This window comes from Rattus rattus, chromosome 1 (assembly GCF_011064425.1).
Source record: "Rattus rattus isolate New Zealand chromosome 1, Rrattus_CSIRO_v1, whole genome shotgun sequence".
In the NCBI taxonomy this organism is placed as follows: domain Eukaryota; kingdom Metazoa; phylum Chordata; class Mammalia; order Rodentia; family Muridae; genus Rattus; species Rattus rattus.
This window is the reverse complement of record NC_046154.1, coordinates 98,885,955-98,958,043: the sequence shown is the minus strand read 5'-3', so window position 1 is coordinate 98,958,043 and position 72,089 is coordinate 98,885,955. Positions and strand designations below refer to the sequence as shown.

Below are 72,089 nucleotides of genomic sequence, written 5' to 3'. Positions count from 1 at the left end.
CACAGATTAACACAGCTTCCAAGGAAGGTATGCTCTATCATTAGAAAGACCATTGGCTAAACTTAAAATTAAGACTAGGGTTAAGGAAAGGTGCAAAGTTCAAGTATTTAAGGCTCAAAAATATGCAGTAATCTAAGAAGTGTCAGTAATACAGAGTGCACACTTCTAGGTAACTTCATAACACCAGTCTGATTTTGTAGTAAGAAACATGCTTCTCTACAAAAACAATGGTTAATGAATAGAAATGGAGCCTAGTACATTCATACCTGTCATGAAGAACCAAACCAGGAAGTAGACTATGCTCTTCTTTGAAGATTAAAGAGCAAGCAGACACCTGTGGGAAAGCCTTTCAAGGTCAAGTTTCTAGATCCTATGGGGCGGGGCTTCTTCTTGTACAATTACATCGAGTACTGCTAATGGAACAAATGAAATAGCTTTAATCTAAACAAAAACATTTCTAAAAAAACATGATAGCAAAAACTATTGATTCTAGGAAATATGTGTGAAGGTCACTCGTTTTTGTATTATGCCAGGACCCTTACAGCTTCAGTGTTTCTCACAGTGACATCTGCAGAGCTGCTCAGTAGTAGTCGTCATGGAGAAAAGATCATGGGAAATATCAGCTATGAAGATGGTACGAGTTTTGAAGTCCATTGGTTAAGGTAACGCATACTTTTAAAATGTTTTTTTTTGTTTATTCTTTGAGGATTTCATATAATACATTTTTGTTATATTTTCCCATTCTCCCAACCACTCCCAGATCCTTCCCTACTTATTGACATTTGTGGGTTTTTCTCTCTTAAAATATATAAAACAAACAAACAAACAAACAAAAAACCTTAAAACCAAACCCAAAACTATAATAAATAAACAAAAAAAAAACCACGTAAAAACACACATTTACATGCTCAACATGGAGTCTGGTTTCTGTTGACTGGCTCCTTCTGAACATGGAACCTGCCCTAGAGTATAGTTGATATACCCAGTGTCACTCCACTGGGGGTGTAGGGGAGGGGACAGGGAGCACCTGATACTCACATAGCTGCTTCAACTGCAAATAGCTTCTTGGATACAGATGGCACTGTGTGCTCTCTGCCTTTCCTCTGTGCTCAGGTTTTGTCTGGCTTAAGCTTGTGAAGACCTTGTGCATGCTGCCACAGTCTCTGTTACTTTCTATGTGCATCTTCTCTGTTACTTCTTGGTTCAAAGCCGGTGCTTCTAGTATGTGGAGTCTAATGTGGGTAGCATGTATGTCTAGTATGACTCTAGGTCACACACTACTTTGTATATACACAATTCTCTGACCTTCTCTCAAGGCTTGTGTTTAAACACATATTAAAGTGGAATCTGGGCAAGCTTATGCAATTTCATAGAAATTGTTTGGCATCAGAATGAAAGCTGTTTCGATACGAGACCTTTGCGAATCCCACAAAGAAGGCAAAATCAGATTATTATACATTTCAAGGATCCACTGCCCTTCTAGAAAACAAGAAGAGAAGCTGCCTCAAGGAGCAACTGAAGGCATCGTCCATCTGTGAGCCAATAAAGTGATTGCCATCTCATTGCGAGCTAAGCGGAGAAACAGCAATTGCTTTGGGTACCATTCACATTACATGTTTTCTGGCCAAGCTCTGGGCTCAGATTTGTTGGGGCTTCAGCTTATGTAGATATGAGCATGCTGTCAAAGTCTCTTCATGTGTGTTTGTTAAACAAGAGAAAATCCTAGTGTAGGGGCAGGGATGAGGAGGAAGAGGTCAAGAAATCCTCCACAGGCTGAGGAGGTGCTGATAATTGCTGGATGTTTGGGGGAGGGGGAGTTGGTTTCCTTTAAGGGTGTGACTTCACTTCAGGGAATGGCTCCACACCCAAGAGTATTTGGGCTGTATAAATTGGCCTCCTAGCACTTTATATAAAGACGATAAGAACTTGGGCAGGTTGGGAGGCCGAAGTGGATCTGGGAAGAATAGAGGGAGGGGACATAGGTACTATAAAAATGCAATATATGAAAATTTCTGGGAATTAATGAAATGGTATTTAAAGAACATGATTCTAATAAATCCCAACTTTGCTTCATACAAAACAAAACCAAGAAAAAAAAATCCAGAAACTTCCAGTGTATCCAGTAGTTAGCCCTAAGTCGGTGTCTATAGCAAGCAATAGTGAGGAAGTCTAATGACCTTTATGATTGTCCTGAATGCCTGCCCAGGCAGAGTTGAAGTGATTATTTTCTATTCAAAGATTAAAAGGAAAGGAGAGGAAAGGAAAGGAAAGTAACTGAACACAAAGAACAGTCCCCACCCAGTACTCCCTATAAAGATAATTGTAAGGAGTTTAGCAGACTGAAATCTACACAAGATGATTTTATTTCCTGTTGTTGTCTTTTATTTGTCTATCTTGTGGCAAGCTTAACCAGAGTCTGTTTGGTGACATAACATTTTTTAAACTAGGAGCTTTCTTTCCTTCTAAGTCCTAGAATGTAAGGGAAGCACCGGGAATCCCCCACACTTAGGTCAAGGAAACAAACAAAAATAAATGGCAAAGGGACTCTGGGGAACAAGAGGGACTTAACCAATGGCTTCTATCCACCCCACTCTGTTTTATCTGAGCCTTTGATCTAAACACCAACTTTTAAAGACATTGTTTGGCATAGCAATGAATGCTCTTTGAGTACTAGACATTGGAGAGTCCCACAAAGATGGCAAAATCAAATTATACACATCAAGGATCGACTGACCTTCCAGAAAACATGAAGAAAAGCAGCCGCAAGTGGCAATTGAAGGCATCGTCCATCTGTGAGTCAATAAAGTGATTGCCATCTCATTCGGAGCTAAATGGAAGCTCGGCAGAAGCAGCTGTTGCTTTGGGTAACAATTCGCATTTTGATGTTTTCTAGCCAAGCTCAGGACAGATGACCTTCAACACAATTAGCTCTTTAATCAGCAGGATGCCTCATGATTATTTGATGTCATCCTGCCCTGTACATTCATACAAAAGTCTATTATTAGACTTACTTCTCTCAAAGACTGACAGGCACCAAGCCAAGCCAAACTGAACATTTGCATTTCTTGAGAGAGGCTGATTTATTTATTCAGGGGGAACCCAGTGAGAACTGGCTAAATGGCATCAAGGTACCAGTGGACATGTTAGAGGAAGAGACTTAGCTTTCACAGCTTCCTGCAATGCCTTCCCCCTGGCTGACCAACACCCCCTCATGCATAGTCTTTCGTCACTGTGTTCCAGACGCTATATAGTCGACCACTTTCTAGAAGTCACTGTCTCTTCAGGCTCACTGTCCAGCTTGAGATTAAAAATTTAGTCCTTGTCTTATTGTGACTAAGCTTTTCATGTAGTTTGTGATGATGGAAAGATGTTTTTTTCTTTGTCCTTTCTTGGTATAAATGAATGATTCTGACCTTTTGGATCTTCTTTCTTCATCAAACCACATTAAATGGCTCTTTTTAGGTTTACTCTGTTTTTCTATTGGAGGGAAGGTACCTGGAAGGGAAAGTGGATAACAACAGAAAGGCATTGGTTTAGGGAAGGACGGTAGAAGAGAGATGGAAACAAGGGCATGATGGACTGGGCTGAGGTTGTAAGTGGCTATAGAATGCATGGTGTGATGCATGGATGGAGGTTGTTGCAGGAGGAGGTAAAAGAAAGTACAGGTGGCCCCTGATTGTCTCTACTCATCTTGGTTTATCAGGTTGATCAACAGCCCTCTGCTTCTTCCCCTTTGGGAAGAAGCTGCTGCAAGAGCTCGATAGTTGTTTACTATCCACGCTATGGACCCGGGATGGTTAGTTTTCATCCAGTTGATACAAACCATAGTCACCTAGAAAAGGAGAACGTCAATGGAGAGAAAGTTTCAATCATGTTGGCCTGTGGGGCATTTTCTTAATTGTTAATTAGTACAAGAAGTACATTCCCCTGTGGGCAGCACCATACCTAGGCAGGAGGCCTGTGCTATACAAGAAAAATAAATGAGCAAGCCAAAGGGAACACGCGAGTGGGTAGTGTTCCTCCATGTTTCTGCTTCAGTTTTCTTTAGGTTTTTTTTTCTTAAGTTCCTGTCTCAATTTCTCTTGATGGTGGACTGTATAAGATGAAAAAAAAAATTCCTTCTCATGTTGTGTTTGGCCCAAGTATTCATCACAGCAACAGAAAGCAAAGTAAGACGAAAGTGGTAGTTTTGTGGTCAAATTGCCTATATGCTTCCCAGTAGGTTATTTTACCTCAGATCTTCTGACCTCTCAAAATGGACCCATCTTCAGAACAAAGAGTGGCTGTATTCTTACTCTATCTTTGGTCAGGAAACCACTCCCCTGCCTTTGTAGCCTAGAACAGGGAAAGACTAAGATACAAATCCTCCATTTTCAGTCCACTGTAGGGAAAAGGAAGGCAAATATATTCTTATTGCAAAGGGAGATCTGCACTCTGAGAAAGTGCTTTGAAAGGTGACACCTGGTAAAAGACCCAAGTACAGGCTTGAGATCTAGGTATTTAAATATAAGCAATAAAGTGCCCTATGAAGAAAGAGAGAGACGTTAGTTGAGGAGGACCAACTTACAGAGAAGTTGCTTATAGATCTAGCAAGAATCTGCATTTTATAAATTTCCTTTATTATTTATTTTAGCTTCCAAAAATATCCACTGGTCTTCAGTAAAAGCAATTCTCAACATGAAGGTTATAGAGCAGTATTGACCCAAGGTGAGAAACAGACTAAAGGAATGAGGAGCTAAACATAGCTTAGTTTTTTGTGGTAAGCTATATCAGAGACAGATGATGTCAATGAATTACAATGGAGATATAATAGAATACTCTAAACAATTATTTACCCTCACATTTCATAAGTTCAAGGAAGTGGATGAATTTCAAGAATTGTGCAACTTCCCATAACTGAACCATAAGAAATAAGAATTCTGAATAGAGTGATAATAAGAAAGGGGAATGGTTCAACAATAATAAAGATCTTTCAAAAATATTCATAATTAATTAGCATGCAGTAATCTTTAATGATATATCAGCAAATTGAATTAAGAAAACTAAGGGAATGATACATCATGACCAAATGAAGCTTACTCTAGAGGAAGCAAGGATAATTCAATATCTAAAACAGTCAATCTATATAATACGTGCATTAACACAGTCAACAGCAGAGAACACATGATCAACTTAGATAATAGAAAGCATTTGGTGAGATTCAACACGCATTTGTGATTAGGCCACTCCAGCTGGGATGAGATAGACACTATTCAACACAATAACGATCATAAATGAAAATCTATACTAGGGCCATGTTTGATGACACGATGTAAGTTTTCCTCCAGGATAAGGAGCAAAAAAAGATAATTATCATTACTATTCAACACAATAGTACAAGACTAGTCAGAAGAGTTTTGAAAAGGATGAAAAGTCATGACAACCATTGTGCACTGTTACTGAGGTTGTAAATAATGCAAGCACTATCAAAAGCATTATGGATGTTCTAACATTCAGAAGGTAGAGGCAAAAGGATGGGAGAGTCAAGGCTGGCATGAAATACATATTGAGACTGTTTCAAAATCTACTATATGATCCAATAATTCTGGGAACATATGCAAAAGAAGTAAGAAAAAGTTAAATGATTCAGTCACCAAAAAAGCAAATCCATCATAAATTCTACTTTTATAATCTAACACGTTCAACCCCTTAGAAAGAGAAAGCAGAGTCAGAGTGGGTGTTGTCTGAAGCCATGAAGAGGAGAAAAAGAGCAGTTATCATTCACTGTGCATTGAGTTTCAGATTTGTGCTGTGATGTGAATTAGCCTTACAGTACTGAGCATTATTGTGTTAGCTGGTTTGGTTTGGTTTTTGCCGCTTTATTTTGTTAGCTTGACACAAGCTAGACTCATCTGAGGCAGGAAACCTCATTTGAGAAAATAACCTCATAAAAATCAGGCTATCATCAAAATATTTGACTAGTGTTTGTTACCTATGAGCACTAGTGACACATTTGAAAGACAATCTTGGAGTAATGACTTTCCCTACAGTGAGGGAAACAACTATATCTGAAACTGTCCTGACAAATTCATTCTTATCCTGTCCTTTCAAGGACTTCATGTGGGTCAGAGAAGTGGCCTAATGAAATTGTCTAGACAACATGTTACTGATATTCTTTGTGATCTTCTAATGATTAAAACAAATGATCATTTAGATCACAAAATTTACCAGATTAAAAAATAGGAGATCTTTTTGTCCATATTTTGTCAGTTCTCTCCCCCGCCCCCTCTCTCCTGTCTTTACAAAGAGCACTTCTCTGGGTCAGAAGGGACAAGCTTATATTCTGAGACACTAAGAGATACTTTATACACATGCAACATAACTACTAGTTCTTATTATATGATATCTTAGATTTTAAATTAATTTTGCATTAGTTTCTGCAACTGTGAAATTGAGTAGAAAATGTGTAAAAATCCTCTATGGATTGTTATAAAAATCAAATAAGATAATTTATGATAACAGTGTCCTGCTAGTACTAAGCGTTTAATAAATGTAGGTGTTAAAGTTAGCCAAGGTAATGCCTTAGTCACAGTTTGAGCAAAGAGAACTTTAATGTGATATAGGGGTCCATTATGAATACCCATGTCATTTTGGTAAGGAAGACATCCCTTCTCCATTGTTCTGTTTCCATTACTTTTTGAATTTTTCTTTAGTGCTAGGAAAAGTTGTGGTCATGAACTTATCATATATTGTTATCCTACATATGACTAGGGAGGGTACAGGGACCACTTTTATTTGTTTACTGATTTTTCATGATCAATTTTTCAGACTTTATGTTCAGATCATGGTTTTCCCTTCCCCAGCTGCCCTAGCCCTTTCTACCTCTCCACCCACAGAATTTTATACCTTCTTTCTCCGTACCCAAGATGTTCCCTCTGTCCCTAAATTGCTATGGGTCTCTGTTCTTTGATTTGGAAGTGTTGGTTTTTAAAGGACAAGCAAAGAGCTGTGCTTAACTCAAACAAGCCAACGAAGCTGCCCAGCGATTCAGCCTAAAGGTTACCAGGATGACATTTAGAACTCCACGTGGCTTTAGGCAGATGACATTCTCTCCTCCCTTTCTCTTTCACTACCTGTCACATATTATTATGGAAATGGGATCCATAAGGGACATGATTGCGCCACCTAAACTGGATGGTGAATGCCACTGTCTTCCTTTTAGAATGTTTTCTCCATGCCTAAAGAAACGTTACCTCTTCCACCATCATCCCTGTGACAGAACACATTTGTAGTTATCCAAGGGACTACAAAAATTTGCACACATTGGAACAGAATGTATTTGACAAAAATCTCTACTCAAATTCTTTTGGTTGTTTATTTACTCTACATGCCAGGCCCTTATCATAGCCATGTATTTGCAAGCATTTTCCTCATTTTGTTGTAAGTTATCTTCTTCCCCTTCTGATAGTACTCTTTGATATTGAAAACAATGTAAATTTGCTGAATGACAACTTGTTTTTTATATTTTGTTGCTTATGCTTTCGAAATCATATTTAAAGCATATTAACTACTCCAAGGTCACAAATATTTATGTCCATATTCTATGCTTTCTATGGTTTGGGGTGGATGGGTGTTTGATCCCTTTTTAATTCCTATGGTTTGGGTAGAGGTTGAACTCCATTTTCAGAATATTTAGAAACTGATTTAAGCATGCTGACCATTTTTATACCATGAGGCTTCATTATTTGTAATTCATTTTCATCCACAATTTTTTATCACTGATATTTACACAGTGAGCTCCTTCTGATACTTTTAGGTCTCCTGTCAAATTTTACCTCACAGTGTTTCTTAAATATTCCACAGAATATGAATTTTTCCAACCCAGACCCCAGCATCCTATTCTAAGATAAATTAAAGACTGTACTCCTTTGTTTTACTCATGTCCCTGTGCTTTTATTGCATGAATTCACTATTTGAATGTGTGTGAACTTGACTGTGATTCCTTTTCCAGTGCCTGCTGCATTTGCATGCTAAACAAATCACGGAAGAACAAGTTTGGTTGTCCCATAAAGTAATAATAGTAAGAAGTGTTGTTTAAATAATTTTTCAACTTAATTAATGACCCATTCCTGATGATTTTCAATGTAGTAAAGATTTTCATAAATAGGAAATTAACCTCTAGGTGAAAATGAGTACTTATGGTTCAAAAAAAAAAAAAGCAGTCTTTTTTTTTCTCTCTCTCTCTCTCTCTCTCTCTCTCTCTCTCTCTCTATCTCTCTCTCTCTCACTCTCCCTCTCTCCCTCTCTCTTTCTCTCTCTTTCTGTTGTTGGTTTGTTTCTTTGGTTTCTCTGTGTAGCTCTGGCTGGCCTGTTACTTACTCTATAGACGTGGCTGGCCTTGAACTCAGAGAGACTCTGCCTCTGCCTCCTGAGAATGCTGGGCTTAAAGTATTCGGGAGTCTTAGAGTTATAGAGTGATTCCTCAAATAATAATTTAGCTTATAGTATTCCACAAAAGTCAAGGAGGAAAATGTTGAACTTGATACTAGTTTTCATTTCATTCCTTGAAATTTGTATAAATTCCAGGGTGGGGGTGGAGGTGGGAATGACACCAAGTGGTCAGAGTCAGAGTCAAAGTCGAAGGATGTATATGTCAAGAAATGCAAGTTTTAGCTATACTGAGTCATGCGTTAAATTTAGTAAAAATGGAAAACACTTTTGTATAAGCTGGAAGGGTAGATGCATTTCTGAGTGAGATTGGTTTCTCAGCTCATCCTTGGTTATCTTCGGATAAAAGCGGGTCGATAAAGCACTCAAACTGGAAGGATGTTTAACCACTCTGCCTCCTTTGTCACACTGCCCTCACATCACCACATCCTTCCTAAGTCTGTCCTTCCTGACCAGCTCTCATCTTTAAGAGGCCGTGGTATGCACAAAATAGGATGGTAAGAGCACTGAACAATACTTGTCTCCTCCACGAGTCCTTGTCTTTTCACCCATTCCTTACTTAGAATTGATTCTGTCTTTGGTCCTCATGGTTTATTGTGTGTTTATTATGGAAAGATAGAGTGTCACAGGCTAGCCTCACTGACCATGTAGCTGAAGATTCCCATGATCTTCATGTCCACTGGCCTCTACCTTCCAAGTGCTGGAATACATGGATGTCTCACCACAACCGATCTATATGCTCCTGGGCACCTAACTGAGCATTTCATTCATAGTAGCCAAGCACTATGTTAACAGAGCTACGTAAGCCTATCTTTTTATTTATAAATGGTCATATCCACTTTTAGGATTAGCATCTTGCCTATGAAATGTTGTCCCAGAACTTTTGTTTCATCTCTAGACCCAAAATGGCTGTATTCTATAGGGACAAGCAGCCCACCCTCCCTCTGCTAAAGAGGTCAGGGTGAGGGGTAAGGTATGTCATTCTTGCAGACTCTGTAACAGGTAGGGACTGAGGGACGCCAGGAGAACCAGGAGGTCAATGTCCACTTTGATATATTAATGGACACCTCAGCTGTTTGTCCCAAGTTTGAAACCTAAAACAAGCCACAAACTTTCCTAAACCTCAGCTTTGTGTTCTAAAGAGATGATTTCTTTTGAGGATTAAGTTTATTACTCAGTTTGAGATGATTCCTCAGGTAAGCCCTGTGGACAAAGGTTAGATACTATTTACTGAAATTTTCCAGCAAATATTCTTGAGGACAAGTTCTTTGGAAGGTCTTCTAGACATAACTTTTTTTAGAACAGTGTGTAGATATATGATGTCCCCAGAAAGTATAAATACAACCCAGGAAGAGGTGAAATGATTTTTTTCATTGCTAAGAAAAAAAAATCTACATTATAAGCCACTAGACAAATTGCCCAAATATTACCTGGAGTAGTATGTTAACCTTGCCCAAAAATGTTTTACCAGAAGTACAAAGCTGAAGTTTGTTGGCAAGAGCATTTTTATTATGTGCTCTGTTTCAAGCAACTGTTGCTTTAAGGTGTTTTGTGGACAAATTATGTGCCTGGTTGTGCTATCTCTATTGGAAGGCCAGTTGTCCTCTCAGATTACCGCTGTAGAGAAGACCGTTCTATGTTTCTTGAGTTATAGCTCTCTGATATGGTAGACACAGTCATCTGTTTTCCTTCCCTTTTTCCCATTTCCCCTTTTCCTTATTCCTTCCTTCCTTCCTTCCTTCCTTCCTTCCTTCCTTCCTCCCTTCCTTTCTCCATCCCTCCTTACCTCCCTTCCTTCCTTTTCCAGCCCTTCGTCCCCACCCCTGCATTATTCTGTGTTAGTATGGCTCAAGTTTGTGAGTTAACCCAAAAAGCTGCACTGCTCAATAAAATCGAAAAAGTATAAGAAAGCTGTGAGAACTGATTGGTTATCTTCAAATCAGCCTGTGTGTTTCAGGTCACCCAATCCTCAAAGCTCTGTGACTTGTCTCAGGAGACAGAGGTAAAAATAATCTATTTTTTCCCTGAATGCTCTCTCTCTCTAGTTTCATAGATATTTTTTCCTCCTGAAACCAAATTATATTATTCAGTAGGAAATTAATTGGAGTGGGTTGGCAAATGAAAATACTTTCCTACAGTATTTAATTATCAAGGGTAATAGCATTAGAAAGGCCTCATAAGAAAGTACAATGAAAGATAATGATGTATGTATGGCACATGCAGATGCCACAGTGAAACCAATCACTTTCTATGCAAACTTGGAAAATGATGCGGTAAGCAACAATACAAACAATATGAAGCTTTTATAGTGAGTGTCCTGGGGAGGGAAGAATGGCAGGGAAAACATCATTGAGAATGTTGACAGGCCATTTCCTTTGAGTTCAGAACTATGATTCAGGTTACTGCTTTAGAAATTCGATTCTACAGAATCATTCACTGACTGGAACATAAGAGAGGGTAGATTGTTTCTAGGCAAACCAATTTGATAAACAGTTCAATATAGGGTACTGTAAGTGTAGAAATTAAAAGCTGAAGTTTAGGGTTTCTGAATGCAAGATGGTCAGAGAGAGAGAGAGAGAGAGAGAGAGAGAGAGAGAGAGAGAGAGAGAGAGAGAGAGAGAGAGAGAGAGGAAGTTTTGAGGAATAAAAACTGTACCCTTGGATTCTCTATATTACAGCTTTCTGTGATTCCTAAAAATATGTAGAGAGTATTTTAAATCACTCCATGGCTTCCCTTTAGTTTGAGAGATGCCAGACCAGAAAGCCAGGTGAAATGTCAAATACTGTCAAGGATAATGACTTCTGTTATTAACTAAATATGTTAATAGTAATTTAGAGAAATCCCAGAGGTACAATTACAAAATTGGTAGGTATTTTCCTGTAGCTACTCCAGTTTCTACAGAGATATGTCAGAGGTCATGTGGCCAGTCTTTGAGGGGAAGGGCACAGAATCAAGGGACATAGGCACTTATGCTTTATCATGGTTTGACACAGTATTTATTATTGAAAACAATAATTGCTACTTTACGATTGTTTATAGGTATCCAGTATAAAATAAATGCTTACAAGTTTCTCCTTTTTTCCACCAACTATCTTTCTGGTTTCATCTGACACCAGTCTCCATTTTATCGTGACTGAGCCCCACTGACCTTCCAACTTTGAATCTTTATAGTTTCTTTTAGATCTTTATTGCTTCTAATCTGTTTAGATACTTTTTCATTGCTGGGATAAAAGGTCAACTTAAGGAACAAAAGATGAATTTTCACTTACAGTTTCAGAGGGATAAAGTCTATTATGGGGAGAGAGAGGCATTAAACCTGGTTGGGACGACATGGTAGTAGGGCCAGGCTGTCTGGTTACACTGTATCCTTCCTCAGGAAGCAGCGAGGAAACTGATGTGGTAAATGTATATAAAGCTTCAATGGTCCCTCCATTCACCCATCTACTCAAGCAGCCTCCATCTCTTAACGGTTCCATGGCCTTCTCAAACATTAGCATTACTAGCTTGGGACCAAATATTCAAATATTTGAGTCTAATCATGACATTTCACACCTTCAAACTATGACATTTCACTTGGAATCCCCATACTTTTGCTATCTTGTGGTATTGCTTTTTGAGATAGGGCTTCTCTGTGTAGCTCTGTCTATCTCGGAACTAGTTCTGTAGATCAGGCTGTCCTCAATCTCACAGAGGTCCGCCTGCCTCTGCCTCTCAAGTGCTGGGATTAAATGCGTAGTACACCACTACACCAGGCTTCATTGTTATCTTTTGATACAAAATGCATTCAGTCTAACTTCCAAAGTCTCCACAGTCTTTAACGGTCCCATCGTTATTCAAAACTTCAAACTCTCTTCAGAGATACTAGGGAATCTGCTAACCATGAACCCCTGTAGAGTTGTATATAGTGATGTAAAGCATACATCCCCAAACCAACAAGGTGATGAGCAAGGGAAAATTCCAACCTAAACAAGGCTGAAACCCAGCAGGACAAACATCAAATCAGAAGTTCCATGTCTGACATCTACAACTTATAATGGAATCTTCTCGTTTCCAAAGGGCATAGGTAGATCTGATACTCCAGTTCAGCTGCCTGTAGCATACATTGCTTCATTTTGGAGTTAGCTCCAGCAGGCATGCAGCTTTCCTTGCTTGACGTCCCACGGCTTTGTTCTCTCCAACATCTCAAGATGTCAACCACTTCTTAGGTATCATTTTCACAACTTTTCCAAGTGATCTCTCAGGGACTCCTTGAAGGAACTCTTACTCTGCCCCATGCTATTTGGCCTTACCCATCCTCAAAAACTAAGGTACCAAGACTCCATTACTTCTTGTGATGGTTTGTATATGCTTGGGCCAGGAGGTGGCACTATTAGAAGATGAGGCCTTATTGCAGTAGATGTGTCTTTGTTGGAATAGGTGTGTCACTGTGGGTAAGGGCCTTAAGACTCTCCTAGCTGAAGAGATAGCTCAGTGGTTAAAAGCACTGACATGTATTCCAGAGGTCCTGGGTTCAATTCCCAGAAACCACAGCTTGCAACCACCTGTAATGGGATCTGATGCCCTGTTCTGGAGTTTCTGAAGACAGCAATACTGTACTCATACATAAAGTAAATAAATCTTCTTTTTAAAAAAAAGACTCTGTTAGCTGCCTGGAAGCTAGTCCTCTGCTAGCAGTCTTGAGATGAAAATTCAGAATATTCAGCTCCTCCGGCACACCATTCCTGCCTGGATGCTGCCATGCTCCCACCTTGATGATACTGGACCGAACCTCTGAACCTGTAAGCCAACCCCAAATAAATCTTGTCCTTATAAGAGTTGCATTGGTGTCTATTCACAGCAGTAAAACCCTAGCTAAGACACTTCTTCAATCTTGTATTTTACGTTGTGGAAAAACCAGTACCATGTGCTCTATGCTGCTACCTTAGGACATAGTTTGACTATCATGGACCATAGTGACTTGTTGGCAAGAGTCTTTGCTCATTGAAAAACATCACGAGTTCCAAGTTTTGATTTTTTATGTGAAATGGGTAAGTTTCACTTATAACTTTTCAGTATAGAACTAAAACTTTTAAAGAAAATTTATATGATGTCTTTGGCCAGACAATTCCAGGCATACATGTGTTTCCACATCCTTGATGATGAGATTCTAAACATACATCACCATAGAAAGCTTTACTATATGGCTGCTAGGGTTCAAACTCGGGTCGTCATGCTTGCTCCGAAAGCATTCTAACAACTGAGTGTATTTTCCTATTTTAAGTGTCCATGTTTGATGGGTCATGGAATTTATATGATTTTTTTTATTTGAAAGCCTTTATATGCAACCTTCTCAAAATTCAAGGGCAATGGAACTATAATTTCAAGTCTATGGGAGTTATTTCACAGTCAAGCCATATTATCCTTTGGGTTCCCATCTCCATGCTACATCAGAGAAGCCTTCCCTAATGGCTTCATTTAAGATACACCATCTTACCCCACACAGTTTATTACTATTCTCATGTTGATTATTTACCTGTTTAACCTTCTCTGTCTTCATGATTGGAATGTAAATACTATAAGGTCATGGTCTCTGTCTATCTTCTTCACTCTGTGCTTCCTGAGATTTCTATAGTATTGGACATTACCAAACTGTTTAATTTGATTGTATTTATACAACAAAATTCTTCTCCTAGTTGTTTGTGACGAACAGAATATATTTTCTTACTGTTCTGGAGGATTGGATAACCACAAAGCAACAGATGATTGAGTTTCTGATGAAGGTGACTCTGCTTTGAAAATTGGCAGTTATTTCTGTATCTTATTGAACAGAAGAATGCAGTCTTCACACAACAAAGATGGGAAGGCTATAGGGCTATAGTGTCCTGACACTGCCAATGGTAGTAAGGCTAGAGTCTGAATACTTATTGAAGCCACTCTTCTATTCAATCCCTAAACCTACCACCACTACACTGGTAACACATGACATTTGGAACAGACACATTTAAATGAAGGCAGTAAGTGTTCACTGGTTGCCTTTGGCAACCATCAGCATGAGTGATGAATATTTGCAGTGTATATAAGAATTTTTAAAGGATTTAACAGCCCAATGTAAATGTTCTCTAAATTTGCTTTTAAATTATATTTTAGTATAAGCATGCATTAATGGAAGTTAATGAAATGCAATTTAGTTTAACTTAACTAAATATCTGGTACATTGGTTTTGTTTTTAAAGAAAGAGTTCTGGTTTATTTTTATCTGTTATAAATTTAATAAACATCTTCCCTCAAAGGCTGTTAATGCAAGCAGCAAGACCAGGAGTAATTTTATTTTTGATTTACTTTCAAATAAAACACAAATTGCATGCTAAAAATCGGGACCCAACAAAACATCTTTATAATGTTTCAGTGCTGATACAGTACATGGAGGGGGAGAAACCAGTGTATATGTAATTGTTTTAATAGTGTATGAAGCCTATAAATTGATACAAGCTAAGACTGTGTTTTTTGCATTTGTTTTTCTTTTTAACTGTAAGTTCCAGTGGTGGTTTGGAGCTAATTTACACTAGCTTGTGGATGTTGACTGTGTATGTCTTCCAAATTTCACCCTCAATATCATCAAGCTAGTAAACACGAACTTTGATGTGATTGGCCTATAAACATCATCAATATCACAAGTTAGGGCTTTATAGCACCTCATCTTCAGACTCTGAAGGAGGTTATTAAGCATTTACTGTTAGGCCCTAGCATTGGTGTGCTGATTTATATTTCTTATTAACTTGGCTAGATGTAGAATCACCTATCACCAAGACATACCTAGGCATGTCTGTATAGGTATTTCAGAGAGGTTTAAGCAGAGGACAGACATCCCTTAAGGATAGTTCGTACCCAGCCATCAGAGATTAAAGCACTTGCTGTGTATGCATTAAGACCAGAGTTTAGATCCTCAGAACCAATGTTAATGACAGATGGGCACTTAGAATGTGGATATCAGATTGGTGGGATCAGTTGACTAGCAAGACTAGCAGTATATCAGCAAGCTCTGGGCTCAACTGAACTCCCTGCCTCAATCCATAAGGTAGAGAGTAATCAGAAAAGACTCTCTGCATCAGCTTCATGTCTCCATGTGCATATACTCATACATATAAGCACATACCACACAAACACACACTCTACTTCCTGATACATGTAGATACAAGTTCTTGTTGTCACATGATGTTCATGACCACAATCAATTGTACCCATCAAACTCTGAGCCCAAATAAATCTTTCACCTTGAAGTCACCTTTACCGTGTCTTAGTCGTAAGAATTGATCATGGAATTCAGTAAAGAAGTCATTTTTGATTTTCTTCATTTTTTACATTTATTCTTTACTTTGTATGTGTACACACATATACAAACACATGCAAATGGAGGAGGAATTAGTTCTCCCCTTTCACCACGTGGTTCCAGGGATTGCCTTCATGCATTGAGCAATCTCCACAGTACCCAGGTTTAATGTTTGTATTAAAACACATAAGTTTCTTTTCTAGGTTTTCAGTATAGAGCTAAAAATTTGGAGGAAAATTTATAGTGTGTGTGTGGCTAGCAATCTCCAAGAATTTGTGTGTTTTCATATCCTTAGTATACGTCACCATAGCAGGCTTTTTATTTGGTGGATAGCATTCAGACATAGGTATTTATGTTTGTGTGGAAGCACTTTACCAACCAACTCGCTTTCTGAGCCCCTAGAAATAAAGCTTTTCACTGACCTGGGAATCTTTCTATATTTAACTCTCATGGGTAACAGGCCATAGAGTCTATGTGTTTTTAAAGTTTGAAAGCACTTACAAGCAAACTTCTCACAATTCAAGAACAATGGAGCAGTACAATCAATCTTAGGATAGATGGGCTGTCCTTGGAATCCATATTTCTAAGCTATTTCATAAAAAAGAAAACAAGGAAGTAACCATGAAAGAAGTAGCTATACAAAAAAGCAAAAAATTAGAATATGAAAAATATGAGTACAGCTTCAAAGGACAGCTTAATAGAGAATGGATAACAGTAGTACTAACTTTCTAGTTTGTAGTGAACACTAGTTGTGGTGGTTTGAATATGCCTGGCCCAGGAAGTGGCACCATTAGGAAGTATAGCTTTGTTGGAGTAGGTGTGGCCTTATTGGAGGAAGCATGTCACTGTGGGGCGTGGACTTTGAGACCTTCCTCCTAGCTGCCTGAGGATAGCCTGTCTGCTCCTGACTTCCTTTGGACGAAGATGTAGATGTAACTTTCCAGTGCCACGCCCATCTGAATGCCGCCATGCTGTCTGCCTTGATGATAATGGACTGAATCTCTCAACCCGTAAGTCAGCCCCAATTAAATGTTGTCTTTTATAAGAGTTGCCTTGGTCATGGTGTCTCTTCACAGCAATGACAACTCTAAATAAAACACTAGGGTACTGTTCATTTTCAGTGAGTAGAATGTAAAGAAACAGTCTGGATTGGCTGGCAGTATACCAATGCTGAACACAAGTGGCATTTTTCCTTTATGCCCTTTCCTCTCTTCCATTTTAACCTCCCTCTCCTTACAGTTAGCATTATGTCTCTGCTATAATCTATAGATAATTAGTCTCTACCAGGAGTCAGCACATTTTCTCAGTAAGGAGCCAGGTAATAAATCTTCAGGCTTTGTGGGTCATAAGATCTCTCTTTATAACTACTCAACTCTGCCATGGTAACATGAAAGCAGCCATAGATAATACAGAAATGAATATGCTATGGCTGTGAGCCCATAAAACTTTAGAGAAACAGACAGCCTACTAGATTTGCCATAGACGGACTCTGGCTTGTTGACCCCTTGTCTAGACAGCAAAATGCTGTGGGAGGATTACTCTTGCTTGGGAAATGCTACTGTAGGTATAAGGCACTGTTTACAAAACTAGGGATGGGAGTGGATGTATGACTAACAGTCACCTCTCAGCATATATTCTCTGCATCTCTTATTCCATATAGATTAAATAGAGGATTTAGATGTCCCTTGGTCAGTAGGAAGTTTAACAGTATGATAACTATTGTTTATCATTCCATCACTTACATATATTACACGTAGTAAATATTTCTCATTCTTTCTCAAACGTCTTATTGAAGCATGGTGTAAAACCATTTGCTTTATTTTGCCTTGATTTTGTGGTACAGTCTATGTAGGCTAGATTGGCAAGAAACTTGGGATCTCCCTGCTTCAGCCTCCAGAGCCCCAGATTTTTAGGAATGGGTTTCCTGGCAGCTGAATAGCATAGTGAAATGAACAGAAATCTGGTCCCACAAGAGTAAAACCCATTTCTTTCTGCGATAATTCTCCATCATTAAATTAAAAAATAAGAAAAACAATAAATTGCTCAATAAATCATATCATTATTTAGTATGTAACTATGTGCCTCTATTCTTCCATTTGAGGGAAATGGAGGCTCATTGAGAAGATATTTCAAAAAGGAATGTATAAAAGGAAGTCCCCTCTGAGTTCCAAATAGTGACAATTCCCCAAGTGACAAGTATAGTTACCAGGTGCAAGGTTATATAAGCAAGAGCACAGAGGAGAATTAACTACCTGAACCTCCCAATATTTTCTGCCATATCTCTCACACAGGTTCTATATGTCTGTTCATGTGATGGTCCAGTGAGTGGCACTATTAGGATGTGTGACTTTGTTGGAGTAGGTCTAGCTTGCTGGAAGAAATGAGTTCCTGTGGGGGTGGGTTTTGAGGTCCTAAGCTTAAGCTCTGCGGAGGGCAGAAGAGTCTCCTGCTTGCCTTTGGACCAGGATATTGAAATCTCAGCTCCTTCTTCAGCATCATGTTTGCCTACATGCGGCCATGTGTCCCACACTGAAGATAATGGACAGAACCTCTGAAACTGTACACGAGCCCCAATTAAATGTTGTCCTTTCTAAGAGTTGCCTTGGTCATGGTGTCTCTTCACAACAATGGAAACCTTAACTAAGCCAGTTAATACTGACTTATTTTTAATGAAAGAAGGCATAACACTTCTCGGTACATCAGTGCTTCCCAATGATGCTGATGCTGTGACCCTTTAATAAAGTTCCCTATGTTGGTGTGACCTCCAACTATATAGAATTATTCCATTGCTACTTCACAACTGTAATTTGGCTACTGTTATGAACTGTAATGTAAATATGCAAGATATCTAATATGTGAACTGCAAAAGGGTAGGTCAACCTGCAAAGGGGTCACAACCTACGAATTGAAAACAACTGATTTACACACATAGTCCTATACCTGAAGCAGTGACTCTTAAGCAATTAACAACTGGGAAATTATTTAAAATTTCAAGGGAGCTTGCACTACTAAAAGTCAGACATTATATGCAAGAAGTCAGCTGTCCCTCCCTGCAGGAAGTGCCTCAGTAAGCTCTTATTACAGATGGGAATGTCATTTATCAGTGAGTTTAGGAAGAAAAAATGTGGTTAAAAACTGCTGATGGGAAATAGCTTGATAAATTAATGTGTGCATGAATATAGATGATAAAAGACAGGGCAGGATTTATGCATGTATCTAGGCAGATGAGAAAAGTTTAGTAGGCTCATTAAATAATTATAACACAATGAATATATCAAGCTACTAATTCATTTAGTTTTGCCCTGTGAATTTTTGCTGTAAGATGCAGAAACACAAGATTGATAGTGCTCAGAGCACACTTTTGAAGGTAATCAGTAACCACCAATATTTTGGATCCGCTAAGACTGTTCTGTGAAGTCTTCTTCCTTGTACCCTATTTTGAGTTAAATTCCTTGTTCACGAGGCATCTAGATTGAAGGGGAAATAAGATCCATATGTAGAAGTGTACAATGGAGATGATGACAGGTTTCAAAAATAAGTGTAGTGTGCCAGGGATACTCAGACCTGAGAGTTGATGGTAGACTGGGCCAGAGCCTCAGACTAACTTTGTTCCTTTCCAGATCACTAGGTTCTTTTTATAAGTAGAAAAAAAAGCAGTTCCCTGTGCTTTTAGATAAATTAGACACTGATGTTTGACACTACTACTATTTCAAGAGCTATTACTACCCTTTCAATGTACAGTTTAAGTAAGATCTTTAGGGGTTTTTTTTGCCTTTGTTTAGGTAACTCAGGTTAGCCTTGAATTGGTGATCTTCCTTCCTCAGGCTCTGACACACTGGGATTACAGTTGTGTGCCACTACACATGGTTCTTCATAAGTTTGTGTCTTTTAATTTTAGATATTAGTACTGTTTGTGTGACGCTTATGTGTGTGTGGATATGGGCATGTGTACGTCAAAGCATGTGTATGGCGTTCAGGGCACAACTTTCACGAATCCGTTCTCACCTTCTACCATAGATTCTGAGGATCAAGCATGGGTCCTCATGTGCAGGAAGCAATTTGATACACAGACCTGTCTCTCTAGTCCTCAGTTGTTTTCTTAGAGGTTACATTGTGCCAACCTTGAATCACAAATTTCTCTACCAGAGTATTTGAGGGAAAATTCTATTTAAGGGTGAGCATGCTCTCTCCATTTTTCCCCCCAAGTGCGTAATCTCTGCGGTAGAGATTATTTGGGTGTTTGGAGAAAAGTTAGGGAGAACCTGAGTTCCACAGCTGGAATTCAGCAGGTGGGGAAGAGCCATAGAAATGCAGATGAAGAGTGGCTACACACACACACACACACACACACACACACACACACACACACACACACACACACACACAGAGGCAGAGAGGAGGGGGACAAGGGGAGAAGGGGGAAGGTGGAGCAAGTAAGGAGGGAGAGATAGAGATGAGAGACAAACACACACACACAGAGGAAGGAGTGAAGGAGGAAGGAGGGAAGGAGGGAGGGGAGGGAGGGGGGAGGAAGAGAGAGAGAGAGAGAGAGAGAGAGAGAGAGAGAGAGAGAGAGAGAGAGAGAGAGAGAGAGAGAGCGCGCCAGAGCCAGTCCTCCGCAGCTGGGCTGTGGGTGGTGAGAGGGTGCCCGCTGAGCTGGTTTCTGCTTCAAGTGCCTGCATGTCAGAGGGTGAGTTTGAAGCCTCCAGCGTAGTTGGAGTTAATTCCCATTAAGCTGGACTCCTCCCCTCTCTCCCAAAGGTAAAGCAAGGTTTTCAGGCATCACTGCAAAGAGCAACTGGGAATCCCCATCCCTGTCTGACAAGCTGTGAGAAGTTCTTATTTTTTCTCTCTCTTCTCAAATCTGAACCAGGCGAAAGGGAACAAGTCAATCAGCCTTCGTGGTTAGAAGGTAAATATTCAATTTGGCCAAATGCAACTGAAGCAGCTGGAAAAAATCCCTGCTTTGCTCTCCTCTTGCTCAGCCCTTCTTCCCTGCTTCCTTTCTCAGGCTTCCTTTCTCAGGCTTCCTGCTCTTTCATGTCAAAGAAGTTGTTTTTCTTCCCAAGGGCAGCCTGGTGTATTTTTACTTCCTCATAGTTGGTTGTTTGCATAGTCTAGGAGGGATCAGTGCTGGACTCCTATTTCATATTGACAAGGTTTGAAGACCTAAGGGTTAAGAGCAAGCTCCATTCCCCCAAGGGAGTTGGTAACCTGAGGAGAGGAAGGCAGACTTTCTCTGGGAGTAGAGGGAGGGATTGTGTTCTGACTCGTCTAACCAAGTCAAAATGGATCTGATTTCCCGATGTGGTAGGGCAGTGTTTTAGACTCGCCTAAATTGAAACTACAGGACTGAAAACCAGAATGAGGTTAAACTGAAGTGCAGATGTTGAGATCAGTAGGGCTGAGTTAAAACATGGCATTCATTTAGTAGCTCTAAGTTCCTCCTATGTGCCACAAGTGATGGTTTACAAGGAAGCCAAAAGGTGTTAACTATTAATCCATGCTAAGAAAGAACACTTAGCGAAGTGGTTTTATTTTTATTTTTTGGTGGGAAAGAAAATTAAGAAATCCAGGAGCAACAACTGCTAGAGGGGTTTCAAGGAGACAGGATGGTGGTGGCAGTGGTGGTGGGTGTTTATTTTCTTCTCAGTAACATCAAGATTCATCTATCATCCAGTAATGCTGTTTTCATTGCTAGCATGGAGGATAATTGATACCAACTCTGTTGTTGTGTAATATATGCCATGCATGCTATGTTTTATTTGCACTTCATGCCATTGTTTCCAGTTTGATGAAACAGAAACCCAAAGGTTTGAAGTGATCTCCTTCCGTATTCACACCACTTTAAGGGGAAGATGTTAGGAGTCTGTGGCGCATTTGACTCCAAGACCTTGCTCATTTCCACTAAATGAGTATCCCCTCAGTCCTGAGTTTCCATCAGAAAAATTGCAAATTCTCATGGACTCAAGTTCGATGAATCTGGGGAAGAGAGAGAGAGAGTACACAATTTTCTACTTTGAAAGAGCATCTAAAGTGGTTTTTATGAAGGGGAGTTAGAGCTCCTAATTGAGAGACTTTTTTGATGTACCATGCTGCAGCCTAGCTATTTCAAACTGAGTGCAAAACCATTTAGCCTGCCTTCTAGTTAGTTGTGGTGGCGTTTTATTCTGAGGACCTGGAATGGAAGGTTCATTGCACAGCACAAGTAGGTTGCAGTTATGACCCTAAAGGTGGTTGAAAATGCATGCCTTTCCAATTATTCATTCCCTTGTTGCTAGGCTTTACCCTTATCTTGAAAAAGCAACTGAGGGGCAGCTTTGAATTGCCTGGTGATGTGTGGTAGATTCCCTACACAAGCAGACCACCATTGAAGCTAGGGTACTGGGATTCTGTGCAGCTAGATTCTTCCCCGTTTGATAAAGCATAGATAAACAGGTGTACATGAAGTGGCGTTTCAGGGTCAGAAGAAGCTCATATGAACTTTAGGGAATTCACCTGAGTTCCTGTATTTTTAATCTCAAACATTAGAGAAGGAGAATGGCCTAGTATTTAATGTAGCATTTTTGTTTATTTCCTCTGTTTTGTTTATGAACTCTCCCCTCCTCTGCATAGTTAACTTAGGTGACCATCTAGGTTTTTGATTAAGTTGATTGAGTGTACTGCAAAGGTTCAGAGGCATGACTGTATCCAAACAACCACCACAAACGTCTACATTTTTGATTGCTTGGGTGGTTCTCTGTATCCACTTACTCTCTTGCTTCCTGGATTGAATCTCCTATTTGCTTGTAATGATCTGTACCTTGGGATGATGAGATCCAATAAACAAACTAACCTAACCCATCTGGTTTTGCAAGTCTTACTATGACAGACAAAAAAGAGAAGGGATGGGTGAGGTGGGAAGCCCAGGAGACATCTCAGCAATTTTGAAAACTGAGGCCAAAAATAGTGAGAGGTTCTTAGAGTCACAAAGGTATAAGTAGAGAATTAAGCCCATTGATGAACATCACCTTGAGAGAGAATCAAGAATAGAAGACCTTGGAACAGCTGTTATTGTAGAAGAGGAGAAACTTCAAAGAACATAAGCTGCAGAAAAGGTTGTCCGGAAATGACTTGGATATGGTTGTTTTGTTTCCCAAGGTTATATTTAAATGAGAAAGGTCTAGAATGGGTAGACTATGTCTGGTACCCCCTCTGATTTAAGAGAATTATACCTCTTAGACACATATGTCTGCACATCTTGCTCATTTCCTAAGAAAATATCAACACTGAGGAAGAGGTACATGTAAATGCTTGGCAGGTAGGCAGTACTCACTGCCTAGGAGCTGAGGAAAACGATGTGTCCATATTTCTTTACTTACACCAATACCAATAAACCTCATATAAACATGTTTGCAGCCATTTTTGCTACAGCACCTGCAGCTCAGAGACTCTTTTGTCTTAATCCTGTTGCCCTTGGGAATCATTTTACTTACTTCAACTCAGAATGTATACAAATGTTGTAAGACCCCAAAGTGGCCCTACGTCAGGAGCGCCACCCACAAAGCACAGATTAACAAAGTGACCGTTGCAATACCAAGAGGGTATAAGGTTTTTTAATCCATGTACATGGAGTTGTTCATCCATGCAGGGAGAGGCAACCCGGACCCAAAAAGCACACAACTTTTATTCATTACAGAGGGCAGACTTCAGCAACAGGGTTAGCTGGCCTATTCTCATTGGTGGTACACAGGACAAAGGATCTGGTCAGGTATTGGCTGGCCTGCTCAAGGGGCTGTTCTTGGCTCAGTTGGTCACTTTCCTCATCCAGCCCTACACCTGGCCTTGGAGAATCACTGGGAAAGGGCTAAGTTGGCACGTCCCTTAGAAGGGGGGAGGAACTGGGTGGTTGGGCAGGGTTAGGATGTCATCTTGTGGTTGTTCTTGGAATCTACCTCGGGGAGGGGTAGGGAGAACAGGATATGTTTTGGCTAGTTTCCATTAAGCCTGGTCACTCTGACCACCAAGACCTTGCTCCTGTATTCCCAGAACTTCGTTCTTACAACTTTGTTTCCTGCATCTATGAAACTTTATTTCTTCACAATGAGCTCTAATGGGAATGAAAAGATTGGTATCCTTCTATCAGTACTGGAGAAGAGAGGAGATAGGCAAAAGAGTTAGCTTATCTTTCCCACTGTGCAAAACGAAAGCAGAAAGTGTTTCTAATTTAATTGATATTAACAACCCCCCCTCACACACACATCAAAGTAGGTCTATGTGAGAGCAAGAACCAAGAAAAATGTATGGCAATGGTTGGGAGAGAGAGAAGGAGAAAGGGTAGGGGGAGAGACAAAGACAGATAGACAGAAACCAAGAGACTGAGAAACCTAGAGAGATAGAGGTAAAGAGACAGAGATAGACAGAGAACTCAATTTGAGGGATGGGAAAATATACTAATAAAAGAACACATCATATCAAAATAAATTCTCTACCCATCAATGCTTGGCCAATGGGAACACTATGGTATTGCCTGGATTTTTAAAATGCTGTATGTCTGTAAGGCTACAGGGACAGAGAAAGAGAAACAAAGTTGGCATGGCATTAGGATACAATGAAGGATGGCATTGTATGCCATAGTTACTGGAGTGAGAATAAAGTGACTTAAACGGCTTCTGGGAATGAACTTGGACTTGGATTGCTTTAGGAGGCTGTCATAAAGGGGATTAGTCTATTGCTAGTGATGCAAGTAAAACTGGTTGCTAGACCGCGCTTCCATGCTCAGTCACTGTGAACGTGTTCACATATGCCTTATGTGCATTGTGCCTTGCTGTGGGTAAGCTCAGCCCACTTCTATTAGTTCTCTTGAAAAAACAAATGAGCAACCAAACTCCTGCAACCTAGTCATTGACCTGGTAAGTCAAGAAGCCATGATTTAGAGAGACATAAGACAAAATGTACACATCTCATCCTTCCAATAACGATTTTCTCAGCCAGTTTTAAGTTCACATCATGTGAGTCATGGAGAGATCCCATTAGGGCATTATCCGTGGCAGTGATTCTCAGCTTGCTGCCCATTGATGATGTTGGCTTTCCATGACTCTAATACTAAATAATGGTGACCATCTCAATCCAGGTAGTTTTGGATTTTCTGAATTTGTCACAGAAAATCCCACATTCCAGAAAAACCTCTCAGGCCACTCTTTTTAAAAAAGATTTATTATTGTTATTTTTTAATTATTAACTTTACATCCCCCTTACTTCCTCCCTCCCAGTCACTCCTCCATCCTTCCCACCTCCCCCTCCCCTTCTCTGAACAGCATCCCCGCACCCCCCAGGGATTCATCAATCCTGGTGTTTCACATCTCTGCAAGTCTAGGTGCTTCCTCTCCTTTAGGCCAGAAAGGGCAGCCTAGCTAGTAGAACATATCCCCACATTTATGCAGCAGCTTCTGGGATAGCTCCATTTGAGCTGTTCAGAACCCACATAAAGACCAAGCTGCACATCTGCTACATATGTGCGGGGAGGCCTAGGTCCAGCCCATGTATGTTCTTTGGTTGGTGGTTTAGACTCTGGAAGACCCAAGAATCCAGGTTAGTTGATTCTGTTGGTCTTCCTGTGGCGTCCTATCCCCTTTGTGGCCCACAATCCTTCCTTCTATTCTTCCATAAGAATCCCCAAGCTCCATACATTGCTTGGCTGTGGGTGTCTGTATCTGTCTGAGTCAACCTCTGGGTGGAGCCTCTCAGAGGACAGCCATGCAAAACTGTCTGCAAGCATAACAGTGTTTCATTAATAGTGTCAGGGATTGATGCTTGCCCATGGGATGGTCTCAAGTTGGGCCGTTTATTGGCTGGTCTTTCCCTCAGTCTATGCTTCATCCCCTGTGCCTGCATTTCTTGTAGACAGGATACATTTTGGGTCCAAAGTTTTGTGGGTGGGTTTGTTGTCTATATCACTCCACTGGGGTTCCTTCCTGGCTACAAAAGGGCTCATACATCTTTTAAGGAAATTCAGTTTTAAAGGATTAATTTAAATTCTAAAATACAGTGAGGTTTGTTTTTTAGCTAAATACATTTATATTAACATTTAAGGATTTTCTTTTCTCATTTTTGCATCAAGCATTTTTATTGGATATTTTATTTATTTACATTTCAAATGTTATCCCCTTTCCCAGTTTCCCCTCCACAAACCACAAACTGCCTGTCCCATCCCCTCTTCCCCTGCTTCTCTGAGGGTGCTCCACATTTCACCCACCCACCCACTCACCCACTCCCACCTCACCACCCTGACATTCCCCTACACTGGGGCATCAAGCTTTCACAGGACCAAGGTCCTCTCCTCCCATTGATGCCACCTAAGTTCGTCTTGGTTTGCAACTCCATAGGAAGAATAACAATATCAATCGACTAGACCTCTAGAGCTCTTAGGATATTATTTCTTACATTAGGGCTTCAAATTCCACTTTTGAAATAAAATCAAGGTGGTAATGATTCGTAGTATTATACTTCATTTAATAGCCTGATATTTCACAGATGAGGTCAGTGTTGTATTAGAATCTTTTTTCCCCTGTCTATTATCATATATCTGAGAATGTGCCATGCTGCATAAAACACAATGGCTTTGAACTCCCAGTTTCATTGCCTTATTTTCTTCAGTACTGTGAGTTTGTGTGTGTCCCACTATGCTGGGCTCTGTCCATGTCCTTCAATCATAGTCTGGAACTACTCACTGCCTCCTATTCTCTGCCATTCCTCCTAGTTGTCATGGTGCAACTTTGACCTCAAGATAATGATGTTGATGGGAGACATTAGTTCTGACTGCAAGTGCAGTACTTGAAGCAGCCCATGCTTTTGTCGTTATGTCTTGAGAAATGGGCATTCCTTTTTAACTTCCTTGTAATTATTCCCCCATTCTGAAATACTTTTGAAAATATGGATGTGAAATCATGGAAGCATTTTTTAAAAGATTTATTTATTGTATTTGTATGAGTACACTGTAGCTGTCTTCAGACACACCAGAAGAGGGCATTAGATCTCATTACAGATGGTTGTGAGACACCATGTGGTTGTTGGGATTTGAACTCAGGACCTCTGGAAGAGCAGTCAGTGCTCTTAACCACTGAGCCATCTCTCCAGCCCCACCATGGAAGCTTTTAAATATAATAACACAGGATGATACTATAATTTTGGGGGAGGGTAACACTACACAGGAAGAGAAGGTTGTAGGTATGGGAGTGAGAAATGATAACTTTTACTGAATCAATGTGTATCCTTGGGAAAGTCATTTGGCTTGTTGACCCCAGTTTGCTTATTTGTAAATGGAGGGCTATTACTTTTCATGAAAATCTAAGAAGATTTCTGTGCACAGCAAATGAAATAATGGGTCCAGAAAATGTTGGGGTAATGATGCCAGTAGCTGTTTCCTAGCTTTTCCTTTCTCCCCATCTGGTCTAGGTATCTTCATTAGGAAAGAAGTCCATCATGGGGCACTGACTGTGCATTTCATATTCCTACAAACTCCAACCTAACAATCAGATGCATTACCTCATTGTGGTAAAGCATACCTGACTTCTAACAGCAATTATTCAAAGCAGTTCCATTCTTTCCCCCACTAGCCTTCAATCCCTCACCACATCTTTTTTTCATTCTTCCAACTCTCAGGCAAAACCTCGTCCTCAGGGGACCAGATCATGGTAGTTTCTTTTCAAACCTTAACATTCCAAAGTAAGCACCTGCAATTTATGATCTCAACTCTCTTCCTGCATGAAAACACACAGCTTAAAATACATATGTATCGAGAAGGGAATTGTGATGGAGTGAAAACAGAGTATAATACTGGGAAAAAATAACTAGACTCTGGTTTGTCTTATGTATCTCACTAGCTTTTTACTCTGGGGTAAAGAACTTCCTTCTCATATTCACATCTGAGAAATGATGGGGGAAGTGTAAGTTAGCATTGAGCGATCCCTGCACTCTGGTCTAGTAATCATCAGATCAGGTTTCTGGTTCCGTGTGTCTGGTTACTAACTGTGACTGGAAAAAGAATCACTTCCTGCTTTGCTGAGCCAAACTCACCCATATGTAAAGCCAGAAGACCAGATTAACTGATTCATGAATGCTTCTGCCAATCTTGGAGTTTGATGATCTTTTAAAAAGACGTTCATTAAGCAATCATGAATTGTAATTCCTACTCTGTGCCAATCACTATTTGATCATGCTTATAAAATCACTTACAGCTATATCCTGAGACCCCCCAAATACAGTTGATGTTTGTTCCTGTTGGTTTCCAAAATTGGTATTATAGTAGTCTCATACAGGTAGTCTATGACACTCCCCGTGATTTGGGTCCTCAATTTTCAATATCACTACTTATAACTCTAAACAGTAGTGGTGAATGAGAGAGAAGTTTCTGAAACATTCCACCATCTGCTTGCTAGTGACAGTTAACAGTGCTTTCATCAAGCTGCAGTATGCTCTTTAGCTGCATTAGTAGAGAAAACTAGCCAGAAAGCAAAGGCAAGTTAATGGATTGGAAAGGAAGTGGTTGATTTTTGACAGAGGAAATCTGGGAAAGCCATTTGTGAACTGGACTGAGGATACTAGCACTGGAAAGCCAGTATCTAAGATTACTTGTTCCAAAGGGATCTGGAAATCTGGAAAGGCCCGTGTGTGTGTGTGTGTGTGTGTGTGTGTGTGTGTGTGTGTGTGTGTGTGTGTGTTCCCTCTTCAGAGAAAGACTGATGTTAAAATATTTCTGGAAGATGAGAAGCTTTCTTAGCTGTATCCAGCAAGGAGTGTCGATGATTCTTCGGTAGTTTGTCTAGGTGTAAGTGCTGTTATAGGTGTGAGTGCTGTTATAGGTGTGAGTGCTGTTATAGGTGTGAGTGCTGTTATAGGTGTGAGTGCTGTTATAGGTGTGAGTGCTGTTATAGGTGTGAGTGCTGTTATAGGTGTGAGTGCTGTTATAGGTGTGAGTGCTGTTACAGGTGTGAGTGCTGTTATAGGTGTGAGTGCTGCTGACTGGTAAGTTACTCCTCAGCTTTTTTGTGGGAAGTGACTCATGATGGATGTAGGATGCACAAATAGACAACTTTTATCCTCCAAGTTTCGCTTTGGTATTTCTGTGAAAAGCACATACATGATTGGTCACTCTAAGCCAAAATGAAACATCTTAAACTGCCCTCTTACCTCTTAAATGGGGTAAGGGGCGAGTCTGTTGACTTGTCTGACTCTTTTTACTTTATGAAATAAACTGACTCACAAAATCATTCATCTGGGTCCTCAGGGACTCTTGGGACAGCATTCCTTTCAGACTCCCTTCTCATGACCAGTTCCATGCTGTGTGTCAAACATTGTAAGCTAGCTAGCTGATTGGGTTCCACTTGGGTTGCCATAGCAGTCACTAATTCAACTCTGTGACTCTTCTATTGCAGCCCAGTGACTATAGAACTCTGAACTAGGCAGAAGTAAAGGATGACGGAAAGCAATAGCCCACAGAGACCCAAATGACATTTCAGAGAATGAGCTCTTCAAGAAGCAAGAGCCATACAGCACACCTGTGAGTTCCAGGACCGGTCAACCAGATGAAAACAGCCCAGTGGAGCCTACATCGTAACTTGTTTCTTGCTGCTGTGAACCATCTCATTTCCCGATCCTTGCACAGAAACCTGAGACCATGAGGAGCAGCCTTACTCTGGTAGGCACCTTCTGGGCCTTCCTGTCCCTAGTTACTGCTGTGGCCAGTTCTACCAGTTACTTCCTCCCTTACTGGCTGTTTGGATCACAGCTTGGAAAGCCAGTATCATTCAGCACATTCAGGAGATGCAACTACCCTGTGCGGGGAGACGGGCACAATCTGATCATGGTGGAAGAATGTGGACGCTATGCCAGCTTCGCAGCCATACCAAGCCTGGCATGGCAGATGTGCACGGTGGTGACAGGTGCTGGCTGTGCTCTGTTGCTCCTTGTGGCATTGGCTGCTGTCCTAGGATGCTGCATGGAAGAACTCATCTCTAGAATGATGGGGCGTTGCATGGGAGCTGCACAGTTTGTAGGAGGTAAGATTGTCATGGGAATGGAGTAGGATGTGGAAATTTGGAGTGATGAAAGTAGAACCATGGTATTATGGAAAAATACACTCTTACCTCTGATATGATCTTTGAGTCTAAGGCTATGAATGACAATTTCCTTGAAATTCACTGAGAATTCACAGAAAAATACAATAGTAGATAGAATTGATATCAATGTCCCCTTTTAATCACCTAAAAGGTGTCCACTTCATAATATTGTCTAAAATAGATGTCAATGTAGAAGAGAAATGAACAGTGATCAGTAGAGGTGCGAGGTGAGATAAAGGAGACCAGACAATAGTCATAAAAATACAGTTGAGTAGGCAGAATACATTCTGGTTCTATAGTGCTGTATAGACTGTAGCCAATAGCATTTCATTGTTTAAATATAAAAACTCAAATGACAAGATCTTTAGTTCTTCTAGTTATATGTCAGTTAACAATAAAGTAATACCAAAAAGAAAACATATTTCACTACAGTCTATGTAATATAACAGTTTTGAATGTAACAAAATTATTTAAAAAGACTATTATCCATTTTGCCTTCCAATAACAATAATACTGTAGTATATTACTACTCCCACAGAAAGGTGAGGTCTATGAACTTTACTCATTAGTAGTTATCTCAGAGGACAGTGATCAGATAAACATATACACAGATGATAAAATACCAATCATCACCACTAAAGAAATACACCGCTAATAGTAAGATGCTAATTATTTTCTAAACGGGCAACACATGACTACTTTTTGGTCTATTTCGAAGGCTCTCCTCATACGGTGACCATTAAGTAAGTATGCCCAGCTTTTTAGTGGCTCTGATATACCCTATTTTGTCTTTTGTCTTCTTCAGGGCAGTTTTTTTCCTAGTTTGCAGGTAGAGGGAGGGTAGTCTAAGAAAGAGCAAAAGGCAAAGCTGGACAGATTACAGGAAGGCAAGGAGATTAGGTTAATTTCAACCAAGAATAAAAAGTAAGTTTCGATAGGAAAATGCATATAAATCTTTGTGCTAACATCCATGGGACATTAGAAAAACTGCTGGTAAAACTCACTGCTGAAGTTTGTTGATATAAGTTTTGGAATCCTCATCTGAGTAGATTATTTTTATTAACATTACAGTATTGTGGTGAGAAAGGCCAGGAGACTTGGATTCCACTTGTTTTATGACGTGGATCTATGCCTGTCTGTACAAATGATAATGAATTTTTCTATGCTTCACTTCACCTGAACATATTCCCTGGAAATGCGATTCATCTCTGCATTTTCACTCCTCTCTCCAGTGACTGACTGCATTTAGCTATTCTTGGAGTGAGATTGAAAGTAATTGCCTCTGTCCATCACGGCAATCTTACTCCAAGAACAGCTAAATGCAGTCCTATATCCTCTTTCCCATAAAGGGCATTTGTTACATCCGGAGAAATTTTAGTCATTAAAATTCAGGAAAAGTGCCACTGAGAAGTCCCTGGTTTTCTAGTTCCTTCTTATTTGGATTCACTGCACATCTTTCACATGTGCGTTATCATTTTATTTGCACATGCATCTTAATTTTTCTACTTTTTTCAGATAAAGATGTTCTAGAAAAAAATTTTGGTAGGTGTCTACACTGGTAGAAACAAGTTATTAATTTCTCAAAGAAAGTTCCATGAGTATCACAAATAAGCATTTGGCTTACTTTTTATGTTTGTGGGCGGGCTGAAGTTAACTCACCATGTCCTTGAATATAATTCTTCAGAAAGTGAAACTTGCCTGCTAAGAGACAAGATGTTTCCTATCTGTTTGAATAATGTGAACATATGAGACTTGGGTTAGTTTCACAACAGGGTTTCTCTGTGTAGTCCTGACAGTCCCTGGATCTGGCTCTGTAATGCAGGCTACTCTCCAACTCATGGAGATCTGTCTGCCTCTGTCTCTTGAGGCCTGGGCTTAAAGGCATGCATCACCATGCCCTGCCATTTCTAGACTATTTATGCTTATTATGTCCCAAGCACCCATCACTTCTATGTGACAACTTTGCTTCACTTGAATCTCTAAGAGCATCCAGATGAACGTTAGGAAGATACAAGTGGCAGAAAGTAGGACAGTAGTAGCAACAGCCTCTACAAACTACAGTGCTAGCAACATTTCCTCTAAGCCCCTCTGAAACTTTTATAATATTTTAGGTTTTCTGTGTAATGAATGCATCTTTTCTGTCTCATCTAAAAAAATCTAGAAATTTGAAGGAACATTTTAAAGCAAGATGTAAAAGTGACAATGGGGATTTTGACCTTTTCTAGCTGTCTGGAATAAAATTTTAGCTAGGCGACAGATATTGTTTGAGAGGAAGTCAGAAGTGAATCCCATTTGGGCATCAAATGACTCGGCCAACCTATATTCCCTAAGACCCTTGTTCATAGGCATATAGTTTCAATGTTTACATCTAGGTGAGTATCTTTAAAATCAAGAATAAAAAATGGCATCTTCAGTAGTCTTAGAAAGGGCAAATGAGGTTAGACGAAATGTGAAAAGCTTCTCAACAGGGAAGAGAACAATCAGAAAGCTAATAGCATGAGAGAAAATTCTTTGTCAGCTCTACTTCAGACAAGGAGGTAATATCTAGACTCTACAAAGACCTGAAAAAAGAAACATACATTCATACACACAGATATCTGTCAATCAATAAGAAAGGACTAGGCAGTTCTCAAAAGAAGAAACACAAATGGCCAATGAATATTTTAAAGTGGTCAACATCCGTACTCATCAGTTAATGCAAATTAAAATTGATTTGGGAGTCCATCTCTCCCAGTGACAATGGCTATCATCAAAAAATATGACACACATGTTGATGATGATGTGGGAAAAGAAGAAATCTTATGCATTCCTAGCAGGAGGATAGACTGCTGAACCTACTATGGAAATAAGCTTAGAATTTTTTCAAAAATATAATAATAAGAAATACCATATGACCTAGCTGTACTGGTATTGAGCATACACCTACAGGACTACAGTTCTACTTCAGGGACACATGTATATCCTTGTTTACCCCTGGACTGAAAAGAAAATCAGTTTGTATCGCTATCAACAGATGATTCGGTAATGGAAATATGGGTATGTACACAAAACAAAATTTTACTTGACTGTACCTAAAAAAGAAATAATGAAAATTTCAGAAAAATAAATAGATTTTGAATTTACATTAAGTGAGATAGCCCAAATTCAGAGATACAGATGCTGCAAGTTCTCTCAGTTGCAGACTACATGTATGTATGTATGTATGTATGTATATATATATATACATATATACACACACACACACACACACATACACACATCACATCACACATGGATGTGGGAATGTAGTTCATGAAATGAAAAAGATGACAAGAAGAAAGGGAGTGGGAAAGAGGTGCTGAGGTGGGAGGGAGGCAAGTGAACACACATGATCTGGAGTTGGAAAGACTCTCAGAGGTGGAATAGTACAAGGCTGCGGGTAGGCAGAGGAGAAGAGTATACAAAGATCCACATGAATTATGTTTGAAGACAATGTAATCAAACAGAATACTTTGGATGCTAGTTTAAGGAGAGAAAGAGTAAGCATATGTGGTCAGGATTATCCCCAGACAGAGGAATGATATTGGAACAGACTGCTAGACCTCTGCAGTTTCCCTGTCTGTAATCAGTCAGAAAGCAGTGACTGTTAACGTTGTGTCCCATGAGAAAGAATGGTGAGCCGTGCTTTGGTTTACCAGATTTTTTAAGATTCACTTGGCATTTGACCACTTCTGTCTCTTCAGAGCATTTGAGTCAGATCTTGAGAGGAAAGGGCTTCAGCAGTGTCAGGAAAGTAACCAAAAGCAGTATTTGATGCTCCGTGGATAGTAGACAGACTAGATAGATAGATAGATAGATAGATAGATAGATAGATAGATAGATAGCCAGATAGATAGATAGATAGATAGATAGATAGCCAGATAGATAGATAGATAGATAGATAGATAGATAGATAGCCAGATAGATAGATAGATAGATAGATAGATAGATAGATAGATAGCCAGATAGATAGCCAGATAGATAGCCAGATAGATAGATAGATAGATAGCCAGATAGATAGCCAGATAGATAGCCAGATAGATAGCCAGATAGATAGATAAGAAGATTAAGAGCTGCGGAGTTCAATTTCTGCTTCTCCTGCAGCCAGGGGAAATTGATTTTGTTCCCTAAGCCTCACTGCTTCTCGGCAGCTAGTGCATTAACCGAAATATATCAGGGGAGGAGCCAATTTGTTTCAGGCCTGGATTATCTCTGCCAGACCCCAAACCACTGAAGAGATGGAAGATCCATTAAGAAATCCCTCCTCCCTCCCCTGCCTGACTCTTGTTCCCTGGTTTGGCAGCTGCCCACAGAGATGAGTGGTGGGAAGTGGGAGAGACAGGAAGAAATACAGAGCTGCTGGCCTGACTCATACTCAGCAAGGTGACCTGATGGGGCCCTTGGGTCCCATTTGTTCCACCTGCAACTGATCCAGCTGGCCAGGCTGGGGTCCAGAGAGTCTTCCACTGGGGCCTCTGTGCCCTGTTACAACCAGGGAAGGAAACATCTGGCCAGGAGATTATTTCAACACTGGGGATGCTGAGGTTTTCAGGCAGCTGGCCCTCAGTCCCCAAGAAAACGATCATTATTCCCACTCCCCTGTGTATATAAATGCAAGATGTTTGTGAATTATCTTTTCTCTTCAGTGAGAACTAAACAAAGAGGGAAAAGGTGAGAAGTAAATGTAAGGGACTTCTTGGCAGGAAAAAAAGTGTAAGATGTTGGATCAGGTTACTCGAGGAAAGCCAAGAATCTTTCTAGAACAGAGAATGTATTGGAATCACCTGGAATGCTGAGAAGAACATGAACTCTCCCACTCTCCAGTTTATTTTTCCATTTTGATATATACAGCAACAGGTGGAAAGCTGCATGGTAAAAATAAATATTCCCAGTGGCTCTGATGTGGACCCTTTCCAAAACCCAAAAGCAATCCATTGCCCTGGACATATACTTTTTGTTAAAGGGATAGAATTGAACACATCGAGACAGTCACCGGCGCATATATGTGTGTCAGCTCACAATATTACGTGCTCTGAGCTGAATCAGTGTTGGCACTGAAGGCAGATAAGGGAGAAATCAATCTCAGGAATGATACCATCTCTCAAAACCATTATCTTTCAATACATGTGTACAGCGTTCAGTGACCAAACCAGGGCAATGAACACTTCCATCATCTCAAACATTTTATCATTTACTTTGGATGAAAATGTTTCATACCTTGCTTATTTTGAAACATAATGTACTTATTACATTTACTGTTAAGTTATTGTCACACTAGTATACAATAGGGTATCAGAATCTTTTCTAACTTTAGCTCTACAAATTTGTTCCACGCCAATTAAAAGAAAACCACTAACCTTTTTTAAAGTTATAAATGTCTTCTGATATTTCACCAGATTTCATGCCATTTATTCTTCCTATGCTGAGAACGTATTTTAAAAGTTGCCCTTCTAATTGTAAAATAATACTTGAGGAGGTTTGCCTACCAGTCAGTAGTCAAGTAGTAAACTGAAGTTTAGGTCCTTAAAATTACTTTTTACCTCTATCATTTTTGTTCTCTTTCTCTCTCTCTCTCTCTCTCTCTCTCTCTCTCTCTCTCTCTCTCTCTCTCTCTCTCTCTCTGACACACACACACACACACACACACACACACACACAGACACACCTGGGTAGATGACAAAGGACAACAGAAGAAATTGGTTCACTTAGTGCTCTCCCTCCCTCCATGTGAGGAACCCAGGTTGCCATGTTTAGCTTCAGTTGCCTTTACCTGCTGCACCATCTCAAGAGTCAACAGATGTTTTAAATTTTTCCTTGTTTCCCTTTTAAAAAGAAATTCTATTCAACTGATTTGCAGAGCAGGTCACACACCATATGCATATGAAATACCTATTGTGTTTACATCGACACATTAGATTCCTGATTGCTTCCGCTATTACCCAGAGCCCTAGTGATCTATTTTTTCACACTTTCCCTAGGATGGTTTAGTTTTAAACATACACCTACCACATGTTTCAAACATGCACAACCCAGAACTACAATAGTACAGAGGATGCTGAACCATTCTGCGTATTCCAATCTCATTCTCAGGCCGCCATTGTAAACAGTTTAAATATGATTATAGTACAATCTAAAAGTGTTTAAGGAAGTTATCTCATTTTTGTTCATAGGAATTGTTTTCTTTCTGTAACTACTTCTGCCTGAAAAAATATTTGCTCATTGCTCAAAAGCCAGATCCAATTCAGTGTCTCTAAGTGAAGATTTCATTGAATTTTCACCATCTCTAGTAAATATAAACTACCCTATAGCTTTGAAAGAGAATTTCAGGACAAATGAATGGGGGAGAAGAACTAGAAGGAAAAAAAATATATATCATATATATATATATCATATATATCATATATATCATATATATATATTCTGTTATAGCAAGTTGAATGCACACACATATATATTTTTATATATACATACATATGCATACATATTTCTTAGAGTCATGTTTCCTAGAGTTATGTTTATCTTGAGGTTGATGTAAGAGAAATAAGCTGAACAAGGCAATAACATTGAGCACCACCTTTGGTTTTGTTTAGAGTAGTACACTCAAGGCCCGTAACTATCTTAATTGGAAAGGCAAGGGACTTGATAGTGCTGGAACTTGTAACAAGTTGGCTATTCACTTACAAATGGGGAAGAGGGATGAAGCAGTTTTGCCATAGCCAGTGAGAAGGCTAATACTTTTCAGAAATAAGCATCAGGCACTGACCTATTGAGGATATGTTTTGGAAGGAGGGTTTTATAGCTGTTGGGCCACAGGAAACAGTTATTCCGATGCCTAGAGAATCTGGACAGAAGTTAAATTAGTTGAAGGGAGGGTTTCATGTTATTTGAGATTTGCCACCTGAGAGGGCTTGTTCTGATGTTGCTGTTGCTGCAATGTCTGAAACTGATCGACACAGGTCTCTGTGTGGTCACTGAAAGGAATTCAAATTACAGTAATACATTTGGACCATTGTGTATTAGCAGCTACATTAGAAGGGGAACAGACGAAGGGACATTAGATGGTGAGATGGTGGGCCACTGGACATTTTCTTTGTCTAGTAGGAGAGAGGAATGATAGTCCTACCTTCCAACAGGCTTTCTCTGTGGCAAATGAGACTATGTTGGAACAGACTACTACTACTACTACTACCATTACTATTTCTTCTCATTCTTCTTCTTTTTCTCCTTTTTTCCTTCTCTTTCTCCAACCCCTTTTGCTTCTCCCTTCTCCTCCTCTTCCTTGTCTTCCTCCTTGTCCTTGTCTCTTTTTCTAGATAGTTTCTTAGTATGTATTATGTACTGGGCTGAAACTTGCTCTGTAGAACATGGTAACCTTGAACTCACAGAAGTCAACCTGCCTCTTCCTACTGAGTGCTGGGATTAAACATGTTCACCAGCATACCCAGTATAGGCAGAACTCTTATGGTTAGAAAGTCAGTAAATGTAGGAGTTAGCAAGATCACACTGTAGTAGTGCAAGCCAAAACTGCAGCTCCTATGTGGCAGGCCTAGGATTTGAAACTAATTTTTCCCTGTTACCCAGGTCACCTGCTTTTACAACTATAATTGTTTTGGGGTATTTATTTGTTTGTTTTGTTTTGTCTTTTTCTTTAGTGTTGCTACCAAAAGCAGGTACATCTATATCACAGGAAGTTTTAAGAATGTATATTCTTGGGCTACAGCTAAACACCTTGTGATAAAACCCAACACTCTGCATGTCTTTCTGCTAATAACTGTAAAGTTATTATATATAAAATATAATGAGAATCGCATCGCTCCTTTATTCTACCTTTAGACCCCTTCCTTCCTTGTGTAGCTGTCCATTTACATTTTGTCCTATTTGGTATCTCATATAAAGGAAGAAAATGTGCTATTTGTCTTTCTGGGTCTGGTTTATTGGGTGTCTCCTAATGGCATCTACTTCATTGTGTGTGTATGTGCTATGTTTTCTTTGTTTGTTCATCTGTTGAGAGAAGCATCTAGACTGTTTCCATAGCTTGGCTATTGTGAATACTGCTGCAACCAATCAGGGGTGTGCATGTATCTCTGTAATATGATGATTTAGAATCCTTCATGTGTATAGCCAAATGCACGTTTTTATTTTAGCTTATCTTTCATTTTTCTTTTAAATTAGTATGTTAAAATTGATGCACTATATGTTTTGATCATGTACTTCTCCGCACTCCACTTCTCCTAGGTCCTTCCCTACTCCCTACCCACTCAACTTCATATTCTTTCTCTCTCTCAAAGAATCCTACAAAGGCAAAAACACAAATCAAAATTAACCAAAATGAAACAAGACAAAAATATCAAGTGTACACTTTTAATCAGTTGTCACTCTCTTATAAAGTTGCAGGTTCCAGCACTGGCAAGTGGCTTTCCTCTTGCTAGTTACCATCCCAAATAAACAAGGACAACTGTTGGAGGCAAATCTAATTAAGGAAGAATTGTCCTGTGATTTCATTTTTCCTTTTGAATGTATCTTCCCAGGACAAATTTTTCTAGCTATAATAAACTATATTGAGAAAAAGAATCAGTCACGAGTCAAATAGATGCATGAAGTGTGTATACATTCTATTATACTTAGCATCTAATAGGCAGTACAAGGGATGGGTATGGAGACAGTAATTTGAGTAGAACATGTGTGTGTTTTGGGAAAGGACCCATGCTTCACAGAGACACCTGCTTCATCACTAGGTACCTCTACACCACTGCAAGATAATGCCTTCAATTGGGCAGTTTCTTGTGGAGTAATGGTCAGCATTTTAGCTTTTCAGCCATTATGAAGACCAAGTGAGGAAGCAATTAGAGGAGGACTATGGTCAGAAATTGGCAGAGGAGCTACAGGGAAAGGCAGTTGTTTATTAATAACAAATCTTGGTTGAGTACTTTAAATATCTGCCACTTGGGTTGGGGATTAGCTCAGTGGTAGGCACTTGCCTAACAAGCACAAGGCCCCTGGTTGGTCCCCAGCTCAAAAAAAAAAATCTGCCACTTGATATTTATTCATCTCATTGGCCAATGAAATGTCTTCATTGGATATGCTCTTGTTATTCTTCCTATTTTAAAATGGAGGTAACTGAGGCAGAAAGAGATATAGAGTAGCTTGTTGAAAGTCAGGTGGACTTCAACTGAGTTCTTGGCAGATTCCAGAACATGTTCTCCTAAGCCATGTTATTCTCTCTGTTCAGATCTTACACATTCACATTTCCTAAGCTTGATAGAGCTTTCCTTCCCTAAAGGCAGTCACTGTTGAAAATGAATTCTAGAAAAATAGGCGCCTGTGAGGCTGATGTTTTTATTTAAATTAAAACTTTCTGCCAATGATTAGCTAAATAATCCTGTGAATGAAGTCATACTATCTAAAGGTCTTCTACTATGCAGGATTTTATAACAGGAGGGCTTGGAGGGGAGGTAGGGAGGAGGAAAGTGGTATGAGAATTGTACTTATATATGATGTTCTCAAAATAAAAAATACCAAATGAATTCAAAAATAAACACAATGTCTTAGAAAAGATATTATGATTATACCAGATATTCATAATTGTCTGTCAACGTGGCTGAGGAAGTTCCTTTAAGAAGGATGCCTACTTTTAGAGATTATGGGAAAAGTCAGTGTGGCTTTCTTTGTCTGCCTGTATTCCTGCCTTCCTTCCTGTATTGCTTGCTTCTTTCTTTCCTTCCTTCCTAGTCTCTGTTTCTCTGTCTTTTTCTCTCTGTCTGTCTGTCTCTGTCTCTGTTTCTGTCCCTGTCTCTCTGTCTCTGTCTCCCTCCCCCTCCCATCTGTTTTCTTTAAAATAGGACCATATTCTATAGCTAAAGTTGTCCTGTCCTTGTAGCCCAAGCTACATAGTCATTCTGATCTTCCTGTCTCAGACTCCAAAGCGCTAGGGTTAGCAAGAGCCACCACGCCCAGCGTCTCAGTCTTTAGTAATTATTCCTGTTGTAACAAGAAAGGACTCAGTTTTCCTTTGCACTTTTGCCTCTACCCACGGTGTGTACTCTGAATTATTTCATATCACCGCATTTCAGTTTGTCGAGGGTGAAAAGGAAGGGTATTGTTCTATTGCCACTGGATGAATTCCAAAGTCTAGAAAGGTCTCGGAGTGACTAGTTTCATTTCCTGGAAAAGTATAAGACAGATAAGAATGTTTTCTAATTTTAAGTGTTCCATTGGAGCGGGGGGGAGGGGTTAAGCATTAATGAGACCTTTCTTTAGTTTCCAAAGTTCTTCTCACTAGCATCAAGAAAAGTTCTTTTATCCATTTTTAAAACATTTTTTTTTTGCTATACGTTAAGATCTTTCATTTCTCTTAAAGCATCACTGGGTACAGGGAAAAGTTGATTGCCATATGCCAGACAAACTCAGTTGCTCAATTAAAGTACCTTGTCAGGCAAATTAGGCCTTTTGGACTTCCCTAGGATGTCTATGATGAAGAATGAGAAGTGAAAGTGAAATGAAGCCGGATGTCCTTGAGGTGGCCTTTCCGTCACTGTCCAGCTCCATCCAGGACTCAGGAACTTGTAAATTTGACATTTAGTCACCACTGCTCACACATCTGCTTCCATGTTTTGGTGTCCATGCTTCCTGCCAGCACATACTTTACAGGTGGTCTTGAAATCAGGATATATGAAATCGGGACCAGACATCTACCTAGAAGAAGTGGCTTCTATTTTCTTAAACTTTATTGACAATAAGGGATTTGTCTCATAATCTCATATTCCTGCCATCGTTCTCCTCTAGCTGCTTGCTCTACCAATTGCTTTGCCAATCCAGATTGGGATCATAAATTGTGGCTTTAGCTTTATAGAAACTTGATTCTCCCACCTGCTCTGCTCTTCGGTTTTTTTTCCCCATGTCTGTGCTATCTGCTAATTATGTTAGCATTTCTCTGTTTTGTTTTCTCTTGCCTACTTGTCTTTTCTTCTTATTTTAAGTACAGGATCTCCCTAAGTTGTCAGGCTAGTCTCTTGAACATGCCATGTAACCCAACATAATCCTCCTGGTTAGGTTCCCAAATACCGAGATTAGCATCCTGCACCAGCATGCATTGTATGTTTCTTAGTTTCAAAAAAAGTTTCAGAAGTAAAAATCTAGTCCTGCTTTTCTTGAGGTCTGGATACTATGGCACCCAGAACTGGCTAGCAAGTAAATCTGGTTGCATTTAGTGTCATGTGGCAATATGTGTTCCAAATCACTGCAGCTCAAGTCCTGGCAGTGTCCTGTGTTATAAAATGTGAGTCAGGTGCTCCTAGAACAGAATGGTTGTGGGTAAACCCAGACTTGTAACTATGGTTTTTACAGTAAGATTATAATTAAAATTGCATAGAATTTCCCTCTAATGACCAAAATGCTTATGCCAATGGGAGATAAGCAAATGGGGCTGTATTAGTTCCTTCTTTTTTCTGTGAATAGCCTACAACAGCTTAAGGATGCTCACTTCCACTCACAATGAGAAGCTGTTACACTGAGAACTCCCCTCCAAGTGGTGGGTGGGGTGTGAAAAGCCACACTGCGTTCAGTCAGGAAGCAAAAGCGATGAATGCCGCTGTTCTTACTTTCTCCTCTTTACTTGCTCTAGCACACTGATGCACAGAATGCTGTGCTCTACATCCGGGTCTCTTCCTATCTCAGTTACTTCCCTGGAAATGGCCACATAGACATGCCCAGAGATGGACCATTTAGTTTGACTCTCAATATCACCAAGTCGACCATCAAAATTAGTCATTACAGGGACATAGATGACAAAGGAGGGAAAAGGGCTTGGATTTAGGTTGAAAGAATATTTTGAAAAAGAGAGACTATGGTGCCCTATTTACCACATGAAGCCTCCTCAACATATATGCAGTTTGTAGGTCTGTTCAGTAGCTTCACAGTTTGCCAAAATAGGTCTCATAGTGACACCCTGTGTGAAAAACAAAAACTGGCTATAAGAGTAAAATTGTATTTATATATCTATGTATCTACCTATGTATCTATGTATTTACCTATGTATCTACCTATGTATGTATGTATGTATGTATGTATGTATGTATGTATGTATCCATCTGTCTCAATCTATGACCTAGTGTATGACACAGTGATCCTGTTGAATTGACAGTATGATAGATTTGAAACATTTTAAAATAAAAAGGTAGGTGTCAGGCCTTAGTTGGAAGGCAGAATGTGAAGCACCCCAGGGCAGATGTTGGGACAACAGGAAAACTGCTCTATTTTTCTCCCTGTGCCTGTGCTTTTTTTTCCAGGGCTGCTGATAAGCTCAGGCTGCGCATTATATCCTTTAGGATGGAACAGCCCGGAGGTAATGCAGACGTGTGGGAATGTCTCCAATCAATTTCAGTTAGGTAAGGCGGGATGGCCAGCATGGCAGTGTTGGTTTATGGGCAAATTGACTTCAAATGCTTACCTCTCGGGGGGTCCTCTGTGAATAATGGCACTTGCCTGCATATGTCATGCTGTCAGCTTGTGGGAGGTGGCATGTTTGTCTGAGTTCTTTTGCCTTTTTTAACTTGTAGGGCTTGGCTTTAAAATTGCCCTCTGTTAAGTCCCTCTCTATGTGATTTATACATTTTTTATCTAGGTTCTTTCGGCCAGTGTAGAGAACCTAACTATATTAGAATTATGTGGCCTGTAGAAAAATTTTTGGTATGTGTTATTTTTTATCATTTACCTGAGGAGGAAAATAAAAGAATGAGACAGAAAAAGAGAGATTCATTCTCAGAATTCATACTCTTTCTTGCTTTCTTTTGTGTGTAGGATAGAGGAGAATAAAAGCAATGTTTATAATAATTAAGATGTTTATGAGCATTTATTATAATTCATGGATTATATCACAACCAGTGAGGACAGCAGAGAAGAAATGGGTAAAGGACCATCTTCTGGAGAAGGTGGTCATTGACTTGCTTAGAGCTTTTAGTTAGTAGAACCATGGATCAAATCAAGTCTATATATGTGTATTGCTGCATTATATTCAATAGAGAAGAAATGGAGTAGGCCTAATATGCACTAACTAAATAATGAAAATGGAGCATACGATGAATCTGCAGATCAAAATGAAAAAAATAAATAAAATGAGAAGCTATGGTATGGAAAACAATGGAGTTTTTCAGCCATGACCATAGGAAAAAAAATTGACATTTTGAAGAATATGGAAGGAACTGTTATGTTACGTGAAATAAACTAAACTTACAAAGACACACATCATATGTTTTTCCCTCATGCTGAACCAAATTTGAATTTAGGTATAGCTATGTCTGTGTGAATAGGACATAAATCTAAGACTAGGACCTTGGGAGTGGCGGAGGAGGTCTAAAGGGAATGATAAAAGAACAAGAAGAGATAGTGGGATGTTTGTAACATGAAAATGGGAGACAGAATGACTGTCAGGGAGGAAGAGGAGGAAGATGGTGGATGAGGAGACTTAAGTACAAAATATACTGATACACATATATTAGAATGTAACAATGATACCTACTGCTTTATATATTAAATAAGTAATAACTGGAAAAACACTTCAAATACAATTGATTTTTTTACACACTGCGCTAATTCCATCTCACTATGTCTCCAATAGAAATAACTAGTACCTGTAATTTACATGTTTTAAAGGTTATATATACCCCAAATTGTAATTGTACTATGAATACTATATTCATTATCATATTTTATTCTCTTTTATATAGTAGTATTTTTCTGAAAAAGAGAAAAATTTCCTACCCTTTCACCAAATAAAGAACTGGGTATCAGTTTTCAGAAGCACCCGCTCACTTTACAGTGCAACTTCAACATATTTTTACACTGAGTCAGACTATTTGAATAAAAAGAGATTTAGCTATTAATTGATTTAAGATGTTGCTTAATACCACTATCCTTTATATTACATATTAAAACCTCTGACATAGCAGGTGATTCGATGTATAAAGTGTTTGCTATGCAAGCCAGAGAACCTGAGTTTGGATCCACTGCAGCCATGTAAAAAGCTGGGCATGACCACGCACATCATGGCTCCCGTGTTGAGGAAAACACATGGAGCCAGGCAGATCTTTTAAAATTTAATTTCATTGTTTTTTCATGTATTCACTTTACATCCCATTCACTGCCTCCTTTCCTCTCACCTCTCACAATCCTTAGCCCTTCCGGCCTCCCCTTCTCTTCCCAACAGGTAGGGGTCACTTGGGTATCCCTGCCACCACACACAACCCCTCCAGGCACTCAAGCCTCTGCAAGACTAGGTACTTCATTTCCCACTGAGGCAAGACAAGGCAGCTGAGCTGGTAGAACATACCCTATATACAGGGAAGTACTTTCGGGATAGCCCCCCGTACCAGTTGTTCAGAACCCACAAGAAGGCTAAGCTGCACATATGTTGCATATGAGCAGGGAAGCCTACGTCCAGCCCATGCATGTTCTTTGGTTGGTGGTTCAGACTCTGAGAGCCCCAAGGGTTCAGGTTACTTGACTCTATTGGTCTTCCTGTGGAGTTCCTATTCCCGCCTTCCTCCTGTTCTTCCATAAGAGTACCCAGGCTCTATCCGCTTGGCTGTGGGTGTCTGTATCTGTGAGTCAGCTGCTAGGCGGAGCCTCTCAGGACAACACGCTCCTGTCTGCAAGAAGAACAGAGTATCATTAATAGTTTTAGCGATTGGTGCCTGCCCACTGGATAGGCCCCAGATTTGGCCGGTTATTGTTTGGCCAGTTCCTCAATCTCTTCTTCATCCCCTGTGCCTGCATTTCTTGTAGACGGGATACGTTTTGGGTTGAAAGTTTTGTGGTCAGCTTGATGTCTCTCTTGCTCCAATGGGGTTCCTGGAACCAGGCAGATCTGAAAGCTCACTGGGCAGTATTCTTAGCTAATGAATGAGGTCCAGATTCAGGGAAAGAACACTATCTCAAGAAAAGTAATATGAAGAATGATTAAGGAAGATAGTTCAACCTCTGAGCACCACAGTCACACACACACACACACACACACACACACACACACACACACACACACCCCTCAAAAGTTCATTCACTGCCATATATTTATATATCAGTTTCCTTTGTAGTTCAAAATATGTAATCATTTGTTCTTATTTGCCCATCTGTTTTCCTTACTGGGATGGGATGAGCTATGATGGAAGAGAATTTGGGGACACACACACACACACACACACACACACACAGAGAGAGAGAGAGACAAATGATGCTTTTTGCATGATATTTTTCTACTGGAAAAATCTGCTCTCACCTCTTCAGTCTAAAGACAATGAATCAGAGGCCAAGAAAACCTGATCATGTAGTCCAAGTTTCATGACCTAACACCCTTGTGTTAGGATTAGCATCACTTCTTGAAGAAACATGGATTATTATTTTTTCCATCCTTATTAACTTGAGTATTTCTTATTTACATTTCAAATGTTATTCCCTTCCCCGGTTTCCAGGCCAACATCCCCCTAACCCCTCCCCCTCCCATTCTATATGGGTGTTCCCCTCTCCACCCTCCCCCCATTACCGCCCTCCCCCAAAAAATCCTGTTCCCTGGGGGTCCAGCCTTGGCAGGACCAAGGGCTTCCCCTTCCACTGGTGCCCTTACTAGGCTATTCATTTTACTACCTATCGCGGTTTGGAGTCCAGGGTCAGTCCATGTATAGTCTTTGGGTAGTGGCTTAGTCCTGGAAGCTCTGGTTGGTTGGCATTGTTGTTCATATAACTCGAGCCCTTCAAGCTCTTTCAGTCCTTTCTCTGATTCCTTCAATGGGGTCCCATTCTCAGCTCAGCAGTTTAATGATGGCATTCCCTAGGTATTTGCTCTATTTTGGCTGTGTCTCTCAGGGGAGATCTACATCCGGTTCCTGTCGGCCTGCACTTCTTTGCTTCATCCATCTTTTCTAGTTTGGTGGCTGTATATGTATGGGCGACATGTGGGGCAGGCTCTGAATGGGCATTTCTTCAGCCTCTGTTCTAAGCTTTGCCTCCCTATCCCCTCCTAAGGGTATTCTTGGAACAGGGACTATTGTGGTGCCAAATTATAGTGTTGTCACTGCAGTGACAAGGAGGACCATTTCTGTAAGCGATAATAATAGAGGAGATTCTTCAATTGGGAAAATATTAGGAAGAAGTTCTTAACAATCTGTGATTTTTAGAAGAAACCTGAGAGATTGGTAGTACTAACCATGGAAAATTCAGGGAAAAGAGAGTTCTACGCACAGACAAGACAATATTCTATAAAGTGGAAATGAGTTAGATAATTGGGGAACTGGAAGATCAATGTTGCTCACTCAGGCTGAATGACTGACAAGAAGTGCAATAGATGACCGAACAGTTGTGAGTGGCAATACAACTTTATAGAGCTTTGTGTTTTATCCTACCTGACATGGGAAGCCATAGCACAATTTTATGAAGGACAGAGACAAGATGTGATTTACACCCTGGAAAGATTCTTCTGATTGAGTTGCAGAGAATAATTCTGAAAGGTATGGCAAGAGTGGAAGAAGAGTCAGATAGGCTTAGACTAGGCAGAAAGGAAAAAGCCCAGGCACTGGCTATCTGAAGAAAGTAGACAGACTTCAAATATACTCGTCCCTTCTCAACACCAGTTGACATGTCAACATGGATGGGGACTCTCACAATGCCCCACCTCTGGATGAAGATGTAAAAAAAATTAATGGCTGCCAAGAGAGAGAGAGAGAAAACCATCTTCTTTGGGGGTGAGCCTCAGTAGGTTGTCTAGTCCCATGTGGTCAGTCCCCAATACAATACACACAACATACACACACACACACACACACACACACACACACACACACACACACACGTACGTATTGCTAAATGACCTTGGGAGGTTATATTAATATATTAACACACATATTATATATATGCATATATATGTAAGCATGCATAAAACAATAAAAAATTTTAAAAGGTGATTCTGAATTTGGAGGGGAGTTTGGAGATGGAAGAGGTAGAAAGAGAAGAGGGAGAAGGGGATGATAGAAATAAAATATCCATATATGTAATTTTTAAATGGGAAGTATAATTTTCCCTTGCATTCTCCGGTTAGGTTTTGTATATTTGGATTCAGTCAAGTATGGAAAAATAAATTCGAGAAAAATTATGCTTGTACTACAGATGTACATTTTTCATTATTTATCTGTAAATAATGGAGTATAGCAACTGTTTGCATAAAGTTTACATTATATTATATAAGTAACCGAGAGATGACTGAAATATACATAAAGAATGTATAATTCCTATCCAGTGCAATTTTATATCAGAAACTTGAATATTGGCCAGTCAACCTTGAGGGACAGGAGTACATTTTAAAATGTTCAATCCATCACGAAAGGTATTAGGTTTGGTGTGGGTAGAAGAAGACTAGAAATTGGAAGACAATAGAAGTAGCTGTGATTGAAACAGGAAGGGAAAAGGAAATCTCAGTTCAGACATTTGTGAATTGTATCTATGTAGCCAATTGTGAATGGCAAACAAGTGGTCTGAACCTCACTGAGGAGTCTGGCCATGAGTTTAGACACTGGGAGTTCTTAGCCTGAATATGATATGGCTATAAGGATAAATGATTGTGATAAGAATGTCTAGCGTCTTGTGAAGGTATAGTTTACAGGCAGGTGAAGTTACTTTTGCAAGATCTGCTCAGTTTTGAGAAATAAGTAAAAGGAAATATTAAGTCTTGGAGAATGCCAGCACATAAAATTAGTGAGTACATAACCAAGCAGTGGTGGTGCGTGCCTTTAGTCCCAGCACTCAGGAGGCAGAGGCAGGTGAATCTCTGAGTTCGAGGCCAGCCTGGTCTATAGAGTGAGTTTCAGGATAGCCAGGCTACACAGGGAAACCCTGTTTCAGTGAGTAAAAATACCTATGTGTCATCTACTATATTGTGGCATCAATCTGTTAGGAAAGGATTGTTAACCTGTGCCTATTTTGTGTTTCTGTAACAGATTACTCATTATTGGATAATATGTAGAGGAAATATGTTTAACTGGGTATATCATCAATGGCTGAATATATCAAGACATGGTGGAGAAGCAGAAAAGAAATTGGATTTGTACAAAAAGTCCGTGTATATATGCAAGAATACAAGAGAGCAATGGTTGTTCTTTTCTGACAACCTGCCCTTTCTTGGGAACTAGTCTCATCTCAGGAGATCTGACATAGTCCCTTGAAACAGCATTCAACCATTTGTGTTGGCGGAGCTCTTATTACTTAAGCCTCATCTCTTATTCCACTACCTCAACACTGAGTCTGAGGACCACATTCCTAGCACATAATTTTCTGAGGGGAAAAACCATATCCAGAACAGCCTTATTGTTTGCATGGGTCTTGCGCATAGTGTCATAACCACTGTGGATTCTTTGTATTCATTCTCTGTCTTTAGATTTTACAGTCTTCCCACCTGCCCCTTTTTGCAATGATCCTTAAACATTGAGAGAAAAGGGTGTAGTTGAGCATTCTGAAAACTCTTATTCTTTGTATGAGAGAAGGTGGATATAAAGTACCACACCAAACCAAGGAGCTATTGACAATTAATAGCTGATAAAAGATGGGGGAGTCTCTTTAAAACATTATTTATTTACCATGTATACAGTGTTCTGCCTGCATGTATGCCTGAAAGCTAGAAGATGGCACCAGATCTCATTATAGATGATTATGAGCCACCATGTGGTTGCTGGGAATTGAACTAGGTACCTAGGTACCCCTGAAAGAGCAGCCAGTGCTCATAACCTCTGAGCTCAATTCTTCATAGAATTAGAAAGAGCAATTTACAAATTCATTCGGAAAGCAAAAACCCCATGATAGTGAAAACTATTCTCAACAATAAAAGAACTTCTGGGGGAATCACCATCCCTTTCCTCAAGCTGTATTACAGAGCAATAATGATAAAAACTGCATGATATGGATACAGGAAGGTAGATGAATGGAATAGAATTGAAGACCCAGAAATGACCCACACACCAATGGTCAATTGATCTTTGAAAAGGGAGCTAAAACTATCCAATGTAAAAAAGACAGCATTTTCAACAAATGGTGCTGGTTCAAATGGAGGCCAGCATGCAGAAGAATGCAAATCGATCCATTCTTATTGCGTTTTACAAAGCTCAAGTCCAAGTGGATCAAGGACCTCCACATAAAACCAGATACACTCAAACTAATAGAAGAGAAAGTGGGGAAGAGTCTCGAACACATGGGCACTGGGGAAAATTTCCTGAATAGAACACCAATGGCTTATATTCTAAGATCTAGAATCAACAAATGGGACCTCAAAAAATTGCAAAGTTTTTGTAAGGCAAAGGACACTGTCACTAGGACAAAATGGTAACCCACAGATTGTGAAAAGATCTTTACCAATCCTAGATCTGATAGAGGGCTAATATCTAATATATACAAAGATCTCAAGCAGTTAGACTCCAGTGAATCAAATAATCTATTTAAAAATGCGATACAGAACTAAACAAAGAATTCTCAACTGAGGAATATGAAATGGCTAAGAAGCACCTAAAGAAATGTTCAACATCCTTAGTCATAAGGGAAATGCAAATCAACACAACTCTGTGATACCACCTCAAACCAGGCAGAATTGCTAAGATCAAAAACTCAGGTGACAGCAAATGCTGGCGAGGATGTGGAGAAAGAGGAACACTCCCTTATTGTTGGTGGGATTGCAAGCTGGTAAAACCACTCTGGAAATCAGTCTGGCAGTTCCACAGAAAATTGGGCATACTTGAGGACCCAGCTATACCACACCTGGGCATACACCCAAAAGATGCTCTAACATATGACAAGGACACATGCTCCACTATGTTAATAGCAGTCTTATTTATAATAGCCAGAAGCTGGAAAGAACCCAGATGTCCTTCAACAGAGTAATGGATACAGAAAATGTGGTACATTTACATAATGGAGTACTACTCAACTATTAAAAACAACGACTACATGAAATTCTTAGGCAAATGGATGGAACTAGAAAATATCATCCTGTATGATGTAACCCAGTCGCAAAAGAACACAAATTGGTATTCACTCACTGATAAGTGGATATTAGCCCAAAAGCTTGGAGTACCTAAGAAAAAATTCACAGATCATAAGAATCCCAAGAAGAAGGAAGACCAAGATGTGGATGCTTCATTCCTTCTTAGAAGGGAGAACGAAATATTCATGAGAGGAAATATAGGGACAAAGAGTGGAGCAGGGACTGAAGAAAAGGTCATCCAGAGACTGCCCTACCTGGGGATCCATCAAACATATACAGCCATCAAACCCAGACACTATTGCTGATTCCAAGAAGTGCTTGCTGACAAGAACCACATATAAATGTCCACTGAGAGGCTCTGTCAGAGCCTGACAAATACAGAGGCGGATGCTTGCAGCCAACCATTGGACTGAGCACAGGGTCCCCAATGGAGGAGTAATAGGAAGGATTGAAGGAGCTGAAGGGGTTTTCAATCCCATAAGAACAACAATATCAACCAACCAGACCCCCCAGAGCTCCCAGTAACTAAACCACCAACCAATGAGAACACATGGAGAGACCCATGGCTCCAGTCATGTACATAGCAGAGGATGACATTGTCCAGCATTAATAGGAGGAAAAGTCCTTGGTCCTGTAAAGGCTTGTTTTCCCAATGTAGGGTAATTCCAGGGCGTTGAGGTGGATTTTGGGTGGGGTGGGAGTGGGAGCACCTTCAGAGAAGCACTGGAGGGTATGGGAGACGAAGGAAAGGGAATAACATTTGAAATGTAAATACATAAAATATCCAAGAAAAATAAAATAAAAAAGAGATGGGGAATCCTTTGTCCTTAAGATTGTTGCCATTGGTAGGTAGATCATGTACCAGTGAAAGTCTACACATCCACAAATATATGGGAAGTCCAAATTGCACTTCATAGGAGAGGAAAATTTATACAAAATTGAGTCAGTAGGGCAGAGTTATAGATCTGGAGAGGGTTGGAGGTGGTGAGTATAGTAAAAACTCATTGCACAAAAATTTCAAAGAACTTGTAGAAATATATTAACCTGTAGTAATTGTATAAAATAAATACTTTCATTGTGACATTTCATGTGCGTGTGTGTGTGTGTGTGCGTGTGTGCGTGTGTGTGTGTGCGTGTGTGTGTGTGCGTGTGTGTGTGTGTGTGTGTGTGTGTGTGATAGGAGGACTTTTGATCCCAGGATCCCTTGTGGTTACAGCTACTGGCAATACTTTGGTGCTGGGGCTCAGATCCACATCCCCTTGAAGAGCAGCCTTAACTGCTCTTAACTGCTGAGCCATCTCTCCAGTCTCTATAGTGAACTTTAGAAGCTATTTTTACAGAAAGAAAAACAAAGTTAAGAGAGACTTACTAACTTGCTTAAAGTATTTACCTGATGGAGGGGCAGAGCTGTGCTTCCAATCCTATGACTGTTGCCTATTGAGAACCATTCAATTGACGTTTCTGCAATGATCGAAGTGATTTCTGTCTCAATAACTACCTCATTTTCTTAAACAATACAAATCCGGTCAGTGGTATACAGTGCTGGATTATTCATTTTAATTTTATTAAATAAACGCTTAATTTTCTTAATGTAGTTTATTTTCATTAATTTAAATGTGAAGGCACCAATGGGAAAGGTAGCTATCATGTTGGAAGGCATAGCTTGGGAATATGTCATCTTAACTGCTATGTTCCTCTGCAGAGGAGAGGAGAGTGCTAAGCAGATTCAGAATGAGATGCTGGGGAGAAATAAAGAATAAAATGAGGGAGAGAGAGAGAGAGAGAGAGAGAGAGAGAGAGAGAGAGAGAGAGAGAGAGAGAGAGAGAGAGCACTCAGCAATTAAAGAGTACTGGCTGCTCTTCCAGAGAACCCAGATTTAATTTCAAGCACCCATAGAACAATATACAGCTGTCTGTATTGCAAGTCCTAAGGCATCCGATACCCTATTCTGGCCTTCCTGGGCACCAAACATGCATGTGGTACCAAGATTCACAGACAAAACATTCGTGTGTGTGTGTGTGTGTGTGTGTGTGTGTGTGTGTGTGTGTGTGTTTGTGTGTGAAAATAAAAAAGAATTAAGAAATTGAGGTCACAAAAGAGAGATGGGGGAGTATGCCAAAAGGGTGTGGTTATTGTTTGTTTATTGCTCTTGAATGTTTCTAGACAGAGCCAATATGACAATGGCAACCTATTGCAACATTTATAGCAACAAAAGGAAGGCACTGTGGGTAGACAACTCTTTGAAAATATTTTGTTGTCTGGCTACATTTGTAGCTCAGTTGTAGTGCTCTTGCACATGGATTTGATCCCTACTACTGTAAAATAAACAAATTTATGTTTGAAATTTTCTGCTTAAAATTTCATTTTTAAAAATTGGCAATTTGCTGCCATGGAGGAGAATTGAGAAATGTGACTAGTAGCTGACGTGACACGATGATCATATATTAGAGAGAGCATGGTGCATGAGCAATGAAGAGTTTTCCTTTCAGTATAGTATAAAGAAGTCCAGACCAGAGTCTTGAACACTGAACTTAACTAATACATAGTTCTGCTTTGTTGACTTTTCAACGTCCTAAATACTTCAAATGGAACATAGCACTTTTTAATGAAAAGACTGGTATCAGAACAGTTCATTCTTAGATACGTTCTACAGTGTCTTGAGATGAGACATACCCTCAGTTTCATACTCCAAAGAGATACAGATCATTGGCTTATAAACACAGGATTTAGAGCGGAGTCAAAAGATGACTTAAGGTGTAAATAGGAGGGAAAGTAGTCATTTATTTATTCTGAGATATTTTTGCTTGCTTTTTTAATTGTGTAAGATGATGGCCACATGAAAGTATAGCTAATACCACTTTGGTTTATGATTTATTACTTGTGTTTATTTGAAAACATCTCATGACAAACAAAGTTGCAATAAACTTTGATGACAATCAACAAACAGAAGGAGAATGTGTGCATAGCTGATCATAGCATGCTGTTGTTGTAATGACCTAACCATGGAACATGAAGTAGTAAAGTAGTTTATGTGAAGTTATTCATCAGTTTATTCTGTGAATTGAGAAAATTGCACATTCATTATTTGCTGTGTCATATCATCACCGTCACCATCCCCACCATCCCCATCACCATCATAACCAACACCATCACCATCACCACCATCACCATCACCACCATCATTATCATCTTGATGCCAGTATTAAAATGGAAGTAGTATTCTCATGTGTGATGATCAGACCTTTTTAAACAACTTGACTAGACTTAGAAGCATCTAGGAGACATATATCTCTGTGCAAGTCTATGGGGGGGTGTTTCAGAGAGGCTGAACTGAGGAAGGAATATTCATTCTTAATGTAGTGGAACGATCTCACAGGGTGGGGTCCTAGCCAAAATGAAAAAAGGTGGGGGGCGGGGCTGGAGAAATGACTCAGTGGTTAAGAGCACTGGCTGCTCTTCCAGAGGTCCTGAGTTCAATTCCCAGCAACCACATGGTGGCTCACAACCATCTGTAATGGGATCTGGTGCCCTCTTCTGGGGTGTCTGAGGACAGCTACAGTGTACTCATACATAAAATAAATAAAATATTTTAAAAATGAGAGAGAGAGAGAGAGAGAGAGAGAGAGAGAGAGAGAGAGAGAGAGAGAGCCAGTCGATGAGTAGCAGCACTCTTGTTCGTGTGCTGTGATTGACCTACTTGTGAGCAAGCTTCTGCCAAGCTTTCCCTGCCCTGAGGGACTATATCCATTAAACTTGAGTCAAAAGACAGTTTTCTTCCTCTATTGTTCTTTCTCATGGGAATTTGGGCCCAGAAAAGACAAAGTACATAGTGCATTATGCTTTAGCTTCCAGAAAAAGAATCAATTATAAGAAAGTGATATCCTATATCTATAGGACTTGTTAAATTTTCTAATCTTTAACATTATCTGAAAAAATTTTCAAACAGCCTTAGGCACTTAGAATTAAAATATATAGATATGTAAGTCAAAAAGTGATAAGAAATAAAAGTCCATTTATTATAAAAACTTTGATGTATGATTTAACCATTTATTACAGCAGAAAGCAAATCTGTATACTAATGAAATAATATGCTTGCTTTAACATAAAAATTAAATATTGACTGAATATTGAGTATAAAAGGATTTATAGCATCTTCCATATTTTTCATTTGATTGGTATTTTGCTTTTGTAATTATTGGTGTAAATGTGAAGCCCAAACCTGTTATGGCCATTTTAAAAGCTGTTGCCAATTCTGTTATAAAGCGAAGCCAAAATTCACTGACTTTTTACGAAACTCAATTCAGCAACTCAAACAGCAGTTTTTATTTTTATTTTTGTTGCTACATTATTTACTTATTTAGCACATTTTTCTACAGTATATTCTGACTATGGTTTCCTCTCCTGTATTTCCTCCCAAGTTCTCTGCCCCACACCACCCATCCAACTCCATGCCTTTTCTCTCTCTCTTTAAACAACAAACAAACCAATAAAAATTACAAACAAGCCAGAATAAAACAGAACAGAAAAAAACCCTCAACAAACAATACACGTAGATACATGAATATACAAAAAAATCATAAAAGACAAACTTGGAAACTATAATAGATAAACAAAAGATGGCTAGGGTAAAAAAGTGTCAAAACAAAGCATTATGAGAAGAAAAATCCTCAAAAATGCCACTGAGTTCATTTTGCCCTGGCCATCTACTGTTGATCATGGGACCTGGCCTTAAGGGTGAGGTGTATACCCAGTGAGGCTTCACTGACAAAAACTGCTTAGTTCTTTATGAACAGTTATCAATTGGAGATCTCTACTGTAGTAGGCATGAGGCCTCAAGTTCAGGTCCCCTCTCAGCACTGGGACTCCATCTACTTGGACTTGTGCAGTCCCTGTGCACAAAGGCAGCAGTTTTTAAAATCCAACTCTACTAACACGATACCAAAGATATACTGTTTCGATGCTTACATTCTAAAGAACGACAGTAGGAGAATATTCAAATATTCTGTTTTCCTTCATTAAATCACTGTTTCTGCAAGATCAGGAAACTTAGTGCGTATAGTAAAATCCCTGTAATTTATAACATACGACAGTACTGAATCTAAGCCCATGTTTCAGGCTCTGTTTATTGCCATCACATGGTGTGAGGTGAGAGAAAGCATGGCACGAAATGCACCATGTTGTAAATTCAGCATCACGACTGCACTGAAGTTGCGCAATGAAGCTTGGACAAAGTGCTGCCAGAAACACCTCAGCTCGATCATACGCTTGATTTTGAATTAACTCGTGTTCATTGCGCATTCAGAAACCATTTGCTCTTGCTAAGTTTTTCATTACCTTCCCATGTTTTGTTACATGACCCCATTGGATCATGGCCAATAGCTTTAGAATCTGTGGCCTATATAACATGAAGAATAAATGCATAGGTTAGCAGTGTAGGATTTGTCTTCAAATGTGAACCCTGCCACTTACTAGCTGTACAAATCTGGGCACGCTCCTTAACTTCTTAGTATTTCACCAGTGGGGACTGGTAATAGCATTGACTCTGGTAGGATGATCAGGTAGATAGAGGAAAGTAATCATCAGATACAAAGCACAATGCTGCATTAAGGTAACTTGTTATTGGTAGACACTCAGCCCAATTGCCAGAGTCCCTTTGGAGGGGATACCCTGAACTTTCAGAATGAAGAAAAGAAAGGAAGGACCTTCCATCTTGGCAACGACTGGTGATAGAGGCTAAGCATAGGTCATGTGTGTGTCCCTTGTCTTTCTTTTCTCTGGGGGGTTCATTTCTGTTGCTCTCTCAACATTTCTGCCCATTCTTGCCAGTTCAAAGTCTTTCATAGTGACTTGGGGTTTGACCTTTGAGGGATCCATTTCCAGGAATTTCCTGTTACCTTTCCTTTCTTTCAGTTTTTTTCCAAAAGATTTATTTCTTTATTTTTTTTCTTATTCACTTTACATCCTGCTCATTTCCTCCCTTCACAGTTATCCCTCTCACAATCCTTCCTCCTATCCCCATCCACTTCTCCTCTGAGAGGATGGGGGCCCCTGGGGTATCTTCCCACCCTTGCACTTCAAGTCTCTGCGAGACTAGGTATTTCTTCTCCCACTGAGGCCAGTCAAGGCATCCCAGCTAGAAGAACATATCCCACATACAAACAAATAACAGCTTTCATATGGACAGTCTGCTGTGCTCACTAGAGCACAGCCAGCTTAGCAAGCATCTTCATGTCCACAGTGGGGCAGTAGAGTGCGGGAGAAGTCAGCCTGGCCAAGGTAACTGCTTACTCTGCTTTCAATCTTCCTAAGCTTGCCTGAGCACATCACTTCTCCACTGAGACCTGGCTTCTCCGTTTTCATGTAGAGAGCACTGAACTAGATAGGTGAATAGCCAGGTTATTAGCTCCAGTGATAAAGCCTGCTTGTAGATCTCAATCTTTTTCCACTTTCAGAAAACCAGGGGTCCTATATACCTACTTAGCTCCCGGTCATGATTTGCTCTCCATTAATCATTTAATTTCATATCTTTCTTTTTTTCTGTTTTCAAACAGTTTATTTTCAAATGGTTTTTACACACATATAACTGTAGCAGTGTATGAATATGTTAAGTAGTTTAACTAGCAATTAGTTTCTTATATATCAAAATATCATGTTTTATACATTAAACTATACAATAAAAGCAATGTACATAGAACAATAATATTATAAACAAGGATAGTTTGAGGATCACTCATTGTAGCTGTCTGGGAGAAAAATGAATTTAGCTAAGGGCGTTACTCAGAGCCACTATCCTTTGGGGCAGCATTAGCTGGAATGTTGACAATCAGTCCTAGGAAACTCCAGGCTCAGACATTGCTGAAAATTGCATAGTTGTCCACATGAACAGAGATGTGTTTCTACCAAGGAGAAATTGAGGAAATTGGAGGAGACAGGAGGGAACCAATGAGTCATGGAACAACTCCATTCAACTGCATATGTCTGCTGCATAGTACAGTTTTACACTGTGCAATAGCTGTAATCTTATCTTACTGCCTGCCATTGATGACCATTTCATTTCTTTAAACCTATTTCCCCATAGGCAGTGTGACGTAGCAATTACCTTCAGAAACAGTTCTGGTCATGGGTTAGAGAAGGGCACCGAAAAGTTTTCAAACAATAATCTTGTGTGTGAGGGGTAAAAATTAGAAATCTAATCTATTAGATCTCCTCACTGATCAGCTTCTAGATTCAAAATAGTGAGACATTTAATGTAATAACACTATACATCCCAGGGAACATACAGCTATTTTCGTTTTGACTAGAAGAAATAACAATGGTGCATTTATAGACAGTTATCTTTTTCCTGAAATAGTCCACGTGAGAAAGGGTGTGCAACCCTGAATTAGTTACTTGTTCCAGTTCCAGTTCTGCAACCTGAGAGGAAGAGCAGGCTCTTACAAAGGCCTCAAGGACAAGTCCACTGCATTGCCTTATTTCCTGTTGTCTTGTTCAGGGCCTCCCAGGCTCAGGAACAGAAATAGAGTAGGAGCTGGTTGTCTATCCACCACAAAACCACACGATGGCAGTAAAGCAAGGCAAACTCCGGATTAGTGCTTCTGTTCTTTTCTTTATAGAATGTGAATCACAATTTCTTTGCTTCCATTTCCTCCCCTGGAGTTGCTTTTGTAAGCATCACTGCCAATTTCTGCTTCCTCGTTCACCTTTATTGTGTGTTAGTCCTTTCCCCTTTCCTATAAAATGGTGCTGCATCATAAGCTTTTGTTTCAAAGCAGAATCTCAGTTTATTTTTAAGAGCACATGTTAACAGGGTAGCCTCCAAGTTACGGGGCTCAATCAGTAAGGATGAGTGAGATACCGTACAAAATATGTTCAGCTCAGAGCCCACACCCTGTAAATGTGAATGGCAACTGCTATTATTACGATTGTTGTCGATATAGATCTGAGTAACCCAGAAGCTTGAGAATAAAGGGAAACTGGTTGAAAAGGAGCAAAGCAAGCAGCTGCCACAATCCTAGGAGCAATTCCCTGATGAAGTTAGACAGGTGAGAGAGGATATGTTAGGTTATGCCACATGCTTTCCTACAAACAATAGTCACTAAACCAATCTAAGTGAATGGTAAGAAGTGGTGAGAGAGACAAAAATATATCTCTCAAGCACAGGTAAATTCTTTAAAAATGTAGATTTCTTTTCACATTTTTCTTTAATGGGCTAATGATATACCTTACTTCAGGCCCCATTGGGCTGGACTTAAGAATCCACTGGACTCTTCCCCAGAGATATGGATGCGAGGGATCAGTAGGGAAGGCTAGAAATCTGCATCTTCATGTTCTTTCAGGTATTTGTAGGGACTGGGAGAGAGGGACTCTGAAAAGTACCCATCATGCTAGGCTCTGCACTGATTTTTCTTAAAAATGTTTCATCATATTCACCCCCTTAGCTGTCTGTATTGTAAAGTGAGCAGCCACTTTTATTTTTCCCCACAAAGAAGAGATGCTCAAAAAGGCTAAATGACTTGCCCCTGGAGATCCAGTTTGGAAGGGGCAGGGCATGCTTGAAGATGCAGTTCCCTGTAACTGTCATGTCAGGCTCTGCTCCTTATAGCACAGCAACTCTCCAGGTGCAAGGGTGACTAATCCCAGCCACTATACAAACCTTCTGATGAAGTGGGGGAACTTTGAGAGACACTTTGTTTCTCTGATGATTCCTTCTCATAGAATAATACCCCTGCCTATAGGTACAACTTGACAAATGACTAAAACTCAGGAAACAGGATTAACTGGAAGAGTAATTAGAAAAGGTATGTTGTAATTTGGGAAGCAGTATGCTCATATTAGATAGTATAATTTGGGGGATTTGTTATTACTGAGGTGTTTGGGACTTATTATAAGCCTCTATGACAGGTATCTATTAGGTACTGGAGTCTGAATAGAAACAACAAATGCTTAAAGCTGGCATTCCCAGTACAAATCTCAATAAATTATTTGAATGAAGATTCACTAAGTCCTAGGTTCTGGGGTAGATTAAGTTTCTGAGACTGGACCTTTAGTGATTTTTAGTATTTAAGAATATACCAAAATAGAGATCATACTCATCATTCTATCTTGGATGGTCACTATAAAGTATTGAATAAATCAGTATGAAATGCAAAATTCAAAGAGATTGTACTTGGTTTGGGGACACAAACTGTATACAGCTATATAACAAGGGACCGATAATGGTGGTAATCCAAGTGCATGCCAACAGGAGCTGTAGATGGGGCAATGCTAAGGCACAGGAGAACTCTAGAATCTTATCTTTCTGCTCTGTCTTGCTTCTCTCCCCGCTATCTCGCTTTTCCTCTTCCTCTTTTTCTCCTGTTTTTAGATTGCTAGAGATCCTACATATAGGTCCCTTGATATCTCCCACTCTTAGGTTAAAGTTATATTAATGAAATGCAAGTCAGATGCCTTTCTGCCTTACCAAGTGGAATTCCCCATTACTTTCAGGATAGAGTCCAGACTCCACAACAAGGCCGGCAGGGACCACAGCCAGGATTTCCCATTCACATAATCTTCTTCTCTTCCTTAGTTATACTCAAAACCCAAGTTCCTCCCGATTGCCTCAATTTTGCAGGTGCCACTGTATTTCATAAGACTGTCCTTTTTCACTTCCTTGCTTGGTTAACTTCTAATTTTTCTTCAAACTATCCTTGTCCCCTTTACACTAAATGCAATCCCCACCTGTACCATTGTGTGACACAGTGTATCGCAGCACTTGTCACTTTAGTGAGAACATTTCCCCGTGCTCCCTGGTTTTCTGATCTTACCTATGAGAGAATGGCTTGTTTAAAGAGCTTTCCACAATGCTCTTTGACCAATATTAATGACTTCTGTTTCAGTGACTGGCTTAGTGCTGAGAAAGTTCGACTTGATGCAAGCAGAGAGCTATTGAGTAGATATGAGAGGAGAGGGACCAATTGCTTAGAAGCCAAGTGTCCTAGAGAGCGCATGCTGAATGGAAGCAGTCGAATATTTGCTTAGTTGGTTTTTGACTTCTCTCCTTAGGGAGAATTGTCCAAAGCTATTCTAAGAAGCTGCTCTAGGTAGAATTAATGAGCTATACAAAAGGGCAACATGATGATATGGGCAATTTTTAAGGGTCCAGGAGGTCAGTCTGAAGAAAGACAGAGAAACACAGTTTAAATTGGTCTGAGGCATGCTTCTCCCCACTGAAGAAAAAGATGAACAGAGACAGCTAAAACTGATAACCATAGAAGAAACCCAATAAAAAGAAGTACAGGATGCCAAGGGAGATTTCAATTGGAATCAATTTGTTTTATTGATATGTGTGTCTGGGAGAGGAAAATCAGACGAAGGAGGACATTTTGTCACCATGAAGATTTGGCTTCTTTGCAAGTGCCATGAACTGGTCTTTCCTTCCCTTCAGAGCATTGGGTTGGACCATGATAAATTTGCCAGCATAGAATGTCTTATTCCTTAGCAGATCTGATTGGATCAAAGTTAGTACTACCAGCAATAACATGCTTACCTAAAGAACTGGAATTCTCTGTTTTGTTTTGTTTTGTTTTTTTTTTCTTTCTCTGCCAAGGTAGCTTGGCAGACTTCTGGAATATTTGCTGGGTTCTGGGCATCCAATCTGGGCTGCTGGTGACATGCACACCCAACTTGGAATGTGAGTAGAAAGATGTTTTCATAGTCTTGGCTGTCTTTTTACTGGGGGCTGTGGTGGGAGAAATAAGATGTTTGGCAATTGTTTTTGAATTCATCAGCTTTGCTTTCCCTTTGAAGATTATTCATCTGTGTTTGTTCAAACCTAGTGGAGAACGTTCTCTGCTCATTTAGCTTTTGCTCCATTGGAAATGTCCTTATGCTATTTCCTATTGAAATCCTGAAATCTGAAATTGAAAGTCATCATGGAACAGCTGAGACCACTGGCTTCTTATAATGCCCCACTGTGTCTGTCGCCACAAAAGCCAGGCTTGTCCAGCAAAAAGCATACCAAATTAGAAAATGGCAAACCTTTGTCTTCCTCATCCCCACCTTATACACCAAACTGTAGCTTGGTACCTGATGAGCATCATAAATGTAGACGGGACACAGCTATGGTTAGCTTTCCTGAGTTGAATTTGCTTTGGAAAAATAATATCCTTAATAGGAAGGGGTCCGGGATAGAGCTCAGTTCTTCCAACTTTGTCCTTATTCACCATGGTCATGATACTTTAACCCCCTTATGTTTATCTCCTTTGCCCTGTTTACTCTCTTTCTAGTCTTTGATCCCTTTCTAGTCCTTCTCACCTGCTACTCCATTAATCTTTACTGGAAGTCTAGATGTCTCTGTAGGGTGAGTCCTTTCCTTAGGATAGATATCAATAGCCCAGTTTGACATGGACAATACTATGAAAGCTACCTGAGTTGCCTCACGAACAGAATTTTCTGTCTTCTCCTTTTATACTGGAGGTGGGGGCGAAGAAGATATGTACATTTTCATCATATATCTTCCTCTCCTTTTCTTGGTTCATCTTTCTTCAACTTCAAGTCCGCTGAATAACAGAGAATGCCAAAATAGATGTCATTATTCCCTGCTGTCCACCTGGAAAAACCCTTTCCTCAATCTTTCTGATGCCAAGAACCTTACAATCTGATTTCACCTTTTTTTTTGTTCTCTTTATTTTGTTTTGAATTTTGAGACAAGGTCTCACTATACAGCTTTGGCTAGCCTGTAATTCACAATGTATATCAGGCTGGCCTCCAACTCAGAGACCTGCCTCTGCATCCCGAGTATTGGGATTAAAGTTGTGGGTCACCATACTGAGCTGGATTCCTTCTTTGTCCCAAAATACAGATTCCTTTTTGTATTTCTGAATTATTCACGTTCTCCAAACAGCTTTATCCCTTCTTGTCCTATTCTGGAGCTTCAAGATCCCATACAGCCTTATCCTTCCTGCAAGCCACTCTTGGAACACAGCAATACTGACCCAGGGCTCCTTATGTGATCCTGCATCACAATCATGGTTTTTCCTAGAGTAGTCTGTAAATGGATTAGAATAAACTGTACTAATTATTAATATGTCTCAGCCTTGCCCTAATTAACTGAGGCGGAATCCCATGGATTATTTAATCAGCATTTGCACAATTACTGGGGCATTACCCCATCAATATTTCCATTTGCTAGACTGTTATGTTAATTCCCAGATGTGCTCCCCAAATACTTGGTGTTTGAATCTTGCCCAGATTACTTCTCCCCATCAGTCTGTCTTTGGGGTGCATTTCATTTAGGCATGGGCTGCTAGTTCATCAGGTTGAACTCCTTCATTCTTTCCTTCCTTATTCTTCCTCCTTGTGGTCCCTACTTGAGACCTCGAGTCTGGTGACTGAAATTCTACCTTTTCTATTCTCCCCAGTAATTGTCTGTAGCCACTTTATTTTAAATATAGCTTTAAAGCATGAAGCAAGGTTTACATTTGGTGTAGGTGGGGATTTGCTCCTTGGGGGCAGTCAGACTTTGGGGACCAGTTTTAGCATTTGAATACACAGCAACACCAGACTAATCCTGCAACAGTAGTGATGTTCAGAGCTGGACCCTTAGTAATACTTATGCCAAGTCAAACCTTTAACTGTCTGATAGTTTCATATACCTCATAGGCCTAGTCAGTTTGTAAGATGTCAGTTGTTATGTACTTACAATAGCCCTGCTTCTATACCCATTCCTCAAGTCATTCAGGAACTTAAAATAGCATCAGATAATTTTCTACAAAAGAAGACACAGAAAGCTCAAAAGACAGACTTAACTGTGTCTGTCCATGTGTGTGCCAGTCTCCATCATCACTCTTTCCTTCTTCCTCTAAGAACAGCCTTCTTTGAGATAGAGTTTGAGCACTTATGGGGGGTTGTTTACTTCTAAGATGGTACTCAGAACATGGCTCCTTGAAAGTGTACACTTTCTCTCTGACTCTGTCCTGTTTGGATTCCAAAGTCTGATGCTCACACAGCTGCTAGTTTATAATAACCACAGCTAATCCCCTGGAGCCCCTGGTAAGTCACAGTAGCCACTACCCAATGCTAATGCCCAGTATGAGCATTAGTTTGTATCTAACTTCTCCCATTGGGTCATTAGAATCCCTAGGCAACTTCTAGGCATCTTTCTCTCAAAGAGCATAGGACTGGGCCATTACAGACGATGCCCAGTTTAAGTGGCATTCACTGATTTAAAAAAACAAAAAAAACAAAACTGTTCAGCAATGACTTAATGCTGAATCAAAGGAAACAGTCAAACTCCAATCCAATTTGATTTGCAACTTGGAATAAAAGCAACATGTCTTGATTTAAATGTCAGGCCCACTGCTGAGTGATGATTTAATAACTTTTATGAGGGATTCTGTCACAGCACATTCAACACTGGAAGAGAGTGACTCGGAAAGGGTGTTAAGAGACATGCGGAAGCACACGAAATGGAACAGACTTATCGCAGTGCTCATCCAGAAATTTTACATAAAGCTCATTTGCAGCAAAGCCTATTCTCTTCCCCTATCCTGCTACCCAATCTTTCTTTTAGCAGGCACCCATGTGGGGATGTGGAGAAAAATATTAGGGGTGTGATGTCAACTCCCTGCAATTATTTTCCAAGGACACAGGTCCTAGAATAGGTTTAGCAAAGAGGTTCAGAGGCAGCACATTCAATTCAAGGGCAAGGAACAGTAAATATCACTGTTTCTCAAGAGATTTTAAAGAGCTGATCTGATCGTAGTATTCCAGCTTTAGGGAAGTACTTAATTATTTTTCCCCATCTTAATAGGGAGTTAAACCCAGTGCATTTAAAAGATTTTTTTTCACCTAAACCTACAGTTTCCATGCTTTAAGGAAATTATCTTCCCCTCCATACATAGAAATTTATTTTATCTTGAGGGTTTCTCAGCTTTCCTTCTTTGGCAGTTCCTTCATAAGTTAAGAAAGAGCAAAGCATGGCTACTCAGAGCTGAGATCATCCCATCTTATTGGGATAATGCTTTAGTTATAAACATTTGTTCTTGTTGGGCTGATCCTTTAGTTGTCAAGACGTATTTTGAAGAGAATTTAAATTAAACATCTACTGTTTGCCTAGGTGAGGGTTCTTCAGTCTTCATAAGACTGATATTTTGGCTAGACTATTTTCATCAAAGGGAATTGTCCTATGTTCTGTGTTATAGGGGAAGTCCAGGTTCAATGGTAAATGATTAAGGAAAACAAAAACCATGTTGACTTCTTGCCTCCCACTCACTTTTTATGCATATAAAAGCGTATGTGTGTGTGTGTGTGTGTGTGTGTGTGTGTGTGTGTGTGTGTGTGTGTGCAGCGCACGCACACCTAGGGTAGGGGAATTAGGGCCCAGACAGATGATATTAGATTACAGTAATTTTTATCTCCTAATTTTTTTCTCCTGTATAATAGAAAGACATGATACTGAGCTTTAAAATCGTCCTGTCCTTGACACATTGTTCCTGAGACTTTTAAGTTGGTCATGTCATTTGCTTTCCTGAAACTCACTTGAACAGACTTAATTATGAAAGCTGCAAGAATAAAATGAAATTGCAGCACTCAAAATATTGGGTACTATCTAGGACTGTTGGTATATGCCTATAACCTAGCACTTGGATGTGGGAAGCAGAAAGACTTTAAGTTTGAGGTCAGCCTTGTGTTTGCAGCCAGTATGGGCCACAAAAAGAGACCCTGTTTCAAAGAAAATTGATATATATATTATCTATTGGGTAAATATTTGGTAATAGAATATGAATATCAAGAGTATATGTACTATAGGATTTAGAGTTGATGACAGTCTTGTGGACTTCCTTAAAAGTGGTTAGACTTGAGTAATGGCAGCTCATTGGTATGGCTCCCTACATCTTTGTCCTTCCATGGAGAACGTTTTAAGCAGTGTCCAAGCAGTTGGTGGGGTGACTGGCAGTGATAATCAAAGGAGAACAGTAGTTCTAAATGTTTTCTTTTGTCAATGCCAGATACACAGCTCCCCTGTTCCCTCAAGCAGGGTATGCAGTATGAGGAGGTAGAGGTATGAGGAGGGTGTGGGAACAAAGATCTATTTCTGTTCCTTTTGGTTTTTTTTTTTTTTTTTTTTTGTTTTGTTTTTTTGCCTGGGGACCGACCCCAGGCCTTTTCCCTCCCTTGGCAAGCGCTTTCCCACTGAGTCAAATCCCCAACCATTTCTGTTCCTTTTAACTTCCTGGACAGGAGCAGATGGCTGGGACTCCGGAGCTATTCAGTGGCTTAACAAGACTGTCTGAGAGAGAAAATTCAGGATGCACTTAGGACGGCAGTAGGAGCACCTTGACATTGGCTGACCACCCAGTGGTAACTGGTTTTTCCTTTTGAAAAGCTTACTGAGGCCTTTCTTGATATATCTTTACCAGGTAGAGCGGCTCACACAGTAAATTTGCTTCCTGATTAGAGCTTTGGAGTAAAGGCACACTACATGTATGTTCTTTTCATTTAAACAAGCAGTCTTTCCTGGCCACACAGTACATGTGCCCAATAAAAATATTCCTGCTGTTTTAATGAGGAGATGAACTGGCAGGAGAGTGAAGAAATAGAAAGGTGAGACCCTTTCTATGCTAGATTGGGAAACGCTGAGGGGCATGAAGTCACTTAGCAATTGGCACACCTCAGGGATGGCTCTCTCTCAGGGATGGCTCTACCTCCGGGATGGCTCCATCTCAGAGATGGCGCATGACTATTCTGCAATGCTGCCACATTTTAATTGGAGAAGCTCGAGGACTGGTTCACTCGGAGAATGTTGTAAATTGATTCGGAGTCTCCTCTTTAGAGCTGATATAGCTTTGTGAGAGATTCAAAGTAAGGCCAAGCAAACCATAGGGAAGCACAGTATGAGACTGGGAGTTAGAGATGTGGTCTAAATTCTTGCCTCTGTCTTTCTGCATTTGAGATATTTCATAAGTCATTTATTTATTTCTAAGCCTTATATTTCAGGTTGAATGGTTAGGTTTATATATGTTTGTGTGTGTGCATGTGTGTATGTATATACGTATATACATATATATTGGTTAGGGAGTACATATACATCTATACATACACACTAATAAATTCTTTCTAATGATAGCTGAAGAATGTTTGCTCTGCTAATTTCAAAGCATTTGCTTTGAATGTATGAATGAATTGGGAAAAACTCCCCCCTCTCATATCTATGGAAAAATAAGATAAGAAATGATATAGAAATATTGGCAGATGACTACAAAATAGACTACAATGTATTCTCCCTGTATGTCACCATAATTTTTCACGTTGAAGCCACTTTGAAGATAGGTACATTCTTTCATTTAAGGGGGCGTTTCTATCAACACTATGCCTTTGCTAGTCAGGGAACGTTGAGGAGGACAGTGGGGGATATGGACAAATTATAAGAAAGTCTAATGATATATATGAATGAAAACAACATAAAATCAACTGTCTTGTATGCTAATATCTTAGTTATTAGGCAACTTAGAAAAGAAAGCATGTAATGTATGGGGTCATGATTCCAGAGAGTTAGAGTCCATGATTACAGTGGGAAGCAAGGCATGCAGGCAAGCATAGTGCTGGAGCAATAGCTGAGAGCTCATATCTGATCCACAGAAATGACATATGCAGGGGCTTAACTGGGAATGACGTTGGCTTTTGAAACCTCAAAACCCACCTCCCAGTGCCACACACACGTCAATTAAGGTCACACTTCCTAATCTTTCCCAAACAGTTCCACCAGCTACAGAGTGAGCATTTAAATTCCTGAGCATAGGAAAGCCATGTTAGTCAAACCACACAGCTAATTTAAACAAAAGGGGGAGGGTTGATCTGTCCTCTGCTTCTCTCCTTTTCTGCTTCCCATATGTAATTTAATTTTCTTTATTTTTTTCTTTTGCAGATCGGTTTCAATTTCTCATTTTTAATTGGATATTTTATTTATTTACATTTCAAATGCTATCTCCTTTCCCAGTTCCCCTCCGGAAACCCCTATCTCATCCTCCCTCCTCCTGCTTCTATGAGGGTTCTGCCCCACCCACCCACTTCTGCCCCCCAACCCTGGCATTTCCTTACCACTGGTTAATCTAGCCTTTCCTGGACCAAGGGTTTCTCCTCCCAATCATGTCCTATAAGGTCATCCCCTGCGACATGGGACTGGAGCTATGGGTCCTTCCATGTGTTCTCTTTGGTTGGGGGTTTAGTCCCTGGGAGCTCTGGTGGTTCTGGTTGGTTGATATTGTTGTTCTGCCAATGGATTGAAAAATCCCTTGAGCTCCTTCAATCTTTTCTCTAATTCCTCCATTGTGGATCTAGTTCTCAATCCAATGGTTTGCTGCTAACATTCACCTCTATATTTGGTAGTCTCTGGCAGAGCCTCTCAGGGGACACCCATATCAGGCTCCAATAAGCAAGCACTTCTTGGAATCTGCAATAGTGACTGGGTTTGGAGTCTTTATATGGGATGGATCTCCAAGTAGGACAGTCTCTGGATGGCCTTTCCTTCAGTTTCTGTTCCACACATTGTCTCCATATTTCCTTCCTTGAGTATTTTGTTTCCCCTTCTAAGAAGGACTGAAGCATCCACATCTTGGTCTTCCTTCTTCTTGAGCTTCATGTTGTCTGTGAATTTTATCTTGGGTATTCTGAGCTTTTGGGTAATATTCACTTATCAGTGTGTATATAGCATGAATGTTCTCTTGTGACTGGGTTACCTCACACAGGATGATATTTTCTAGTTCCATTCATTTGTCTAAGAATTTCCTGTAGTCATTGTTTTTAATAGCTGAGAGGTATTCCATTGTGTAAATGTACAACATTTTCTGTATCCATTCCTCTGTTGAAGGACATCTGGAGTTCTTTTCCAGCTTCTGGCTATTATAAATAAGGCTGCTATGAACATAGTGGAGCATGTGTCCTTGTTGTATGTTGGAGCATTTTTGGGTGAATGCCCAGGAGAGGTAGAGCTGGGTCCTTAGATACTACTATGTCCAATTTTCTGAGGAACTGCCAGACTGATTTCCAGAGTGGTTGTATCAACTTGCAATCCCACCAACAGTGGAGGAGTGTTTCTATTTCTCCACATCCTTGACAGCATCTGCAGTTACCTGAGTTTTTTATCTTCGCTATTCTGTCTGCTGTGAGGTGGAATCTCAGGGTTGATTTGATTTTCATTTCCCTGATGACTAAAGATGTTGAACATTTCTTTAGGTGTTTCTCAGCCATTCAGTATTCCACAGGTGAGAATTCTTTGTTTAGCTCTGTACCCCATTTTGTAATAGGATTATTTGATTCTCTGGAGTCTACCTTCTTGAATTCTTTTTTTTTATTGGATATTTCTTTATTTACATTTCAAATGTTAATCCCTTTCCCTTCCCTTCTTTTATAAGGGTGTTCTCCTCCCCATCCCCCTCATGCCTCCCCGGACAATCACCTACACTGGAAGTTTTGTATATATTGGATATTAGCCCTCTATCAGATGTAGGATTAGTAAAGATCTTTTCCCAATCTGTTGGTTGCCATTTTGTCCTAATAACAGTGTCCTTTCCCTTACAGAAGCTTAGCAATTTTATGAGGTCCCATTTATTGATTCCCATTGGTTTTCTGTTCAGGAAATTTTCCCCAGTGCCCATGTGTTCCACGGTCTTCTCCACTTTCTCTTCTGTTAGTTTCAGTGTATCTGATTTTTTGTGGAGGTCTTTGATCCACTTGAACTTGAGCTTTTTTAAAGTGTTTTTTTTTTAGTCCTCTCTTTCATCTCTCTGATAGCACTGTTAATTTAGCTTTCCCCATTATTTTGGACTGGGGCCACAGAAGTTTAGGAAAAGTTTTATGATTGCCTATGACTATTGACAAGGTACTCTTCCTTAGAGTGACTGCTATTCTGCTCATGTCAAGATAGGGGATAAAGAAATAGCTATTCAGTCTCAAAAGGATGGAGAGATTGTAGTATGATAGCCTACTGTGAGGGAATTTGACTTCAGTAGTTCAGAGAAAGCTCTAGGAGATAATGAGATCTCATGAGATATAGAACATTGATCAAACAAAAGAGTATGATGGCAAATGTATATACTCATACAGATTGATGTGAAGGAAATTTTAGGCAGAGGAGATACAGTGTAATTCAGCTTTAGAGTAAATGTGCTATGGGGTATTTAAAACATCAATAGTATATTACTTTGGATTTTCAATGTCATTGAAAATTTAGATGAGAGCATTTTGTGTTGATGTCTGCAAGTTGAAGTGCCCTCAGCTTCAAAATGCTGTTAGAGTAGATGTGACATCTTGAAATGGTACTATGGTATTCAAAAACTAGAAACCTCAGCAAAAACGTATCACATATATTGTTTACTGTGAAGGGATGAATAGGCGGATCAAAACTATGTGAAATGTAATGTTACCTCTCAACATTTCCTCCAACAGAAGAAGCCACATATGGGTTATTCAGAAGGATTAAAAGTTCTCTACTTGGTTGGGATGACTAGGACCTATGGCAATGAATCAAGGAAAGCTCCTAGTTGGTGCCAAGTCCTGAGTAGTATTCTTTGTAAGATATGAATCAATGAACAAAAGGGCAGAAGTTGCAATTTTTTCCCAGGAGATAAAGCATGAGCAATGACTTGTTAGTACAAGGACAATGGAGGTGGGAAATTTGGTGGGTAGAAATGCATTGTTACTTGAACCCACCTTATACTCTTTCTATGACACTTCAGCTAATCAATTTAAATGAGAAACTTAAGATTCAATGGGTACTATGTAAACAAAAATAATTTGTATTTGTTCACATGTAGGCTTGAAAATAGAAGTTGTCATAAATATCTGTCTTGGCATCTTTGACTTACAGTCACACTAGCTTTCTGCAAGACTTTATGTAGGGTAGAGAACTACCATTGCCTATTTCTCATCCCAGGATTGCTCTACAGATTTGTATAATTGGGTACCTTCCACCGTTTCCAGAGTCCTATATGCTCAAGCATTTCATTGTAGCAGTTAGTCACTCTAATAACTCATTAAATAACAGCTCTTCCTCTGGGCATTAATGCTTCCTGAAAGATTTTTACTAAAAGTATTGATCTGCCAAACAAGGTGACCTACTTTTATAAAATGGTACAAGGTGAGGTGAATGTGTTTGAGCACATGACATTTTTCTTACTGTTCAAATGGAAGCTACTCCCTGCTAAACTTAACTTTGATACCAATATGTACGTTCTAATAAGTACTAAATGCTTAGATTAAAATAGATACCTAGTAAGAAGAAAGGAGCTTAAGGATTTTTTTGTCTCATATCCTGATGTTTCAGTACAAGGATCTCTTAGAGAGGCACACGAATGGTAGTATATCTCTTTGGTTAAAAATGTAGTACTTTTGAGCAATCATTAAACATCGTTGATAGTCCAACTCTACCACTTTCTAGCTGTGTGACCATTCCCAGCATGTGCCTCATCTGATGCATCATTTAGAAGAAAAAGAGTATCTGTCTCATGAAGTTGCTGTCATGATCAATGAGGTTCATGTATAAAGAAATTAATATAATGTTTGATATATTATTACCTGTCACTGATTGTCATTGTAATCACTGTTGCTGCAATGTCGCCACTTGCACCAGTCTTAGGTTCCTACTCTAACCGGAAATATAATTTTATAAGGTCTTGCTAAGGCATGGGATGGCAAGCAACTAAGGAGGAAATAGAAAGCTTAGCTTATATCACTATTTTGTATCCTTAAGTTAACCATCTTATGCCAAAGCAGATATATCAAAAATATACTTTTTTATAAGGGAAAAATCTCACGGGGCCATACTCCTAGACAAAGAACTACAAGTAACTAAGAGATGTTGAGAGTAGAGGAGAAATACTCTTCCCCAATGATGCAGGACCTCCCTAATTGTCTACACAATTCAAACTGGTCATCCATGAAATCATACACACCACACACACACACACACACACACACACACACACACACACACACACACACACACACACAATCACTAGAAGGTAGTGAAAAGGAGGCCAGGAAATAGGTCTTGGGGGAAAGGAAAGGTATTAGATGGAAGTGATGTAATTATATTTTAATTAAAAGTATGCTTTCAGAGACCACAGTTTATTACCTGAAAGGATATATGAGAATATAAGCCGACATTTATGCCTCTGTCCTTGTTTCCACAGGAACCTGTAGACTTGGCTGGGCCTATTACTGTGCTGGTGGCGGAGCTGCTGCAGCCATGTTGATCTGCACCTGGCTCTCTTGCTTTGCTGGAAGAAATCCCAAGCCAGTTATGTTGGTGGAGAACATCATGAGGAATACCAATTCTTATGCCATGGAGCTGGATCACTGCCTCAAACCTTAACCTTTGAATGATTTACTAAAGAGGGGAAAAAAAGACCTGTAAGAAGGTACTAAGCCCAGGCAGCCACCTCCTAGTAGTAAACCCCACTGCTCACAGGCATCTTGCCCACTTGTCATTCATTTTCATGTTCCCACAAAACTCTATATCCAGGGTTATTAAGACAACTTAGCACAATAATGATTCAAACATTCCCTGGACAAGAGTGTCTACTGGTCACATAAGTCGCACTGAGTACCTTTGTGCAAAATAAGATCCTTACTTGAAAAGGAACCGAATAACCAAGAAACTCTTCAGAGTTCTATAACACGTACTTTCCACGTACTTTAAAGCATAGATGTCTGTTTGGGATCAGTTGTACTCAGAATCTCTAGAGGACAGAGTAAGCTATTCCCCACCCATTATTTGCATGGCTTTCCCCCTAATATTTATTGCTCCCCACAAGCACATCTGGAGAATTAATATTCCAAACTTTTGTGAATTTCTCAGGCCTAATACTTTGCCTCATTTTTTCTCTTCTCATGCATGGGAGAGCTTTGTAGAAAGGAATCTTTCAGTGGGGAAAACACTGATCATGTTTGTGTGCACATAGCATGGGCACTTTTCACATTATGCTTTAGAATATTCATAGTCATTAATTTTCTACTCTTTCTGGGTTACTGGTATCAAAATATAAGGGTAAGTGTTCCCTAAACCATTCTAGATAGAGGAATGTTGTTCATTGAGTCTAACATTTGTCAGGTGTTCAATAACTCACAGTGATGAAGGCAAGGATGTGTTTGCTGTTTTCTTGAAAGATTTCTCTGAGGTTATTATAAGTGACTCAGAAGTCTGCAATGATGTTTCTCCCAGTAATCATCTGTAGTGTGATACAAGTTTCTCTGCCT

The 72,089-nt window shown here is 39.8% G+C and overlaps 1 protein-coding gene across 2 annotated transcripts; it reads left to right on the top strand.

The window, feature by feature from the left end:
• Nucleotides 1–29,149: 29,149 nt before the first annotated feature.
• On the top strand, nucleotides 29,150–71,312 carry Lhfpl1 (LHFPL tetraspan subfamily member 1). Of its 2 annotated transcripts, XM_032889951.1 has the most exons (3): nucleotides 29,150–29,769; nucleotides 42,132–42,230; nucleotides 71,024–71,312. In XM_032889951.1, exons 1-3 carry the CDS (start codon nucleotides 29,388–29,390, stop codon nucleotides 71,203–71,205), a joined length of 663 nt encoding a protein of 220 aa, XP_032745842.1. In that variant the 5' UTR covers nucleotides 29,150–29,387; the 3' UTR covers nucleotides 71,206–71,312. The 2 variants fall into 2 exon arrangements, with proteins under 2 accessions (XP_032745842.1, XP_032745849.1); XM_032889958.1 differs by lacking the exon at nucleotides 42,132–42,230.
• The last annotated feature ends 777 nt before the right edge of the window (nucleotides 71,313–72,089 follow it).

What these genes read in the sequence shown, in the direction of transcription:
- Lhfpl1 (XM_032889951.1), top strand. Translation starts at nt 29,388, where the DNA reads ATGAGGAGCAGCCTTACTCTGGTAGGCACCTTCTGGGCCTTCCTGTCC. An exon ending in AGCTGCACAGTTTGTAGGAG is followed by an intron (nt 29,770 to 42,131) that starts GTAAGATTGTCA and finishes TTTTTTTTCCAG; the next exon opens with GGCTGCTGATAAGCTCAGGC. An exon ending in CTCCAATCAATTTCAGTTAG is followed by an intron (nt 42,231 to 71,023) that starts GTAAGGCGGGAT and finishes TTGTTTCCACAG; the next exon opens with GAACCTGTAGACTTGGCTGG.